Source organism: Eumetopias jubatus, unplaced genomic scaffold, assembly GCF_037043125.1.
Source record: "Eumetopias jubatus isolate StellerSeaLion01/CBP00866 unplaced genomic scaffold, mEumJub1_p1.0 scaffold_1, whole genome shotgun sequence".
Classification (NCBI taxonomy): domain Eukaryota; kingdom Metazoa; phylum Chordata; class Mammalia; order Carnivora; family Otariidae; genus Eumetopias; species Eumetopias jubatus.
The window spans coordinates 217,699,393-217,758,162 of record NW_028274807.1 but is presented as its reverse complement, the minus strand read 5'-3'; the positions used below and the strand labels follow the sequence as shown (position 1 = coordinate 217,758,162).

The following is a 58,770-nucleotide window of genomic DNA, read 5'->3' as shown; positions in this document are numbered from 1 at the left end:
TGAATCCTCCCGTGTTCTAGCGTGTGGGGGCCTGAGGGCTGCTGTCACAAACCGCCACCAACTTAGGGCTTAAACCGCCCACACTCATGTCCTGACAGTTCTGGGCTCAGAAGTCCTAAAACCCCGGGGCGCCTGGGTGGCTCAGTCGTTAAGCGTCTGCCTTCGGCTCAGGTCGTGATCCCAGGGTCCTGGGATCGAGCCCCGCGTCGGGCTCCCTGTCAGCGGGGAGGCCTGCTTCTCCCTCTCCCTCTCCCCCTGCTGTGTTCCTTCTCTCTCTCTCTCTCTCTCTCTCTCTGTCAAATAAATAAAATCTTCAAAAAAAAAAAAGTCCTAAAACCCCAGCACAGGTGGGGCTGGTCCCCCCGGGAGACCCGGCTCCGGCCTTTCCCTGGCCCGCAGCCCCCCCCTCCATCCTCACCGCCAGCAGCGCGGGGTCTGCCCATCTCTGGGACTCCCACCCTCTGCCTCCCCCTCGGGAGGACGCCAGGTCCCCCGGGAACCCAGGGCCACCCCCTCGGGGGCCCTGACAAGGTCGCGGGGACACATCCTGGTTCCCAGTCTTTGGAGGCCGTTATTACATCATTCTAAAGACCACCGTCAAGATTTTAAAAATGTAAAAAGAACAGGGATGGGCGCCAGGGGGCTTAGTTGGTGAAGCCTCTGCCTTCGGCTCAGGTCATGATCCCGGGGTCCTGGGATCGAGCCCCGCGTTGGACTCCCTGCTCCGCAGGAAGCCTGCTTCTCCCTCTCCCGCTTCCCCTGCTCGTGTTCCCTCTCTTGCTGTCTCTCTCTCTCAAATAAATACAAATTTTTAAAAAATGTAAAAAGAACAGATTCATCCAAAATGCACCGGATGCCTCCAATGTACCAGCCTGAAATAAAGCAATGGACAAAACAGCCAGAAACCCCCATCCGCACCCACGGCCCAGCTCACGTTGTGGGGCAGGGAAGGTGGGTTTAGCTCAAAGGCCGAGAGAAGGGGCGCCTCCCCTGCAGTGCTCAAAATGCCCCTGAGGCAGCACCCCGCCACGCACCACCCGGGTTTACAGAAGGCACTTCAGGCCGGCGCCCTCCATCCGTACTGCGTGTCATCACAGTGTGAAACCTTAGCTCCTTTCTTTTGTGAAATTAATTCTCTGCAAAATTAAGGTTCCCTGGCAAAAGGGCATTATGCAAACGAGGCAGGGATTTCCAGCCGGCCAGGGGCTCCTGGGACCACACCTTGCTCTGGTGAGCCTTGGCAAGCCCCCCCGCGTCCCGAAGGACACATCCTGAGGCCCCCAAACCTGTGCTTGTGCTCCACCAGGGGCCAGGAAGGACGTCCCCTTCTTGGGTACAGTTTAACGGGCTCTACCCACAGGATTGTGGAAATGGCTGAGGAGGCCGCGCTTCCTTCCAGACTTCCTGTTCCCTCCAGGCCAGCCCCAGCTCCCCACAAAGCCACGGGTCTAAACCAACCCCCCCCCACCGCCGGCAATCTGGAGGAAGGGTCTGGAGGCTCAGGGGCTGCTGGTCCCACCGGCCCAGCACTCAGCTGGGTGGGGCGGAGGCACCTGCGCATCCCTCCCCTCCCGCGGGGTCTTTGCATGCTTGCTCCCTCTGACGGGGGCTCACCTCCCAATGCCCCTTCCGTCCTGCCCTTCAGCGCCGTTACCCTTACGCTGGGGGCTCCCACTGCCGTTTCACCGGTTTTCTGTGTTTCTGTGTGTGTTCTTGTTTCTGTATGCTTCTGTTGATGTTTTTGCATTAAATGAGTATTTTCTAGTGTCCCGTTTTAATTATTTTATTTTTTTTCATACCATATATATGTTTGGTTTTTTATTGTGACAAAACATAAAGATTTACCATCGTAACCGTCTCTAAGCGCACAGCTCTGCGGCATGAAGCCCACTCCCACGGTCCTGCAGCCACCCCACCCTCCGTCTCCAGAACGTTCCGTCTCCCCCCACGGAGACTCTGTCCCCACCCCCTGCCCCAGCCCCGGCTCCCACCCTCTCCTCTCTGTCTGTGGGGACGGGACTCCTCTGGGGACCTCCTGGGAGTGGGGTCCTCCTGCGGGATGTGTCCTTCTGGGTCCGGCTCCTCTCACTGAGCCCGGGGTCCTCGGGGGTCCCTCCGAGTCGTGGCAGGTGTCAGGGTCCCTTCCTTTCCAAGGCTGGAGCGTGTTCCCGCGTGGGGACGGACCGCGCCGTGTGTACCCCTCATCTGTGGGTGGACACCGGGGGGCTTCCCCCTTCAGACCGCGTGACCCGTGCGGCTGTGCACAGGTGCATCTCTCTGTTCGAGGTCCTTGGGGCGTCCCCTGTGTGCTGTCACGGTTAGACCCGCACACGTGTTACAGAAACCTAGCCGTGCACGGCGGTACGTGACTTCGGGGGCCGAAGGCTGGCCGGTCCCCATCAGGGGCGCCTTCTCGGAGCATCCTGCAGAGCCCGCGTCCGGCCCGCCGGCCCCCCGCTTTTCCGCCTCGCTCCGGACTGACCGCAGCCCCCACTGGAGCGCCAGCTCCCCCGCGGCGCTGGGCCTGAACCCGCACACCTATGCTGGAATAGGGTTGCAGGAATATGAGGTTCCGAAAGGGGCAGCGACGTGTCCCACGTCCCCCAAACACGAGGCGGCCGGCCCCAGCCCCGGGGGTCGGAGCCCCGAAAAACCGCGGCGGTTGCTTCAGTGTGCGCAGCCTGCGCTCGGCCCTCCGGCCAGCAGAGGGCGCGCTCCTCCGCCCAGAAAGCGGAAGTGCGTGCGTGCGCGCGGAAGGCCGAGGGGCGGGGCGCGCGGGGACCTCGTGATAACTGCGCAGACGCAGGGGGGCGGTCCTTTCTGTAGAGCTGACAAGATGGTGAGTGCCGTGGGTTGGCGCGACTGTTCCCGGCGCATCCGACGCCATCCGCCGTCTGACCGCGCGTGAGGGCCTGGGTCGGGCCGCTCGGCTGCGGCAGCCGCCTCCAAGCCTCCGGGGCCGCCGCATATGGGGGCGCGGGGTGGGCCTGGTTGGTGTCGGGATGACGCGGGGCGGGGAAGGCCCGTGCTCGCCGGCACGTCCCCGCCGAGCCCCAGCAGCCCGGAGCCGCGTGTGTGTGCCCGTGGGCGCGGGGACCCGGGCCGGGTGAGCGCCGCGGCTGGGGGGCCGGTCTTCGGGCCCCGCACTGACCCGCGCCCCGGCCCGCGCAGGCGGAGGTGGAGCAGAAGAAGAAGCGCACGTTCCGCAAGTTCACGTACCGCGGCGTGGACCTGGACCAGCTGCTGGACATGTCCTAGTAAGGGGCGGCCGGGGGCGGGGGCGGGGCCGCGGGGGCGGGGCGGGGGGCGGCCGGGGACCCGGGGCCGCGGGGGCGGGGCGGGGGGCGGCCGGGGACCCGGGGGCGGGGCGGGGGGCGGCCGGGGGACCCCGGGGCCGGGGCGGGGCGGTCCCGGCTCAGGCCGCCCGCGCTGTGCCCCCGTCCGCAGCGAGCAGTTGATGCAGTTGTATAGCGCGCGGCAGAGGCGCCGGCTGAACCGCGGGCTGCGCAGGAAGCAGCACTCGCTGCTCAAGCGCCTGCGGAAGGCCAAGAAGGAGGCGCCGCCGATGGAGAAGCCCGAGGTGGTGAAGACGCACCTGCGGGACATGATCATCCTGCCGGAGATGGTGGGCAGCATGGTGGGGGTCTACAACGGCAAGACCTTCAACCAGGTGGAAATCAAGGTTCGTGCGGGGCTGGCCTGGGGCGGGGGGGGGACTCCCGTCCACTGACGGTCGCCTGACGCCCTGCCCTGCCCGCCCCCCGCAGCCCGAGATGATCGGCCACTACCTGGGCGAGTTCTCCATCACCTACAAGCCTGTGAAGCACGGCAGGCCGGGCATCGGGGCCACCCACTCGTCCCGCTTCATTCCTCTCAAGTAGCTCGTCTGCCCAATAAAGGCACAGACTTGTCTAGTCCGGAGTCAGCGTTCCTTTCTTCCTGGTGTCCGCCCCCCGGGGCCTCGGGTCCTACGAGACTTGTGCCGGTCGTGGCCCTGGTTCCCTGCTGTGGGCACGCATTGCTGGCATCCTGAGACAAGCCCTCCTGTGCTGTCTTGTGCTCCAGCCTCTCGACCCTTCAGCCTCAGACCCTCGGGTGGGGCTGCCATGCCCTTCTCGGGCTCCTCCTCCCACGTTCTCCGGCACGGGGGTGGTTTCCACAGCTGAAGCGAATGATTGGCAGGAGCCTTTGCACACCTTGAGCCTCTCCCTTCCAGCTGCACACACCTACCCCGTCCCTCACTGTGCTGCCTGTGTCAGTCTCAAATCCCCTGGGTCTCCCCTGGTGTCCGATGGGGACGCTCACCCAGCACCCCCTTAGGATCTGATGAAAGGTCTCAACCCTGCTCCCTAAAGTGTTTCTGCTCCAGTATGTTGTCTTCACGTCGGGGAAGACCTGCAGACCACGGGGGCAGATGCCTCTGTGGACCGGGTGTAACTGTCCAGGCAGCAGTTCCTGTGACTCACTGATGGACGTATGTGGGGGAGAGGCGAGGTGGTATCCTGGTTGTGGCCTGAGTCAGCTGACGTGGGGACAGCAGGGAGACGTGAAGAGAGGTGCCTACTGTGCATCCAGCAGTGGTAAGGTGGCTGCACCGCTGGAGGTGAGGCATGGCCAGGGGGCAGAGACAGTGGAATGAAAAGGAGCCTCCTGCCTCTCCCCCCTCCCCCCAGTGATGACTGCTGTCCCCTCTGCCTGCTTTTTTCCTGGACTCTTATCTCCGGGTTGCAGCATAATTGGCTCATACTGTTCCCTTTTTTTTTTTTTTTTTTTTAAGATTTTATTTATTTGACAGCACAAGCAGAGGGAGAGAGAGGGAGAAACAGGTTCCCTGCTGAGCAAGGAGCCCGATATGGGACTCGATCCCAGGACCCTGGGATCATGACCCGGGCCGAAGGCAGCCGCTCAACCGACTTAGCCACCCAGGTGCCCCCATACTGTTACCTTTTGAGTTGGAGTGAGTTAGAAAGCTGGGGCCGTTGTGCTTGTAATTTGTAGCAGAAGGCAGTAAAAGGACAGGTTGTGTGACAGCATGGCATAGGTTTCTCCAGCTAGGCAAAAGGAACTGCAGTGGAAACCAGACGGCCTGGAAGTTTATCTGTAGCCTGTCCGCCACTTTCCCTGGGACCCCACGTTCTTACAAAGCCCCAAGAGAGAACAGCCCTGCAAGAAACTGGGGCCGAGTATCTGAACTGGCAAAATCAAAATACTTGGTCTCAACTTCCGTTTCTAAAGCCCCCACAGGTGCCGTGCGGATGTTGTTGGTTCCAGGCCTGGCGGGAAGGGTGGGCAGGGAAGGCTGAGTGGGCTGGTAGGAGGGGTGTGGAGCTTCCAGGAGGGATCCCTCTGAATGGCAACGGCGAGGGGCTGGGGATCCTCTGACTGTCCCCGGACTCTGGTCTGACTGCGGAGAGGTGGACCGGGAACTCCCAGTCGTGCTGTGGATTTGGTGTGTGTGAGATGGGGCACAGGCAGGCCAGTGCTTCGTGGTCTCAAGGCCTTTGTCGGACCTGCTGCCTGCAAAGACTGGTGGACCCCATCCACGCAGCCATCATTCGGCTGCAGAGGCCTTTGACCTCAGACTCACCCGGCCCAGGGGAAGGTGAGGGCTCACTGTGGTCTCAGTTGTCTCGTCTTTGGAGTTTTTATTAGTTTCAGGGGTAGAATTTCGTGATTCATCCGTTGTATACAACACCCAGTGCTCATTCCATCATGTGCCCTCCTTAGTGCCCATCACCCAGCTACCCCCCCCACACCCTCCTACCCTCCCCCCCAGCAACCCTGTTCCTAGAATTAGGTGTCTTACGGTTTGCTTCCCTGTTTTCATCTTTATTTTTGGAATTTTTTAAATTAGGGTGTTTTTTTTTTGTCAGAGCACAGGCAGGGGAGTGGCAGGGAGAGGGAGCAGCAGGCTCTCCGCCCAGCAGGGCTCCATCCCAGGACCCTGGGATCATGACCTGAGCTGAAGGCAGACGCTTCACCGACTGAGCCACCCAAGTGCCCCTTTTTGGAATTTTTATAATTAAATAAAATTGAATAGAAGAAACATTTTTTACATAAGATTGGCAAGGGGGAGGAGAATGCCCAGGGCGAATGTGTGCCTTCACTGGAAAGTGGTTTTTATCCTGAGCATTGAAAAGCCATACAAATGGACAGTTACTAGGCCACCGGGTCCATGTGCAGGATAAAAGGCACGTGCAGACAGGTGTCTTGAGGGACATGGGAATAATGGCAGTGAATGCCAGCTGGGTGTTGGTGCCCGCTCAGCTCGGAGTGGGCAGCCCTGGGACTGAAGGGCCCGCCATCCCTGCTTTCACACCACTGGCCTGCACCAAACGGTTTCTTGTATAAAAACAAGCAGGACCCTCCCTGTGACAGCAGTGTTGGTGTCTCCCACCTTCAGGGCCTTTAACCCTCACTGGAAGCTTCCAGCATGGCCACCAGAGGCCACCTTAGTGGGCTCAGGGTGGGAGTGGTCAGTGGTTATACCATTAATTTTATGCACTTTGAATTTATATTAACCAATTAGTTATGATTGGGGGACAATGCCTGTTGGTGTTCCAAGCGGAAGGAACGGTGTCCTACTGAGACACACACCCCAGCCATCATGTGGCACTCTAGGCCAGGAAGCACTTCCCCGAGGTCCGGCTGTGGGGCAGGATCCTGCGTAATCAGGGCTTACTCGATTCGGCCCCTCTGTTGGCATGAGGCCCAGGCTCTGCCTTCAGGCCTCCCAGCTCCATTCCTGCCTCTGTGCCCTCTCATTCTGATCCTCTGGTCCAGCTGCACTGGGCTGCAGCCCCTGCACCCAGAGTTGACTCTCCCAACCTGCCCGCCATCCCCACTACCTCAGTCAGAGGCTGCTCCCAGCCCGGGGCTCTGCCTGGACACCCTGCCTAGCTGGCCAGCTGCCTTGGGAGCCTGTCCTGCATCTGGCCCTTTCTCTACTTTCTCACCTGTTCGTCAATTTGAAATAAGTAGGTATTCATCCCCTCACTGCCGTGGGCTCCAGAACAACGCCCGGAGTCGAGTGGCCCGCCAGACCCTGCTGGCCTGCATTCCGCCGCCCCCCTCCCCCCGGCTGGTCCTCACTTCCCAGCCTTTGCATAGGCTGTGCCCTCTGCCCGAGTACCCTACCACTGATCCACGGCACCTGCTTGCAGAGGCCAAGGGAGCGCCCTTCTCTTGCTGCTTGTTCTTTGCTTTTCCGGGACTTAACACAGTCCTAATAACGCTCCTCCGGGACTCCACTCCCCCTCCCACCCTCATCCCTCCTGGACCGACACAGTGCCCTCCGCCCTGTTCTCCCCGCTGCCGCCAGGGGGCGCTGGTGAGCACCGAGTCGGGCCGGTCCGTGCTCCGCGCGCAGCCCTGTAGGGCTCCCAGGTCCCTCGAGTCAGGGCGCAAGGCCTCCCACGTCCACGGGACCCTGCACGACCCGTCCCCCACACACCTCATCCCCGCCTGCCTCCTCTGTTCGCGCTGGCTGGTCCTTGTACCGGGACGCCCTTCGTCGGGTCTATCAAGTGCCCTTCCCCGCAGCCTTCCACGCCCCCACCGCCCTGCTGTTTTCCGCGCTCACCGCTAGCCAACTTACTGTCATTCCCTCTCCTCCCAGTGTCCGTTTCCCTCGACCAGGGTTTTGACCGTTGCACACAGCAGGTGCTCGATAGATACTGGTTAAATGACTTCAATGGATGTCTGTCTAGGTGTAGTGTGGGCCAACAAGCGCCCTCCGTACCCAGCGCCCAGCTCAGAGTCCGGCAAACAGGAGGCGTGCGGCAAATGTTCGCTGAATGACTAGTGGACTGAGGCGCGCAGCCCGAGCTTGGCTGCTGCGGGCCCACTGTCCCAGCGGTCAGCCGACTGCGGCCGCAGGGCGGCGCCTCCCTCCATCCTTCAGAAGCTCCATTCTCCTTGGGACCCCTCGCGCTAAGGGTTCCCAGTCCCCCGGTGAGCCCCTCCCCGCTCTTCCTCCGCCCCCACCCCCCTCCAGTCTCCCACCTTCCCCTTCCGAGTCCTCAGTCCCGCGAGACTCCCTCCCCCCCCCTCCGGCGAAGTCCCGCAGACCCGCTCGTTGGTCGCCCCCCCTGCCCAGGAGTCCCCGCCCCGGCCCCGCGGAGCGGGCCCTCCCCGCAGTCCCTCCGCGCAGGCGCAGGGAGTCTCGGCCGTGCCTCCCCCCCCCTCTTACCCGAGCGGCCGAGGGCGGGGCGCGGGCTGGTCCGGGGTGGCCGCGGCTCCATGGGGCTCTTGGGGCTGCTGAGCCTGCTGCACTCGGCCTTCTTCGGGGACCAGGTAGGGCGTGGGGGGGCGCTCCGATACTCGCACGATGCTTGACGGGTCTGGGGTCTCGCGCAGTTGCCGCGGAGACCGTTGCCAGGGAAACTGCCTCAGACTGCTCGCCTGGCTGGGAGCCCCTCCCCCGCGTCGCAGCGAATCCCCCACCCCGGGTCTGCGCAAGCGCGGCCTCGCCGGGCCCAGCTCCAGGTCTCCGAGGGAGACCCCCCCCCGACCCCTCCCCATTGCGCGTACACAGAGAGGGGCTGGGGCGGGGGGACCGCGACGGGGGACCGTCCTGCCGAGGGTCCGTCCCGTACAAGGCGGGTAGGGGCCGGGCCACGCCCTGCACCTTTTACTGCCTCAGTTTCCCCTCTGGGCTCCCAGGGCAGGGCCGACTCCGACATTCACCGACGCTGAGGTTCATAGTATGCCTCCCACCGGGCCCGAGCTCTTTGCCGGCCTCTGTAATCGTTCTGAACCCTGCGGCTCTAACATCCCCAATTTAAGAGGAAACTGAGGCTGGGGGCGCAGCGAGGAGGCCAAGGTCACGTCTTCAGCAGGGCTGGGGCCTGAGCGCCGGGCGGAGGCGTCAGCCGAGGACCGGGCCTGGAGGCCGATGGGGGAGCTGTCCGCGGTGCTGACAGGACGCTCGCTCGCCCTCTTCCCGCCCGGGGAAACTGAGGCCCAGAATCCTGTCAGGCGACCCACCCCGGATCGGGTTTCCGGGGCACGACCCCAGCAATCCCCCATCTCCAATGGCAGCCCTTCCTCACCCTTCAGGGCCCTAGTCCGCGCTTCATCTCTGGTCGTATGACCACCTGGTGCCTTCCTGCTTCCTTCTGCCCCACCCCAGCTCTGAGTGGGGGGGGACACCTCAGGTTCTACCCCCAGCCCCTGGCATAGCGGAAGGTCGGTGGGAAAGGGCGGGGGCATCAAGTGGGGATTGACGCTGAGGTCAGGCTCAGAAGACTCAAAGACACTCTTGTGAGTGACCGTGTTGTGAGCTGGCCAGATGCTGGGATGGGGGTGGGGGCGGGGGGAAGGGACGGTCTCAGGCTGAGGGTGGGGATGAGCGAGCCCCATGAGTCAACTTTCTCCTTGAGAGCCCAGCAGCGGTAGGGAGCACAGAGGGTCCCAGGGAGGGTACCTGGGAAGGGCCCCCCACTAGGCCTGGGTACTGTACATTGGGGGGTCTCTTTCATTCCCCCAAGACTTGGACTGGGGTCCTGGGGTGCTGTGGGGTTTCCCAAGGCTCTGTGGTTCTTGAATTTCCAGTGATGCCTGAATGTGTGGCTCAAGAACTTAGAGGGTCAGGGATTTTTGAGGAGGAGGAGGGACAGGGGTGTCAGAGATATGATGTTCCAGAGGCTTGGGGACAAGGGCATCTTGCCCTGGGGTCTCAGTCCCACGTGCCCTCAGCCTTCCGGGCCCCAGGGCTGGTGAGGCTCATGAGTGAACTCCAGCAGGGTGCTTCCTGGCTTCAGCCTTAGTGTCCTCATATGTATGAGGACAAGGCTGGCCATCAGACCACTCTAAGATTATGCCTGAGAGGGGCCCTGGGGAGCGGTGACCTCTGAGACTGGGGGGGGGGGGAGGTAAGACGTAGTTCTCTGCGGGCAAGGATTCTCCAACCCACCTCCCAGTTGACAAAACAAGAAAGTGAGGCCGGAGAGAGAGAGGCCCAAGCTCGTGCAGGGGAATCAAGGTAGAACTAAAGCTGGGGCCCTGGGCTCTGCCCTTTCCCCACCCCCATTCCAGCTTTGCCCATTCTGTCCTGCACTTTGTGGTCAGTTCAGCCCATGACTCCTCCAGGGGACTGCCCCTGCTCTAAACCCCTCACAACGACCTGATCCAGCCCCACCAGAAACCCACATCCCCTGAGAGGGCTTTGATCTCAGCTCCAGAAAGTGCACATGCTGTTCCTTCAGCCTGGAATGCTGTTCCCCTCCTTGCTTCCATGGCCAACTCTTATTCATCCTGAAGAGGCCAAGCACCTGTGTCCCTTTCTCTGTGCAGCCTTCCCAGCTTCCAGAAAGAGCCCCCTTGCCCATTGCACCCCGTCCTCAAGCCCCACAGGCTGGGGACTGCTGTGTCTGGCTCTGGAGGCTCCTCTCAGGGCCCCCAGCATTGCTAGCCCAGGACGGGCACACGGGACCTCCTGCAGTAAACCCAACAGAAAACAGTGTGGTCCGCGTGCCCTTGGCTGCCTGTCCCGTCGTTCCTTGCACCAGCCCTAAGTGAGGCTGCAGCCACCTCCCCATCTTACCGAGGGAAATCGTTCTCGAGGCAAACGATTCGCCCTGGCCTCCCAGCCAGGAAAGACAGAGGCAGGCCCCTTAAACCACGTCTCCTGGCCCAGAGCCTCCTTCGTCCTTCGGGCATGCATGTGTCTGGGCAGTAAGGCCTGGCGGCAGCTGCGACACTCCACCTCTGGGTTTTAAACCCTCAAGTGGCTCTGGGGACCCGTGGACTGATCCGAGACAGCTGGGACCTCAGGCCCCCGCCCTCCTCTCCCTCCCCTTCTGTGAGGGTGAAATAGGAGCGTGATGAGAGACAGAGACACAGGGAGACAGAGATTGAAAGAAACCAAGCGACGTGGGGGTGGACAGGAGTCATGGCAGATGCCCACGGAGAAGCTCTGCCAGGGAGACAGAGAAATGCCAGGGTCCCAAGTGCTTCGCAGCATGCCCGCCCATCCCCCATGCTCAGCCTTTCACGCCAGCCATGACCCTCCCTGGTGGCAGGAAGATGCGGGGGTGGGGGGTCCAGCCTGGATCCTCAGACCTGCCCCGCCCTCACCCATCTGCACAAGGCCTGGCTGGATCCGTGGGGAGGGGCTGGCCTGGCTCCTGCCCCCCACCCCCCAAATTCTGATGTAACATCCAAGACTGGATGTTTTACTCTCAAAATCTCTGGATCCAGCCGCGGGAGGTTCTTAAGACTCCGGAGCGGGTGTGGCGGGGGAGGCACGGGGTCCTAGACCTCGGGGCGCCCCCGTCTCTTGGAGGGGGTTCACCCCCCCTTATCTGCACACACAGTCCCTGAACCCGCCCGGAGGCGCGACGTCCCGCGGCCGCCGCTGGGCCCCGCCCTGGGTCCGCCATTGGCTGTTGCCATGGCACCAGTCCGTCTTCCCGCGCCGCCATTGGCCGCGGCGCCTGCATCCCGCATCCCGCATCCTCCCCCGCTCGCTCGCGGTGGTCTCGCCCAGCTCCAGGAGCGGCTGCGCCGCCTGGCCAGGCCGGGACCGGGCTTTGTCCGCCCCAGAGCCCTCTGCCTGCGCCGCCGAGACCCCGGAGCCCCGGAGCCCACGCCCCGCGGCGCCCCCGACAGTCCAGCCCGAGTAAGACAAAGTAAGCGGCGCGCTTCCCTGGGTGGAGGGCAGGGGGCACGTCCTCCGCCTCTGCTGGGGGCCTCCATCCCCTCCTCTGCTTCACCTGTCAGCACACACTCCGGAGCCTCCGTTCCTCCAGGGTGGAGCCGGAAGGGAAACTGAGAGCCGGGGAGGGGGGCGCCTGCATCGCTGCTGCTACCCGCACGCACACACCCACTCACGGCGTTCAACCGTCGGGTGTCCCACAGTCTGCGGGCAGGCCTGCTGTGTGCTTCGGGGGTAGTGCTACACCTCTCTGGGCAACCGTTGCCCTCTCTGGAAAGTGGGGTTCGCGTCGAAGGAAGGAGAAGGAAGGGCCTCTTTGGGCCACAACTATGCCATCCTCCCCTGAAATTCGGCCACTCACTGCTCGCTCAGACCGACCCCCCCAGCTATTGGTGCTTTCCCTTCTGCAATGGAGAGCTCCCAAGGAGGCTCCCGGGAGTCCCCAGGTGCAACCTGGGGCAGGCAGGAGGGCTTCCTGGAGGAAGCTGCACCTTGAGGGATGGCAGGAATTGGGAAGGGTGGTCCAGGTGGGAAACTGCACGTCCAGGGGCCTGGCTGAAGAGCACTGCTGTGTGGCTGCAGGTGGATGTGGAGGAACCAGGTCTTATCTTGAGGGCATTGGGGAGCCATGGGAAGTATTGGAGCAGGGGAGGGATGGAGTCCAACCAGTGACTTTCAGAGCTTCCTTCTGGCTGTGCATGAGGAGTGGACTGCGGGAGGCCAGCGAGGCTGTGCTGATGGGAGGGGTGTGGGGAGCTGGGGAAGAGAGGGTCCAGCTGGGCAAAGCTTGAGGGGCTGGTGGGAGTGTGGAGCTGGGGACTCGGGCTGGAATGAGGGGGGGTTCTGGTGGGTGGCCCTGCTGCCAAGCTCAGGCTGATGAAGATGCAGGGGGAGTGAAGGTATCCCAGGCTCAGCCTGGAACATCCACGAAGACACCCATGAGGGAAACGGGGGGTGGGAGGCGGCCCTGGGTGGGGCTCAGGGAGGGGGCCTAGGTTGGTTGAGGGGCTGGCAGGGGTGTGCAGGGGGTGTCATGCCTCACCTAGTGCTTTCCTCTGGCCGGGCACGGCCTGGGAGCCTCAGCCAGGACACAGCTCCAGTCCGGGGATCTTGCCACAAGCCCAGGCATGACTCCCAGCTCTGGGACCCCTGACAGAGCCTTGGCTGGGATCACTATTCGGGTGGGAGGCGAAGGCTCTGGTGCCCAGGCAGCTGGCCTTCCCCGAAACACTGTCTCCCATTCTGACTGTCCCACCCGCCCTGTGACTTCTGGTTTGCTCCACGACCACTCCCATGCCTGACCCTCTCATCAGCCTGCAGGATGGGGCCGGCACACCGAGTTCTTCTCGTGGCTCAGATGGGCAAACTGAGGCCAGAAAGCACCACCTGGCCTCCCGAGTACTTCCAGTGCCGGGGTCCAGTCATGCCTTCTGTGGCCCCCTGGCCTCACTTCCTTCCTCTGAGCACAGCCTAATGGTGGTCCCTGAGGCTCAGGACTGTGGCCAGGAAGTCAGATGACAGGGCCAGGCACACAGTAGGTCCTCCGATGGGTTAGGATGCCCTGACCCCGTCTCCCCACCCTTACACCGGGCCCAGTGTGCCCTTGGTGACCCCAGGGTGGGAGGGTTCTGTGGGTAGGAGCACAGGGACAACACTGAGTGAGCAAGTGAGCGAATGCATGTGGCCAGGTGAGGGGGGCAGTAAGCACCTCCCTGGGGACAAGGGAGGGCCGGCTGATTTGGGGAGGGGGCTCCTAGGAAGGAGGTGGAGGAGAGGATGGGCTGCCATTGGTGGGCCTCAGACAAAGGCGGAGGGAGGGGGCGAGTGCTGATGGGAAGGGAACAAAGAGGGAAGGGGGGCGGGGAGGTGGGACAGCTCTGGGGAGGGCCTAGCCAAGAGAGGCGGGGCCGCCAGCCAGCTGGACAGAGGGAGGAGGCTGGGCCAGAGTGAGAAAGGACCGCCACACACAAAGAAGGGGTGGCGGTGGCAGAGCCCAGGAGATGGGGCATGGGGCAGCCGGGGCCGCAGGGGCTGGGGGAAGGCTGACCGGAGGGGGGCCAGGCCAGGCAGGTAGCTGCTCCAGCTCCAGCTGTTGGTGGAGGGGGGGTGGGGGCAGGGCATCCAATCTTAGCCCCCCAGGGTGACTGTGATGGGCTTGGGTCTGTCTGTCCAGCTGTCCAGCTGTCCAGCTGTGGGGGTCCCACCATCAGTCTGGCCATTGCTCTCTGAGCTGCTTTTTGTTGGCAGGCACAGCATTTTTATTGTCCCCCCGTTGGGCCAGCAGGTGGTCTGTCCAGGTGGTCTGCCCAGGACCTCTGGGCAGCTGCGTTTCTGTGGGGCAGGGCCTTGGCTGTCAGCATGTGTGTCTGGGAGCCCAGCAGTGAGGACGGCCATGCATTTGTGTCTGCTGGTCAGCTGCACGTTTGGGCCATGTGTCTCGACGTCCATCCCATGGCTCTGCCCACATCTGTCACCATCTGTCTCTCCACTGGCCATGCCGCATGTGTCCGGGGCCAGCCCTGCAGCGGTCCACACCAGGCATTCCTGCTGGGACTCACCCCAGGACTGGATGGGAGGGCTGGGACTTCAATCAGGGGCCAGCCCTCCCTAGACCCTTGGGTGAACCTTCTGACCTGTGGCCCCAGGCGCTGCAGGAGCTGAAGATGGCGAGCTCTGTGGCACCCTACGAGCAGCTGGTGCGGCAGGTGGAGGCCTTGAAGGCCGAGAACAGTCACCTGAGGCAGGAGCTGCAGGACAATTCCAGCCACCTGTCCAAGCTAGAGACGGAGACATCCGGCATGAAGGTGCGCGTGGGGCTGGGGCTGCGGCTACAGGCACAAACACCAGGGGTCGGACCTAGAGGCCGGCCGGCCTGGCCGGGGCATCTCAGGGTGGGGGGTGGCCCCGGGCAGCCCAGGCAGTGGGCTTATGCTCCCGCCCCCGCCTTAGGAGGTCCTGAAGCACTTACAAGGCAAGCTGGAACAGGAGGCTGGAGTGCTGGTGTCTTTGGGGCAGACCGAGGTCCTGGAGCAGCTGAAAGGTGAGGGCCCTGCCTGGGGGCCCCCTCTGCACACTGGGGTGATCTCCAGCTTGCCCCCAGAGGGAGCTGGGAGGAGGAGGGGCAGGAAGGGGCACTGACCTCGCCCTCTCCCTCCATGCCCATACAGCCCTGCAGATGGACATCACCAGCCTGTACAACCTCAAGTTCCAGCCCCCAGCCCTAGGCCCCGAGCCCACTGCGCGGACCCCCGAAGAAAGTCCCGTCCACGGCTCTGGGCCCTCTAAGGACAGTTTTGGGGAGCTGAGCCGGGCTACCATCCGGCTGCTGGAGGAACTGGACCGGGAACGGTGAGAGACCCCGGGCGGCGGGAAGCCCCGCCCTCAGCCAGCCCCGCCCCCGCTACCCCGGGCCCCTGACTGGCCCACAGGCATGTGTCCCACCCACCTCCTGAGTCGACCCGGCCCACACCCGCTGCTTGTGGCGCGGCTTCCCCTTTTCCGGGTCCAGTGGACTCTGGAGGACAAAGAGGAAGGCTCCTGGGAGATATCCTCAGGGGTCCCCAGTATGCAGGCTTCACCAGGGACAGGGCTGTGTCCATTGCCAGGGTCAGGACTGGAGCCAGAAGGGTTCAAGGCAGGCTTTGTGGAGAGAGGGGCTGTGGCCCAGGAAACCGGGGCCCGTGGCCAGCAGAGGAAAGCAGGCCTCGGGCGCCCAGCTCCGCTCAGCGGGGTTGTGTGGGGTCGGATGGGGCAGTTCAGGAGCGGCTTGGAGTCCTGTCCGTGCTGTGCTGTGGGACCTCAAGCGAGTCTCCTAACCCCTACCAGCCTCAGACTTCTGCCCTGTAATTATATGGAACATAGGCAAAATTATTTAAAGTCAGTAAGTTTTTATTTAAAGGGAAAAAAAAAAAGACACAGAGCCTAACCATGGAGCTCTGTACAAGGGGAATAGCAGTGTCTCCCCCCTGGGTTGTTTAGAGGGAGACTTGGGCCTGGAGCAACCTGAGCCTGACTTGGTCTTTGCAGGTTAGAGGGAGATTAGCAAGTGTGGGAGAGGTGTTGGGGGCAGAACAGCCCCCTCAGAGCCTTTCTCTGGGGACCAGAACTTATAAAGGAATTGCCTCTCTCCTTTGAATTAATTTTCTGCCCCCGACCCCAGTCCCTGAAACAAGTCTGAAACAAGTGATTACACATCAAGGCAAACACCGCATGCACGACGGCTCCCCCTCTGCGAGCTGCGCCCACCGACTCGCCCCCCCCCCCAGGTGCTTTCTGTTGAACGAGATCGAGAAGGAGGAGAAGGAGAAGCTCTGGTATTACTCACAGCTGCAGGGCCTGTCCAAGCGCCTGGACGAGCTCCCGCACGTGGAGACGGTGAGCGGCCGGGGCGGGGGGCGGGCGGGGGCCGGGAGTTGGGGGCCTCGGGCCCGGACGCGCCCTCACCGCGGCCCGCCCGCCCCTCCCAGCAGTTCTCGATGCAGATGGACCTGATCCGGCAGCAGCTGGAGTTCGAGGCCCAGCACATCCGCTCGCTGATGGAGGAGCGCTTCGGCACCTCGGACGAGATGGTGCAGCGGGCGCAGGTGAGGCGGTGGGCGGGGCCGGGCGCGGAGCCCGTGCGGGGAAGTTTGCATTACCCGGCGGGCAGGGACTGCCGTGGGCGGGGTCTGGCTCAGGTGGCGGAGCCAGAGCTTGAGCCCTTTGTGGGGTGGGGGGCGGAGGGGGCTAAGGGCAGAGCCGGGCCCAGAGGGCAGAATCCGAGAAAGGTGGGGGCAGGGGGCGGACACTGGGCGGAACCGAGTCTGAGCGAGCCCCAGGGAAAAGATCAGGGAGTGGGCGGGGCCAAATAAGGGAGTGGGTGGGGTCAGTCTGGGTTGGGGTTGGACCATGGGTGGGGCCGGGACGTGGGCAGAGTCAGGTAACGGGGCGGGGTTTAGAGCGAATGGGGCCGTATAGAGGAATAGGTGGGATCAGAGCCAGGGGCGGGGCCAGAGCAGAGTCAGACGTCAAAGTGTGGTTTGGGCAGTGGGTGGGGTCATAGCAGAGAGTGGGCGGAGCCAGAGCCGGGGCGGGGTCAGCTGCAGCGTGCACCTTTCTCTGGGCTCAGATCCGCGCTTCGCGCCTGGAGCAAATCGATCAGGAACTGCTGTCCGCGCAGGACCGCGTGCAACAGACCGAGCCCCAGGTACTGGGAGGGGTGGAGCCAAGGCCCTGAGGTGGTGACGGGTCCAGGCAGGGCCCTGCCCGGGGTGCAGGAATGGGCCCGTAGCCCCCACCCACATCGTCTTGGTCTGGGCGCTTTGTGGGGTGCTCCCCAGTCGAACCCCCGGGCCTGGCGTTCTCCGTACAGGCCCTGCTGGCGGTGAAGTCAGTGTCGGTGGACGAGGACCCAGAGCCTGAGGTCCCCACGCACCCTGAGGACGGTGTCCCTCAGCCGGGCAACAGCAAGGTGAGAGGGTATCCAGGTTTGTTGGGGGCCAGGCGGGTGGGTTGAGGCGCGAGGGGTGTGGGTGGCCAGCTGGGTTGAGGTGCATGGTGAGATGGGTCCCTCCCGCGTCTGTCAGATGTGGGGGACCCTCCCTCCTCCATCTCATAAAGTGTCCTCAGGTGTGGAAGGGCGACCCTGGGTGGGGGTGTGTGCTGAGATTGGCAGGGCCAGCATGTGGTCTCAGGCCGGCAAGGTGGGTGGGGGATAGCTGTCCTGTGGGTGTGGGGGGGCACTCTACCCTAGACATAGGAGGTCACCCACAGGAGTACCCAGTGAGGGACGACAGGGTGGGCCCTCCAGAACTGCGGGCACTCAGTGCTGGCTGACGCCTCCCATCCACCTCCCCAGGTGTGTGCGCTGGCCCCCAGGAGGATGCAGGGCGAGGGGGCTCCGGCTGAGCAAGCGATTCTCTTGGGCGGGGTCACGGGACTCTCACTGTGTTTGGGCCGCTCACTGAGGGCGCGGGGCTGCCCCTGGCTGGGGTCGGGTGAGCTGGGCGGGGCTCCCCACCTTGACTCCATCCCCTGCCCTCCTAGGTGGAGGTGGTCTTCTGGCTGCTGTCCATGCTGGCGACGCGCGACCAGGAGGACACGGCCCGCACCCTGCTGGCGATGTCCAGCTCGCCAGAGAGCTGCGTGGCTATGCGCCGCTCGGGGTGCCTGCCGCTGCTGCTGCAGATCCTGCACGGCGCCGAGGCTGGCGCTGGGGGTCGGAACGGGAGCCCCGGGGCGCCGGGAGCCAAGGATGCGCGCATGCGCGCCAACGCGGCGCTGCATAACATTGTCTTCTCGCAGCCGGACCAGGGCCTGGCGCGTAAGGAGATGCGCGTCCTGCACGTGCTGGAGCAGATCCGGGCCTACTGTGAGACGTGCTGGGACTGGCTGCAGGCCAGGGACAGCGCCGACGGAGGCGGCAACGGCGGCGGTGAGCACGTGGGGGCTTCCGTGTGGCTGGGCCGGCGGTGAGCAGTGAGGGGGCCGCCTGTGTGCCGGGCACTGGCCGAGGCCTTCTGGGGACTTTGGCTAGGTCCCGGGGAACCCTTGCAAGCAGGATGCAGAGTTTGAGCCTCCTAGTTTTTACAGCTCATTACAAAGTTAATATATGACAAAAACGCTGCCAAAAGGTACTTAGCACCAGGCACTGCGTCATCTCCCTCTGCAATCCCGGGGGTGGGCAGCACCCTCTGTCCTGGCTTTGGACAGGTGTGGTAAGGCCGCCCTGCTCTGGGAGGCCCCCCATGTGCTCCGCGGGCAGCGGTTTGAAAAGCTCGGGGGTTCCTGCAGGCCTGTGGGGTGAAGGCAGGGAGGGGCAGGGACCCACCAGGAGCGGGAGGGCCCTGACCCGCCCCGTGGCCCACAGCCCCCGTCCCCATTGAGCCTCAGATCTGCCAGGCCACCTGTGCCGTGATGAAGCTGTCCTTTGATGAGGAATACCGCCGTGCCATGAACGAGCTGGGTGAGTGCCCCTCCCTCCTCCATGACCACACACTGCCTCTTGACGGGCGGGGTGGGGGTGGGGGGCTGCTGGCCCCCATTCCACCCAGGGCCGGCTTTTAGCCACCAAGGTGCTGGGGCTCAGAGAACAGCGAGGTGACTTTGCTGAGGAAGCCAAGAGTAAAGGTGAAAGACTCAATTTAATTCATGGAATCAGAGCCACAGGGTAGTGGGGGAAGGGGTTGGCCTTGTGAAATCTTAGGTTTGTGGGCATTACAAGTCTTATATCTCTTTCCATATACAAGTAATCAAAACATGGAAAAAAGAGCTAGCAAGGCTCAGACATCACATCCATATGCTCAATTTCACTGTCGTGATTTCAAAATGAGGTACACTTCTCACCCAGCAGGTGGCCAAAATGCCCAAAGGGTAGACCCCATTCCTGGGGTTGGCTGTGTGGAAGTGGGTGCTCGCGGCCCCCGGGGGGGGCACCCGAGTGCAGGCGCTCTGGAGGGGCATTTGGCTACAGCAGATACTTTACGAATGTGCACACTTTTGAGGACCCCCCCCCCGCCAGCTAGGAATTTACTGTCTGGAGGAAGCAAGCCACCCAGATAAAACCCCAAATCTGGAGACTGCGTGTGCCCAGTAGCTAGGAGTCGGTCGCAGGCAGCGGCGTCTTATCCTCCCTTTGAAGTTCTCCTGTCGTGGGGGGAAGAGGAGGAGGTGGTTTGGTCCGCTCTGTGCACAATATGCCTGCACACACGCGCCCCAGAACGCTGTCTAAACCCAGGAGGATTGAGTGCCCCTGGGCTGTGCTTCCCGCCAGCCGGTGTGAGGCCGCCATGGGGAATTTCCGTTGGCACTGTATTCCCCTCTGACCTTGAACACTTGGACTATGGACACACAGAATTTCATACGAAACTGGTTCTCAAAGTGTGGCCCAGGGACCCCTGAGGGTTCCTGAGGCCCTTCTAAGAGGTCCCCAAGGTCGCAGTTCTTTTGATAAGGACATAAGATGTGATTTGCATCTCCCACCCCGGTCTTCTCTTGGGCGTTTTCCAGACGCTCCTACTCTGAGGACCACTGGGGTGTATGTTCTGGGGTTTAAAAAGGCTTAATTTTAATTTCCAGCAGGGTGCATATGCACAGCTCTCACCCACAGGAACAGAGTCTCTTTGGGGGTCCTCAAAAATGTTTGGAGGATACAGGGGTCCTGAGGGCAGAACACTTGCATGCCGTGTCCGCCAGGACCCCTGGCTTGGTGGTCCCGCCCACAGCTGAGTTCACAGCACTGTCTGCCTGTTCTTTTTTTTTTTTTTTTAAGATTTTATTTATTTATTTGAGAGAGCGAGAATGAGAGAGAGAGAGAGAGCACATGAGGGGGGGAGGGTCGGAGGGAGAAGCAGACTCCCCGCTGAGCAGGGAGCCCGATGCGGGACTCGATCCCGGGACTCCAGGACCATGACCTGAGCCGAAGGCAGTCGCCCAACCAACTGAGCCACCCAGGTGCCCTGTCTGCCTGTTCTTGTTCATGTCCTTCCTGTGGGTTTCCAGCAGCGGGGTTTCCACGTTCAGGAGTGTGAAAGGCCTTGGAAGCATTCCCTGAAATAACCTATAATTATGTAGTAAAATTTTTAGGGGTGCCCAGCTGGCTCAGTCAGTAGAGTGTGTGACTCTTAACCTGAGGGTCGTGAGTTCAAGCCCCATGTTGGGTGTAGAGCTTACTTATAAAGAAATTAAATTGTGGTAGAATATACATAAGATTCACCATCATAACCTGTGTCTCTAAGCTGTGTCCCTAAGCACACAGCTCAGCGGCATGAAGCACGCTCACTCGGTCCTGCAGCCACCCCCACCCTCCGTCTCCAGAACGTTCCGTCTCCCCACACGGAGACTCTGCCCCCACCCCCTGCCCCAGCCCCGGCTCCAACTCTCTCCTCTCTGTGGGGATGGGACTCCTCTGGGGACCTCCTGAGAGTGGGGTCCTGTGGGATGTGTCCTTCTGGGTCTGGCTTATTTCACATAAATACCCTCGAGCAGAAAGTCTTCGGGGTCCACCATGCGGTAGCAGGTGTCAGAGCGTCTGCCTTTTCACAGCTGAGGAATGTTGCACTGTGGACGGACGCACTGTCCACCTTTCAGCCGCTACGAGCCATGCTGTTTGAGCATGTGGCAGGTGTACTTTGGAAGTTTTTAGATGTGTGCTGCTAACTTCCTGCCCCAGGGATGCTGGCATCGCCCCCATCATTGTTGCGATGGGGAGATGGTGGAGATGGGGCTTCTCATGCTTGTGTTGCTGCTGCGTTCCCTTCCCTCCATACTGACCATTTCCCCCGATTCGTTTTCCCCCACAGTAGCTCCTGAGCACGGGCCATCCACAGCCTGCCCTCTGTGGCTCATGATCTGGAGGGAATTCTCATGTGGGATGTTGGGGGACTTCCCTGAGAAAGTGACTTGAGCTGGGAGTAGAGATAGGAACCTGGGCAAATAGAAGGGAAGAGCACTCCGGGCAGAGGGAACAGCCGTGCAAAGGCCTGGGGAGCTGACAAGGAGCCCTGGGGGCTGGGGAGGGGGACCTGAGCAGGGCAGGTGTGGGTGGGAGGGAGCAGAGGGCATCTGAGGCCGGGAAGAAGGCAGGTGGGTGGTTTGGGGTGCCGGGCAGTGGGCAGGGCCCCCCACCTGTCCGCAGCCGCGCCACGCCCCTCCCCGCACCCCCACAGGTGGGCTGCAGGCCGTAGCGGACTTGCTGCAGGTTGACTACGAGATGCACAAGATGACGCGGGACCCGCTTAACCTCGCCCTACGCCGATACGCTGGCATGACCCTCACCAACCTCACCTTTGGGGATGTCGCCAACAAGGTGCCTGGGGCTGGCCGGAGGGTGGGCAGGGTCAGCGCTCTCCCGGTCCGAGCCTCCCTCTCCCTCACCCCCGCCTCAAAACAGCCCTGAGAGGTGGAGACAGTTGTCCCCAACTTACAGGCAGGTAGGCTGAGGCTCAGAGAGGGCTGGTGAGGCCCAGAAGGCTCGTGTCTGGATGCAATCTGCCAGGCCACCATCCTGTCGGCTGCTCTGGGGCTGACGCTGCCGAGAATGGGGCCTCTGGACCAGGGGGCTGGGTGTCTGTGCTGATCTGGGCCTGTTTCCTCGATGGAGCAACAGGGTGACGGCTGTCCCTCCCCTGCAACACACAGCAGTGAGGGTGGGGGCTGGGCTCTAGCACATAGTAGGTGCTCAGTGAGCAGAGGAAGGAGCCTGACGGTAGGAGTGGTCTGCTGCATGCCCCCTGCCCTGCCTGGCATGACGCGACTTCCCTCTCTCACACCAACAGGCCACGCTGTGTGCCCGCCGGGGCTGCATGGAGGCCATTGTGGCCCAGCTGGCTTCCGAGAGCGAGGAGCTCCACCAGGTACCTGGCTGGCGTGGGCCGTGGCGCCAGGAACGCCCTGCAGGGTGTCCCACTGCCTGAGGCCTTTCTGCCAGCAAGGCGCCCTCTCCCCTGGGTATGGTGGGTCTCCAGTGAGGGGCGTCCCCTCCAGTCTGTCCCCAGCCCCTCCTGGCACAGGGGTGGAGGATGGGAGCCTGGGCCCTAGGTCCACTTTGCCCCTTCTCTGCCCCGGCCCAGGTGGTGTCCAGCATCCTGCGCAACCTGTCCTGGCGGGCCGACATCAACAGCAAGAAGGTGCTGAGGGAGGTCGGCAGCATGACTGCTCTGATGCAGTGTGTTCTGCGAGCCTCCAAGGTGCTCACCAGCTGGAGCTGGGGCTGGGGGCGGGGGGGGTGCTCACCCCAGGTCACGGGAGGAGGGAGCGGCCAGGGCTGTTCAGTGCCAGCCACAGGGCAGGGAGAACTGCGTGGGGGGTGTGAGTTCCCCATCTCTGGGGGAAATCAAGCCAAACAGTGCACTGTGTAGCAGGTGGTCCACACCTGGGGCTTCCAATCCTGCATCTTGAGGTCCTTTGGGTGCCTTTCCTTCCAGCCTTTTGGGCACACGTTGACGGGGAGGGTGGAGTGGGCGGGGCTGACCCCCTCCTTCCCCCCTGCTCTGTGTCCAGGAGTCCACCCTGAAGAGCGTGCTCAGTGCCCTGTGGAACCTGTCAGCACACAGCACTGAGAACAAGGCGGCCATCTGCCAGGTGGACGGTGCGCTGGGCTTCCTGGTGAGCACACTGACCTACAAGTGCCAGAGCAACTCTCTGGCTATCATCGAGAGCGGCGGCGGCATCCTGCGCAACGTGTCCAGCCTCATCGCCACCCGGGAGGACTACAGGTCGGCCCCCCCAGCCCACGGCCGCGAGGAGGGGGTGGGGCGGGGGCGCAGTTCGCGGTTGGGAGGGCAGAGCCCCTCTGCTGCGAACCGAGGACAAGCCTTGCTCTGTGCTGAGAACGCACCGTCCCTCCTGGTCCCTAGGGACTAAATTTTTTAGTGTAAGTGTACTGCAAATCTTGTGTGGGGTATACTTATACTAAATTTTTTTTTTAAAGATTTTATTTATTTGAGAGAGAGAGATAATGAGAGAGAAAACACAAGAGGGGGGAGGGTCAGAGGGAGAAGCAGGTTCCCCGCCGAGCAGGGAGCCCGATGTGGGACTCGATCCGGGGACTCCGGGATCGTGACCCGAGCCGAAGGCAGTCGCTTCACCAACTGTGCCACCCAGGCGCCCTGCTTATACTAAATTTTAACCTAACTTATTAAGATACAAATATGTATTACTTTCTGAATGCTAATTATAAATACTTGTTCATTAAAATTTTTATAAATAGTATTAATACTCATCCTTTATCAAAATAAAGTATTATTTATTAGATGATAATTAGTAATGTTTTTGATGTAGGAAAATACATAACATGCATTTTAGTGTAAGTATATCCCAAATATGGCATGGGCTATACTTGTGCTAAAGATTTTATTTATTAAAGTCAATAAAACATTTATTTACCAAGTAATACACTAATTAGCATTTTTAAAATTCTTAGCATTTTTAAAAACAGATAAGAGTTGCCTTCAGTGTAAGTATATCCGGAATATTACCAGATGTGGTTACGCTAAAATGAGATAAACTCAATTTTACATTAAAAGATAGTATTTATTATTTTAATATATATATTTTAGTAAATATGTATTCCGTTTTCTGAAATGCCAAGTTACTTTGGCGCCTTGTCTTGGTGTTTACTAAGTCTGGCCCCCTGTCCCCGCGGGCGGGCGGGCGGCGCGGGGTGGGGCAGGGCCGGCGCTGGCCTGACGCTCCCCCGCCCCCGCCCCCCCTGCAGACAGGTGCTGCGGGACCATAACTGCCTGCAGACGCTGCTCCAGCACCTGACGTCCCACAGCCTGACCATCGTGAGCAACGCCTGCGGCACGCTCTGGAACCTATCCGCCCGCAGCCCGCGCGACCAGGAGCTGCTGTGGGACCTGGGGGCCGTAGGCATGCTGCGCAACCTGGTGCACTCCAAGCACAAGATGATCGCCATGGGCAGCGCCGCCGCCCTGCGCAACCTGCTGGCGCACCGGCCGGCCAAGTACCAGACCACAGCCACGGCGGTCTCCCCCGGCGCGTGCGCGCCCAGCCTGTACGTGCGGAAGCAGCGGGCGCTGGAGGCCGAGCTGGACACGCGGCACCTGGCGCAGGCGCTCGACCACCTGGAGAAGCAGGGCCTGCCCGAGGCCGAGGCCGACGCCGCCTCCAAGAAGCCGCTGCCGTCCCTGCGGCACCTGGACGGGCTGGCCCGGGACTATGCCTCGGACTCGGGCTGCTTTGACGACGACGAGGCGCCCTCCCTGGCTGCGGCAGCCGCCACCGCGGAGCCTGCCAGCCCAGCCGTGCTGTCGCTCTTCCTGGGGAGCCCCTTCCTGCAAGGGCAGGCGCTGGCCCGCACCCCGCCTGCCCGCCGCAGCGGCCCGGAGGCGGAGAAGGAGGCCAGCGGGGAGGTGGCCGTGGCGGCCAGGGCCAAGGCCAAGTTGGCACTGGCAGTGGCGCGGATAGACCGGCTGGTGGAGGACATCTCTGCCCTGCACACCTCATCTGACGACAGCTTCAGCCTGAGCTCTGGGGACCCCGGGCAGGAAGCGCCGCGCGAAGGCCGGGCCCAGTCCTGCTCCCCTTGCCGGCGGCCCGAGGGCAGGCGGCCGGAGCCTGGCAGCCGTGCCCACCCACTACTGCGGCTGAAGGCTGCCCACACCAGCCTCTCCAATGACAGTCTCAACAGCGGCAGCACCGGTGACGGGCGCTGTCCCCGCGAGCACACACGGCCCTGTCCACTGGCAGTGCTGGCCGAGCACCGTGAGGGGCCCCCGTGCAGCCAGGTGAGGCCCAGCCGGCTTGACCTCCATCTGCCAGGCAGCCAGGAGCCGGCATCCCGGGACAGCTCTGCCGCCGACGCCCGTGTGCGCACCATCAAGCTGTCGCCCACCTACCAGCATGTGCCGCTCTTCGAGGGCCACCCCAGGGCGGGCATGGGGCCCCTGGCCCCCGGAGCCCGGAAGCAGGCCTGGCTGCCCACGGACGGCCTGAGCAAGGTGCCAGAGAAGCTGGGAGCAGACACAGTGCCGCTCTGCCTGTCCCGCTGCAGCTCCCTGTCCTCACTGTCCTCGGCTGGCCGCCCAGGCCCCAGCGAGGCTGGGGACCTGGACAGTGACTCGTCGCTGGAGGGGCTGGAGGAGGCAGGACCCAGCAAGGCAGACCTGGATGGGGCGTGGCTCGGGCCCGGGGCCGCCTCCCTGCCCGTGGCCATCCCGGCACCCCAGCGGGGTCGGGGCCTGGGGGTCGAGGACACCACACCATCTAGCTCCTCGGAGAACTGCGTGCAGGAGACGCCGCTGGTGCTGAGCCGCTGCAGCTCAGTGAGCTCCTTGAGCAGTTTCGAGAGCCCATCCATCGCCAGCTCTGTCCCCAGTGACCCGTGCAGTGGGCTGGGCAGCGGCACGGTCAGCCCCAGCGAACTGCCCGACAGCCCCGGGCAGACCATGCCACCCAGCCGCAGCAAGACGCCCCCGCTGGTCCCCGTGCCCCCTGGCGAGCGCGAGAGCACCCAGTTCAGCTTGCAGTGGGAGAGCTATGTGAAGCGCTTCCTGGACATCGCGGACCGCCGCGAGCGCTGCCGGCTTCCGTCCGAGCTGGATGCGGGCAGCGTGCGCTTCACTGTGGAGAAGCCCGACGAGAACTTTTCGTGTGCTTCCAGCCTCAGTGCGCTGGCCCTGCACGAGCACTATGTGCAAAAGGACGTGGAGCTGCGGCTGCTGCCCCCGGCCTGCCCCGAGCGTGGCGGTGGCGGTGGCGGCCCTGGACTGCACTTTGCTGGGCACCGCCGGCGGGACGAGGCCGGTGGCTGCCTTGAGGGGCCAGCCGCTGCCGACCAGGAGCTGGAGCTGCTGCGTGAGTGCCTGGGGGCGGCGGTGCCCGCCCGGCTCCGCAAGGTGGCTTCGGCCCTGGTGCCCGGCCGCCGTGCGCTGCCCGTGCCCGTCTACATGCTGGTGCCTGCCCCTGCCCGGGTGGAAGACTCCTGCACCGACTCCGCTGAGGGCACACCTGTCACCTTCTCCAGTGCCACCTCACTCAGTGATGAGACACTGCAGGGACCTCCCAGGGACCCGCCTGGCGGGCATTCGGACAGGCAGAAGCCTGCAGGTCGTGAGGTCCCGGCCAGCCAGGCCACCGGCTATAGGCACAGGGCACGGGGTTCGGGCCGGAGCACGGAGCAGGCCCGGGGGGCAGGCACGAGCCGGGTGGGGCTGGAACTGCCCCTCCGCGGGCCCTCAAGCGCCTGCACGGACCGGGCCAGCCCCCGCCCCAGCCCTGCGCGCGGGGACGGGGCGCTGCAGTCACTGTGCCTCACGACACCCACCGAGGAGGCCGTGTACTGCTTCTACGACTCAGATGAGGAGCCCTCCGAGGCGGTGGTGCCCCCGCGGCGGGCGTCAGCCATCCCCCGTGCAGTAAAGAGAGAGCACCAGGCTGGCAGGAAGGAGGTGCAGGCCGTGCCCAAGGCCACACCCAAGGCCACGCAAGCCGCCCGCACCCAGCCCAGCCTCATCGCCGACGAGACGCCGCCGTGCTACTCCCTGAGCTCCTCCGCCAGCTCCCTCAGCGAGCCTGACCCCCCTGAGCCTCCGGCGCCCCTCGCCAGCCAGCCCCATGCTCCCCAGCCAGCGGCCAATAAGGTGCCAGGCACTGGGGGTGTGCGTAACGGCCCCCTGAGCCCGCGGGCGGAGACAGGCCTGCTCCGGCGCTGCGTTGGCTCCGCGGTGCCCAGGCGCCGGCTCCAGGCCTCAGGCCCACGGCGCCGCAAGCCCCAGGCTGCCCAGCCAGACAGGCGGCCGGCAGAGGCGCCCCGGGAGCGTGGGGACGAGGCGGCGAGCTCAGACCATGCCTCAGACCTGGACAGTGTCGAGTGGCGTGCCATCCAGGAGGGCGCCAACTCCATTGTCACGTGGCTGCACCAGGCGGCGGCGGCAGCCACCCACGAGGCCTCGTCTGGGTCTGACTCGATCCTGTCAGGATCCGGGCTGTCCGGGAGCTCCACCCTGCAGCCGCCCCTGCACAGGAAGGGACAGCGGCTGCAGGCGGGGAGCCAGGCAGTCAGCACCGCGAGACCAGAGAAACGGAACTCGACCCTGGCCCAGCACAGCACCAGTGGCCCCGAGAAGCTGCGCGGTGCTCAGAAGACCGCATGCAGGGTGCCAGCCGTGCTCCGGGGACGGACCGTGATCTATGTGCCCAGCCCGGCCCCCCGGGCCCAGCCCAGAGGCAACGCTGGCACCCGCGTGGCACCAAGGAAGATGGGACCCCCGAGTCCTGCGCAGCCAGCAGCCCCTGCCAAAACCCCCAGCCCCGGGCAGCAGCGGTCTCGAAGCCTGCACCGGCCAGGCAAGATCTCAGAGCTGGCGGCGCTGAGGCCTCCCCAGAGGAGCGCCACACCACCCGCCCGCCTGGCCAAGGCCCCCTCATCCGGCTCCTCCCCGGCGTCTCCGGCCTCCCAGCCCCCTACGAGGAGGCCGCCCCCAGGCGCCCAGGCCGCAGGGCCTCTCCCCGGCCCTGGGGCATCTCTGGTGCCCCAAACACCCACACGGGCCCTGCTGTCCAAACAGCACAAGACACAGAAGTCACCTGTGCGGATCCCCTTCATGCAGAGGCCAGCCAGGCGGGGGCCACCACCCCTGCCCAGGGCAGCCCCAGAGCCAGGCTCCCGGGGTCGGGCGGCAGCTGAAGGAAGCCCTGGCGCCCGAGGGGGCCGCCTGGGCCTGGTGCGCATGGCCTCTGCCCGCTCCAGCGGCAGCGAGTCCTCTGACCGCTCGGGTTTCCGGCGGCAGCTGACCTTTATCAAGGAGTCCCCGGGCCTGCTGCGCCGCCGCCGTTCGGAACTGTCCGCTCCCGAGGCTGCGCCCCCCGCCTCCCAGGGCGGCTCACCCCACCGCACTCGACCTGCGCTGCCCGCCGTCTTCCTCTGCTCCTCGCGCTGCGACGAGCTGCGGGCAGCCCCCCGGCAGGTTCCGGTCCCCCAGCGAGCCCCCGTGGCCAGGCCCAGTCCTAGTGAGCGGCTGGCCCGGCGCCCCAGCTCTGAGAGCCCGTCCCGCCTGCCTGTCCGCACCCCGGCCACCCGGCCCGAGACAGTCAAGCGCTACGCCTCCCTGCCGCACATCAGCGTGGCCCGCAGGCCCGACACAGCCGCCCCTGGGTCCACCACGGATGCTGCCCGCCGCAGCAGCGATGGCGAGGCCCGGCCACTGCCAAGGGTGGCGGCGCCGGGCACCACGTGGCGTCGCATCCGGGACGAGGATGTTCCACACATCCTGCGGAGCACGCTGCCCGCCACTGCCCTGCCACTGATGGGTGCCCCATCCGAGGAGGGCCCCAGCGGCCCCCCACAGCGCAAGACCAGCGATGCCGTGGTCCAGACGGAGGACTTTGCTGCCACTAAGACCAACTCCAGCACGTCTCCGAGCCTGGAAAGCAGGGGGCCGCCCCAGGCCCCAGTCAGCGGCCCCACTGCCCTCTCTGGCAGCGATGTGGACGGGCCCGGTCCCACCAAGGCGCCCACCTCTGCTCCCTTTGTTCATGAGGGCCTGGGGGTGGCTGCAGGGGGCTTTCCTGCCAGCCGGCACGGCTCCCCAAGCCGCTCAGCCCGTGTCTCCCCCTTCAACTATGTGCCCAGCCCCATGGTGGCAGCCACCACTGACTTGGCTACAGAGAAAGCCCCCACTGCTGCCCCCACCAGCCTCCTGGAATAGTGGCCAGGGCCGGCCTTCTAAAACATCCTTTCCTGGCCAAGGGCTGGTCTGGCGGCCTGGAGGGTGGTCCCACGGTCCATCTACCCACCAGAGCCCGTGCCCTTGGAGCCCCACTGCAGCCTGAATTGGCCTCACATCTCACGCATAGACGCTTGCTTCCGTGCTCTGGGGGCTCTGGAGGGAACGGGGCTGCCGGCTGGACCTCCAGTCCCAGCCTGGAGTGCGCACAGCGAGGCCTTCTGGCCTCAGCCTGGCCCCCATGCAGAGACCACCCTCCCAGCCTGAGCCGCCCTCTGCAGCATGCTCCAGGGCCCCGAGCTCCGCTGGGCCCAAGCCTCAGCAAGCCCTTCCCATGTCAGGAGCCGCAGGGAGGTGACAGAGCCCACCCAAGGTGGGGGATAGGGCTGGGGAGGGTGGCCCCATTAAGCAAGCACCTGCCAGCTGGGGGCCAGCCTACGCTGGGACGAAGCCTGTAATTTTGGAGGCCCGGTAATTGGTTAATGATGACTTTGCGGGTTTGTTTGCCTTCTCATCCCCAGCTGGGGAGTGTGGGGGCAGGGAGTGGCCGAGCCCGACTCAAAGCCCCCGCCCCAGACAGCGCCGCCTAGGGAGTTGGAGCAGCCTGGACGAACAGGGACCGGCCGGTGCACCAGCGGCAGGCGCAGACGGAGCCCTGGATGGGGGAAGGAGGGCCCTGGAACTGGGCGCGGTGCAGTGGGAAGGGGCATCACAGGGCGACCCTCGGGGGGGGGGTGTGTGCGGGTGCTGGGATGCCGCCAGGGTCTGCGGTGCACCCTGTGGGAGGAAGCATGTGGAGGGACATTCCTGAAGGCGGCTGCCCGGCTTTTCAATTCCCTTCTCCTTCGCCACACACACCGTGCTGGGCTCCCCGGGCTCCGCCGGGCGCACCATCTCCTCCTCGGGACAGCACTGTAGCGGCGGGCGCGGGGGATGCTGGCCACCGGGTGCTAGAGTGTTGTTGCCCTGGAGCTGGAGGCGGACAGACGAGGGACAGCAAGCCCGGAGGCCTCACTTCTTCCCCTCCCCCCACCAGGCTGCTCAGGGTCCGTGCGCGCATGTGTTCGGGGTCGGCTCCAAGGGCACCTCCTTGCAGAAAGAGCCAACGACCTCTTTCCTGCGCACGGAGGCTCTGGGGAGAAGCTGCTCTCGGCAAGCGGATCTGCTGTGACAGCCGCCGTGCCACTCCCCGCCCGGAGCCGATGCTGTTAGAATAGACGGGACACGGCCACCCAAGTCCCTTCTCTGGAGGAGGTGCGCCGTGGCGAGGCCCACCTGCAGACACCACTGTCCCGCCCCATTACCCGAAGTGCTTCCTGTGGCTGACGGTCCTCACAGGAAACCCTTGTGAGCTGTGCTGATCCCAGACCCCACAGACACCCTGCTGCTGTCATGTTGCATCACCAACGCCCCGTCCCGTGCGACGGGAGCCGGGGCCCGGCCCAAGGGCAGGAGGCAGCGGAGGCAGTGACGGTGGCCGAGCCAGCTGCGAATGGCCACAGCCCGCCCCTGGGGACACACCAGAGTGTCTCAGACTCTTCTCAGAAACCACCAGCCCTGGTCCCCCTGTAGCCTGGAGGGACGGGACTGGGGCTCCTCCAAGCTCCTTTCTGGATTTGGGACTGCCAGACATCGTGCTTGCATCTCCACAGGGCAGGTGCTCCCCGCGACGGCCTGGTGGGGGGGAAGCAGCTGCGGATCTGTCACCAGCTCGTCCAGCCACAGGGGCCCACGGCTTCGTGCACTGTGAGACCCTGGTCAGTGCTTCCGCCGCTCTGTGCCTCAGTTTCCCCACGTGGGCCGTGGGGGGAACTCCCAGAGCTACCTCTTGGGCGAGTGGAGAGACCACCAGGCCCGGGGGAGAGACCTGTGCTTCGGGACCCTCCCTCGTTGCTGCCCCCGCCCATCTGGCCACGGGCATATCCTCTCCACAGGCAGGGCAGGAGGGCAGCTCCACCTTGGTGGCACCCAGGGGGCCCATGTCCCGTCCACGCCCGGCAGCCACTTTTGCCTTTCCCAGCCCCCTGTGTGGGGGCACAGCCACACCTCATCATCCAGCCTGCGCGGGCAGCGGGCGGCGGCAGGTGGCGGTCACCGACAATCAACCTGAGTCGGGAGCTGGACGCCTAAGGTCTCAGGACCCGAAGGACCAACCGAGCCACCCACCAAGGGAACCGTGAAGGGCTCATCTGCCTCTGGAGCACTCCTGGGGCAAGCCCGACAGGAACGCCTGGGAGCCCAGGCCTGTGACTTTGGACCCCGAGCCGGATGGACACCACCACTAGCTGGGTGCTGAATTTGGGGCTACCTGCTGGAGTGGCATTACCTCACCCCTGCTGCCCCCCACCCCTGTCACCTGGCTGGCGGCCACATGCCCCCCCAGCCCGAGCCTGGCCGTCTGCGTCCATCCCCCTGCGTCTCTGCTCGTCTCTGCAGCACTACAGGACATGTGTAAATACAGCCCCACCTGCCCCCACTAACCACAGAGCCATCGTCTGGCCAAAGGAACCCACGGAGCCAGGCGTCTTACGCGCACCTTTAATAAACCCAGCTGTCGAACCGCGCCCTGCTGTCTGTGGCTCTATTTCCAAGGGGCGCGGGTGGGGTGGGGCTGGGAGGGGCCTGGCCTCCGCCAGGAGGCAACACGCTAGGACACCTTTCAGAAATCCTCCTCGGGCAGATCCCTGGAGGCACAGCTGGAATGTGGCCTGGCCCCGGGACGGCAGCACAGCGAGGTCAGTGCGGGCGCCCCTGCCTGACCCCTGGTGGCGGGGGTGGGGGGGGCTCCGGAGAGCAGACAGCACTTCAGAGCCAGGCAGTGCCCGGAGACCAGGGCCAAGCAGGGAGGGGCGAGGCGCCTCGCACCGGGCGGGCTGTTAGCAGCTGTGGAAGGGTGCTGATGCGCAAGGGGGCCCAGCCTGGGCAGGACGGTCTTGGCGTCCACTGCCATCATGGGAGCCAAGCGTGAGCTTTCTGTACACTTGTGCCCCCAGGCCTCCTTTCTGGTTCCCGGTTTTGGGGGTCTCTCAGGATTAAGCAGACTCCCCTTCTTCAGGGAAAGAAAAACACCTCTGGGATGCCCCACCGTGCTGCCCCGGAGCTTCCAGGGACCCCAGGAGAGGGCAGTTCACAGAGGCACTGTGCAGGGGCCAGGTACAGAGCAGATTGCACCTGACGGGCTCAGTGGGGGCGCCCCCAAGCAGCCTGGCTTCTGTGATGCCTCTTGCAGCCACTGTTGCCCTGGTCTTCCGAAAGTCTGTCTTTTAGGGTGAAAAGCCCTTTTCAAGATCTGCTTCTATTCCGTGGTCCCCAGACCCACCCACAGGCGAAGCTTGCCAGGATGGAGGCAGCCAGCAAGGGCTCGCGTGGGAGACAGGCCAGCTTGTCCTCGTGGAGCCCGGCCAGGAGCCCCGTGTGATGCAGTCCCACAGCTCCCAGGCCGGCCCCGCACCCCGACCGTGAACCTGCCCTGCGGGAGCGCCCACACCTTAGGTCAGGGTGCTCAGGGTCCTCAGGGGCGGCACCCACCAGAGGCCCCATCTCACATCTGGGCCCTACCGGGCAACGGCTCCTCGCATAGCCACAGCCACTGTGGTGGAGGGAACAGAACCCCCAGCCTCCTCGGGAATCGCGGGGCCCTGCAGTTCAGGCAGAGATGGACAGAGGCAGCAGAGTGGGTCCCACCAGCTCCGTCTATTGGGGACGACGCGGGGAAGCAGAGTCCGCAGAGGGAAGGAGAGGAGGGTGGACGGTCTGGCCCTCGGGTGCTGGGGACCCCACGTGAAGTCCTGTCTGGGCTCCACGGCCCCGGGGTGAGCAGCATCCACACCAGGTCCCAGGCCTGACCCCCAGAGAGGAGCTTGTGCCCGGCTGTGTCCCCAGGGCTCTCTGGGTACCAGGGCACACACACAGACCATGGGACCCGGGGGGCTTAAGCTGTGCCAGGTCAGGTGTCACGGGGAGCCGGGGGTGCCCTGCCCAGGGCAGGCAAGCAGGCAGACTGCTCAGCCCAAGGAGGCGGCCATGGCTCCTGGCAGCGCCACTTGCTTCACCTGGCTGACGTCTCGTTCCAGCTCCTCACCCGCTCGCCACAGCTCCTCACACTTCTGCTTCAGCCTATCGCCCGCCTGCTGCAGCCGCTGGTTCATGGCAACGTAGGCTCGGCTCCGCTGGTAGAGCTGTTCCCGCTGGGCCTCCGTGTCCTCTGCCCCCCCAGAGAGGCCTAGGGAGTCTGGGGGTGGGACACGGCGCACGGGTCAGGGAGGGGCGGGGAGACGACACAGCTTATCCCCTCAGCGAAGCACACCACTGGAGGGGACGGATCACTGAAAAAGCCTGGACCTGTGTCCTGAGGCCCTGCCTGGGTATGCGGCCTCCACTCCTGCAGAGGGCGGCGACCCCATGATGGAATCACAGAGCAGGCTGGCTCCCACCCGGCTCTGAGAGCCAGATGCTGCGTCGTGCCTCCCCAAACCTCCTCCCTGGCCGCGCAAGCTTGCGAAATCTAACAGGGAGGTGGCCCCGTTCCCCGTGCCCCTGCTTCCTAGAACAGCACAGGCCCAAGGAGGGCAGCGCAGGACAGCAAGGGCTGCAGGCCGCCCAGAGGCATGTCGAGATGCTCTCCACCCTGCCTGGTTCCCCGGTCTTTGATTTCAAGTCACTTTATCACCTGTGTCGGTACTAAGGAGGGACACAGGCCACACAACACACACGGTCGCAGGCAAGCTCCCCCTCTGCGGGCCCTCGCACAGCCCGGGCCTCAGTGTCCCCTCCCTGGGAACGCTGGTGGACACACTCCATGGGGCTGCCCCGTGCAACAGAACATTCCAGTCGGATACAGAGCCAGCCACCGGCCGTGAGGGGCTCTTGCGCACACGAAATACAGCCACATGGAGCAAAGCACCAAATTTTTCCTATTACTTTGTTTTTTTAAAATTCCCAAAGCATTTCTTAGCATCTCCGGTTTCCCAGACTAATGGTGAATGTCTCTTCCACCAGCGTAACCCGAGGGCGTGCGCTGTACTGTTGGCCCCAGTGCTCAGAACAGTAGCCCTGGCCAAGAGAACAGTCTCTGTGAATGTTCGATGAATGAACACACGAACCCCATCAAGCAGAACACAAAATTCACCCGACCACTGTACGCCCAATGCTTCTGTCTTCAGAACCAGGGGTGGACGAAGGTTTCCCACAAAAGGCCGGGCATAAATATTTCGGCTTTGCACGGCTGGCCGTCCCAATGTGCCCTCTGCCACACGCCTCCAGGGCGGCTGCTGGGCATGCACGCCATAGGCATGGCTCTGTGCCCACTCGACCTCGTGGCCCTGAGACCCCAACTTCCTGCCATCTCCCTTGTCACCGCGCGTTCTCACCCCCGCAGGTGAAAATGAAAAATCCATTCTTTTTTCTTTAATCTCCACACCCAGCGCGGGGCTCGACCCCAAATCGAGTCGCAGGCTCCCGCGATTGAGCCGGCGGGGCCGGGAAATTGCTCTCTTAGCTGCCAGGCTGTACGAGAAGAGGCGGCGAGCGGGATCTGGCCGGGGTCGGGGGCCGATCCGTGCGCCCCCCTTCACAGGCGTGCAGAGCGAGCTCAGAAGCGGTAGGGACGGCGCTCGGAACCCCACGGCTTCACGGGACCTGCTGCCCGGGCTGGAGCTGGGGTGTGCTCCCCCCACCCCTCGTTGCTGGGGTCTCAGGGTCGTCCCTCCCCTGCTCTTACCTTCCAGGGCCAGCGCGGCGAAAACGGGGTCGTCGGAGGGCGCACCCCGCACGTCCTCCAGGATCTGCTCCACCGTGGGGGGCGCCGGGCGCGTGGGCAGCACCACTCGCTTCTTGGCCTTGGAACCCATCCCTGGAGGCGAGAGAAATGGGCGTTGACCGGGGCGTCCACCCCTCGGCCTTTTCCTGGGCCCTTCCTCCCGCCCAGCAAACTCCTACACACCCGCCGGAGCCCCGTTCCCGGGGAAGCCCGCCCCGCTCTGTCCCACCCCTTCGGGTTCGCTTCGCCTCTGGCCCTCCCAACGACCGAAACATGGGGCCAGGGGTTTCAGCGCCCGGCTCCATCTTTGCCTCAGTTTCCCTGTGAAAGCCTCGAGCGCACCCACCGCCTTACCCTGGCGCGCGTATAGACTCGCCAGCGCCGCTGAAAACCAGCTTCCGCTTCCGGTCGCAGCGCGGCCCCGCCCCCAGGCGCTCGGGGCACACTTCCTGCCTCCTCCCGCTCCAGTGCGCCCCTCGTCGCGAGGCCACGCCCCCTTTTAAAGGGGCCGCGCCCGCGAGGGTTCCAGTGCCGTCAGACCGGACCGAGAAGTACGCGATCTCAGCCTCCCCGGTTCGCGGGTCCTGGAGGAGCATGGGGTGGGCGTGGGGTCCTGTCTCGGCCCCCCTCACTGCGTCACAAAACACAGAGTACTGGTTTTCTGCCTAAAGGGGACAGGGCGCACAACCCACGTGGCTGTCGTGGGAACACAGTTACTGCCCGTGCAAGGGTGGTGGCTGTGCCAGTTACCGGGCAGCTGGCCAGGGACGCTGGACGCAGGTCGGCGTCGCCCCTCCGGTCCCTAACACCTCCCGCCTGGGCTCCTTCCCTGACGGCTAAGGTGGGAAGACAGGCTGAGCAGAGGGCGGGTCTGTGCCTTTCAACAGCTTAATTGAATGTAAGCTACACACCGTACAGTCCACCTGTGTAAAGTGTGCTGTTCGGTGGTTTTGGGAAAGATGTACAACCGTCGCCGTAGTCTGGTTCCAGAACATTCCATCCCCCCAAAAGGAAGCCATGTGTCCATCTGCCGTCACTCTCCGTCCCTCTCCCCCGGGGCCCCCACGAGCCCCCTTCCTGTCCGCGGATGAGCCTGTTCTGGACGTGTCACCCACATGGACTCACACCTCGCGTGGCCTTCCGTGTCTGGTTCCCTCCCTGAGTGTCCTGGGCCTGGGGTCTGTCCCCGGGGCCGCGCGTGTGGATGGAAAAGCGTTTGAGAATCATGCTTCTGTGAGTTCTCAGTGTTAAAGAGAAACTTGCCCAGCAGGATGGAGGGGAACTTAGGGAGTTACGAATGCAACCCTCCACCTGGCTCAGGCCCCCTTGACAACTGGGGTCTCTGGAACCTGGGCTGACCCCCTTTCCTCTGTGGGCCGCTGGGTCCTGCGGTCCTGATGTCTGGGAGAAGACAGTTTCCACGCCTGCACAAGGGAAACCCCAAGCATGACATGGGGATGGGGGCCTGCCCCTTCCCCAAAGGAGACCGCAGACTTGGCACCTCCTATTCAACCTTTATTTGCAAACTCTGAGGTCGGACGTGGTGCCTGAGACTCTGGATGGTGTCTTTGCTCCCCTTGCCCCTCCCCCCCACTTCTGGGGCTGGGAAGGGATGGTTGTCACAGCCTGACCTCTGCCCCACCCCACCCCACCCCCACCCCAAACTGTGTAACTAGACTTTTCTCTCTCTCTCTTTCCCCTGGACCTGCCAATTTCAGGTCCACGGTTCCATGTAGGCCGCCCCTGGCCTGAGGGCCTCAGTGATCAGCCAGAGCCTTCTCAGGGCAGGTTCTCGCAGCCCCAGCCCGGGTACCAGTCTGAAGCAAAGGAGCAGCACAGCGGTGCCTGGCCCCTCGTCAGATGTCTCTAAGTTCCTGCCAGCAGCCGGACCTGGGGTGGTGATGGGGGAGGCCCCCGCATGGTGGCAGGCAGCCTACAGAGAGGACGCTGCAGAGGAAGGGGCTCCCAAAGGCCATGGCCAGCAAGGCCAGGACTGCAGCCTGGGCTCGGCCATGGTGGCAGCTGGGGTGGGCCACTGCGGTGGGCCAGGGGGTGCTGTTGGGAGGGGCAGGGCCCGAGCAGGAGCCCCGATGCTCGTCCAGCATGTAGGCAGGGGGGCAGGTCGTGCAGTTGAGTGGGGAACCGCCGCGGCAGGTGTAGCAGGAGGGGTGGCAGCTCGAGCAGACGCGCAGGGCGGGTGTGGCCGAGTGCCCCGGCCCAGCGGTCACTGCCTGCCGGGTGTGGCTGAAGTACCTCGGGGGACAGTAGGAGAGGCAGAGGTGGCCCAGGATGTAGGCGGGGCTGTGGCATTCTGCGCAGGGGACACACACATGGGGGGGTGAGGCCGAGGCCCATCACCCTGCCTGCCCTCCCGCCCCGGGCTGCACACGCACACTGCCCGCGGCCGCCACCTCCCAGCAGGCAGGTTGGGCCACGCCAGGCACTCACCCTGGCACAGCCCCTCTGTGTCCCGCTGCACACACGCGCTGCTGGTCACCTGGGGGCCAGGGGGCCGCGCCGTCATGTCCTCGGCCGTCCCATACAGCAGCAGCGTGTAGCGGTACAGAGTCCCTGGGCAGGGGTTGCGGTGGGCACGGGGAGGAGGGGCAGAGGCTGTTGGCAGCCTGGTCCCGCCCTTCTGGGCCCCTCTCCCCAGCCACCCGACCCCAAGCTGGAGTCCCAGACCCAGACAGCACCCAGGCTGAGCACCCACTGTGCACCGGGCACCGAACGCCGATGGGAACATATGATGTGCCAGACACACCGGCTTCGCCTCTCGGGGAGACCACTGGGAGCCCCTGGCAGTGGGGTACCTGGGTGGCTCCAGAGCCCGAGGCCCCAGCCTGCATGCAACTCTCACCCGTGTTGAAATAGTAGCCCTTGTTTTCCAGGCCCAGAGTCCACGAGCCCTGCGGGTCCTCGTCCCAGAAGTGGGTGGACATGAAGATCCAGTTGTTGTAGCCTTGGCTGCTGACATCCAAGGGTCTGGGACAGAAGGCGGGGGCGGGGGGTGGAGCGGGCCACATGTTGGCTGCCGGGAGGGCTCTCACGGGGTGGGGGGAAGGGCTCGGGCCGGGGGGGGGGTGGAGGGCAGGTGTCTGGCCGGAGCAGACCCACCCAGACCCTCCCTGACCCCACAGTGTGCATTTGCCCCAGGCCAGGTCCTCCGCCCCGGTACCTGATGGCCACGAGCGTGGAGCGGGTGCCCATGGGGCTGGTGAGCGAGATCTCCAGGTCCCCCCGGCGGCTGTAGGACAGTGACAGTTGCACCTGCACGTGCTCCAGTGAGCGGATGTAGTTGGCATGGCCAGCGCAGGCCGACACATTCTTCCTCACTTGCATCAGCGGCAGGATGGGGCTAGGGGTGGCGTGGGGGGTGAGGGCCCCTCCTGCGGGCCTGCTGGGGGGATGGGCAGCCAGCAGGTGGGGTGTGGGCTCAGATCGTGGGGCTTAGCCTCTCCTTTGATAGATGAGTAAGCAGAGGCCTCGGGACCAGCCTCCCACGTGTTTGCCAACCTCCCCCCCCCACGGTAATGACAGGTGTAGGGAGATGACAGGCAAGCACAGTGGGGGGAGGGCGGCTGAGGAGGGCGCTCACGTGGGGGTGTGTATGATCCGGATGGCGCATTTCTGCTGGGGCTGTGTGGGCAGCCACGTTCGAGCCATGTCCACCAGCAGCCTGGCATCCAGCAGCCCGTAGCCATAGTGGTGGCTCACTGTGTGGAGGGGTGGTCATCACTCGCCCCACGGGCGTGGCATCCCCACCTCCAGCTGGCCCTGCCTCACCTTGGCGCCCCACACCGTTGGTCCTCCAGTCCTCAGCCTGGAGCTGTGCTGGCCTGGACGCCCGGACCACCAGGTGCTGCATGTCCCTCCACGTCAAGAACGGGCTGGGGGCAGGTGAGGGCAGGTGAGCTGGGGCCACGCTGGGGGGTGAGCGCGGTAAGCGGGCTCCCCTCCGTCACCTACTTGGCCTCCAGAGCCAGGGCGATCATGCCCGCAGCCAGCGGGGCCGAGGCCGAGGTGCCCGTGTGTTTGTCCGTGCACTGGTGGTGCAGGTCTGTGGTGACCTAGGGGCAGACAGGGGCGCTTGGGGGGCCCGTACCCATGAAAACCCAGACTTGGTTCAAGAAAGTGCCGCAGAGATCCCACCAGAAAAGGGCCCTGGGGAACCCGCCCTGCTTGGAAGACAGGAGGATGTGTGAAGGGGTGTCACGGGGCAGCCCTGGGAGGAGGGGAAGTGGGGAGCAGGAGGGAAGGTGGGGGGAGGGGACAGTAGAAGGGGGGAGGAGGGAGTGACTTAGGAGGAGGGAATGGGAGAGAAGGGGGCAGAAGGGAAAGTGAGGGATAAACAGGTGGGAAGGAACAGAGTACAGCTGGGGAGGGGGCAGGTGAGAGGGGCAGGGGACAGGAGTGGAGGGGTGGGGGCGGGTGGGAAGGGGGCAGGGGACAGGCAGGAAGGGAGCAGAGGTCAGGAGGGAAGGGGCAGGGGACGGTGGGGGGGGCGGGGACGGTCAGGAGGGGGCGGGGACGGTCAGGAGGGGGGCGGGGACGGTCAGGAGAGGGCGGGGACGGTCAGGAGAGGGCGGGGACGGTCAGGAGGGGGCGGGGACGGTCAGGAGAGGGGCGGGGACGGTCAGGAGAGGGCGGGGACGGTCAGGAGGGGGCGGGGACGGTCAGGAGGGGGGCGGGGACGGTCAGGAGGGGGCGGGGACGGTCAGGAGGGGGGCGGGGACGGTCAGGAGAGGGCGGGGACGGTCAGGAGAGGGCGGGGACGGTCAGGAGGGGGCGGGGACGGTCAGGAGAGGGGCGGGGACGGTCAGGAGGGGGCGGGGACGGTCAGGAGGGGGCGGGGACGGTCAGGAGGGGGGCGGGGACGGTCAGGAGAGGGCGGGGACGGTCAGGAGGGGGCGGGGACGGTCAGGAGGGGGCGGGGACGGTCAGGAGAGGGCGGGGACGGTCAGGAGGGGGCGGGGACGGTCAGGAGAGGGGCGGGGACGGTCAGGAGAGGGCGGGGACGGTCAGGAGGGGGCGGGGACGGTCAGGAGAGGGGCGGGGACGGTCAGGAGGGGCGGGGACGGCCAGGAGGGGCGGGGACGGTCAGGAGGAGGGCGGGGACGGTGGGGGCCGGGGACGGTCAGGAGGGGGGCGGGGACGGTCAGGGGGGCGGGGACGGTCAGGAGGGGGCGGGGACGGTCAGGGGGGCGGGGACGGTCAGGAGGGGCGGGGACGGCCAGGAGGGGCGGGGACGGCCAGGAGGGGCGGGGACGGCCAGGAGCGGCGCGGGGACGGTCGGGGGGGGGCGGGGACGGTCAAGAGGGGCGGGGACGGCCGGGGAGCGGGGCGGGGACGGTCGGGGGGGGCGGGGACGGTCAGGAGGGGCGGGGACGGTCAGGAGGGGCGGGGACGGTCAGGAGGGGGCGGGGACGGTCGGGGGGCGGGGACAGGCCGCAAGGAGGAGCCTGTCTGGCGGACTTGGGGTGCGGACACTCACGATCTGCGGGTCCGCGGCCACGCCGCTGCTGTAGGTGGTGGTGAGCGTGGAGGCGCAGGCCTCGCTGTACCAGGGCACGCGGCCCTGCCAGGTGGTGCTGCCCACCGAGAGCGTGTGGATGCTGTTGGTGTAGCCGTCACAGTTGCAGTTGTCATAGTGCAGGCCGCCGTTGCCCGACGCCCAGACGAAGAGCGTGCCCAGCCCACCGCGGCCCTGCACACAGGGACGGGGGACCGGGATGGGGGCGTCGGCCTTGGGAGCAGGCCCAGGCCCGCCGAGGCCCCGGGGTGCGCTCACCTTGGTCACGCCGCGCCTGAAGGCCTCCCGGGTGAGGATGCCGGGGCCGTCCACCGTGCGGCCGTCGTCCTCGGGGCCCCAGCTGGCGCTGTAGATGTGGATGTGCTGCGGCTGCAGGCTCAGCGACTGGGCCTCGATGACGTCCGTGATGGTGCCATCCAGCATGCGCACGCCTGCACGGGCCGCGGCGGGAGGGGCGGGAGGGGACGTCGGGCCTCTGTGCATGGCCCCGCCGCACCCCACCCCTGCGGGTTTGTCCAGCTCCCCGGGAGGGATGGAGCATCCGTGCGGGGCCCCGCACGTCCCCCCCCAAGGTGCCGTCCTGGGGCTGCCCGCGAGCTCTCGATCCGGCACCCCGGGCCGCCCAGCGTCCCGGGGCCCGAGGAGCCGGAGCCCGCGTACCTCCAATGCGCGCATTGTAGGCCACGCCTGTGCCGCAGAACCCGTTGTTTGCCATTGCTGCCACTTCCCCAGCACAGCGGGTCCCGTGCCTGGTGCCAAGGGGGGAGGGGAGCCCGTTACAGCCCCCCACCCACCGGGTCCCCGCAAGGCACGGGGCGGGGGCGGCCCTCACACCCTGGAGGACGCCAGGCTCACCGGTTGTCATCACTGGGTGTGTATCGCGGCTGGGGGTCTGGGTCATAGTCATTGAAGTCGTAGCTGGCCAGGGGGTCCTGGGGGCGGAGCGGGGACATGAGGGCTGGGGGGCCGGCTGTGGGACCTGGGGCAGCCCCCACCCAGCACTCCGGTCCCCGTGGTCTCACATAGTTGGCCCAGAGGTCCGGGTGGTCCTTCTCGATGCCATCGTCCAGGACAGAGACCACAATGCCCTGGCCCGACAGCCCCTGGCTCCAGACCTGCAGGATGTTCAGGTCCGGCTGCACCTTGTTGTTCTGTGCAAGGCAGGCGCTGGGGTCAGTGGGGCTCTGGCCCCACCGGCCCCCACCACCCAGCCCGGCTTGCTCACCATGTACCACTGTTTGGAGAACCAGGGGTCTGTGGGTACCACCGCCGAGCGCTTCACCCGCCGCTGGAGCGTCTGCTGCTCAAACCACTGCACCTAGAGGCGGATGCACACTGCAGGAGGGGGCTGGACCCCAAGAACCAGCCTACCCTCCACCCAACGGTCCTGCCCCCACACCCATGCCCCTTAGAGGGCCCTGCCCCTCCCAGTCTCTCCCACCGATTCCTAGTCAAAGGGCCCCAGGGCTGCTTCCACGGTCGGCAGGCCTCTTCCTCAGGTCCACCAAGGGGAGATTGTGGGGCCACGGCTGGGTGGGATGTGTCTGCGTAGTCCACTGCCTGTCCTGGGTCCCTCATGGTGTGGAACAGGGCCCGGGACCTTGTGTTTGCTGAGGCTGCTCTTTGGGGTCCCCATGTGCCTGAGGCTCTGCCTTCAGAGGGGACCAAGGCCCTCAGATCACCAGTCACCTGGGCCCACTGACATGTGGCAACTGCTCTTGAAGTCCAACCCTGCCCCTTCCCTAGTCCCTGTTCTAGATCCTTCTGCCCAAGACCTGCCCATCTCCCCCCTGTAGTGGCCATTTCTCTCTACCACTCCTCCCCACCCCTCAAAAGACATCCCAGGATGGCCATACCTGCCTCCTCCCGGGTTCCCCCTCAGCCCCCGTGCCTCTCTACAACACTGCAGCATCACTCCCTGCTGAGACCCTCCTGTGCTGCCCCCCTTTCCAGGGCCCACAAAGCTTTGCTTAATCTGGCCCTCACCAGCTTCCCTCTGCTACAATAGCCACAGTGGCTCCCTCACCCCAGGGCCTTTGCACATGCTGTTCTGCCTGCCCCAGGCTGTTCTTCCTCAGACCTCTGCCCTTCCTTTTTTCCTTGTTGATCTCCCACCCCCCAAACCAGTTCATATGCCCTCCCCCCCATCTGTGATGGGGCAATTGTCTCCCCATTTGCACAGCTTCAGACGTGGGAGCTGGCCCTGATTTCTCTCTGTCCCACAAATCCAATCCATTGGCAAACCCTGGCCTCTCTCCTGTAGACCCCATCTGGAACCAGCAACTCCTGCATCCAGTGCTCCTAGTGGGTTTCAGGTTACCAAGCCTCTTACCTCCATGCCAATCAGCCCCGCGGCCCAGCCCATACCCCATCATGACTCCTGAGGGCTTGCAGATTCAGCCTCACTCCCCAGCTTGGCATCTAAAGCCTTTTCCCCCAGTCTGGCACCTCTCTGAGCATCTCACAGTCTCGCTGGGTGACTTTAGGCAAGGTTCCTACTCTGGACCTGTTGCTTCTGTCCTTAAAAGGGCCAATTCCCTTCCCTCCATTCCAGGAACTAGAACGGTACCTGCCGTCTTTATGGAGTACAGAGGAACCTTGATCTTTCAGGGTGAGCTAGAGGAGGGGAGTGGGGGGAAGCGGGGAGACAAGAAATGCTGACAGTGGGCCAGGCCCTGAGGCGAGCACGGCACCCATTCGTGACCCATTGCTCTCCACAGATGGTCCCCACTGTACAGAAGCGGGGCGGGGGGGGGGGAACCAAGTGGAAACCCAGACTAAGAGAGAGCAGGTGCCTTGAATAACAGGAGGTGGCCCAGACCACCAGGCCAGGCTCACCTTGGGGTCTTTCTTTAGGCGCAGGCGATGGCCCCAGTGTGGGGTCAGGGACTGCTGGACCACGCCCCGGTGCCGCAGGTGGTAGTACTGCCCGTCAGGAAAGATCTGGGAAAGTGGGGAAGCATCTGCAACCATGGCACCTGGCTCCGAGATGGAATCCCCCAGGACAGTGGCCCACACCTCTTGCATCCTCCACTCAACCAGGTGCCCTCTAGAGGTCCCAGAATCTGAAGCTGGTCGAGGCAAGGGTGGGCTGGGGGTTCTTGGTATCTTGGGTACCCCTCCCGTCTCCGGGGTCTGGGGTCGTCCAGCCCCCGCCCCTCCTGTCCACTTGGGTCCTACCCACCTGCCCCAGGTTGACGAAGCCGAATTTGCGCGCCAGGCGCTCGGCCTCCCGGTAACCCTGGGACACCCGCACGGCCCAGCTGCTGACATAGATGGGGGCCGGGGCCGAGGACCACCCCACAGGCAGGGGGCCAACGAGGGCCAGGCCCAGGGCTACGACTAGGCGCAGCCAGAGCGCAGTCTGGGCGGGCCGCATGGCGGCGGGGGCGGGGCCGGGCCGGGGCCTCCGAAAGCCCCTCCCCCTGGCCAAACCGCCGAGTCCCAGGCGCCCGCCCCGCCCCCGAGGCCATAGCAACCCCTGGAAGCCTTCAACTCCCAGAGGGCCTTGCGGCTCCCCCTTGAGGAGCGCGAAGATCCGGCCGAGGTCGGGGCGGGGGGGACAAAGGCCCGCCCCGGTCTTCCGCAGATCCAAACCCTCTGGAGCCTCAGTCTCCCCCATTTGTACAGTGACCAAATCTTCCGACCAAGAGGAGCGGATTCTCGGCTGCTAGCCTTGGCCCCGCCCCTTTGTTTGGCCCCGCCCGCTTTCCTGCACACCCCTCCTCCTTGAATCAGCCCTGCCTCCTGCCTGGTCCAACCGGACTTGTTCTTCCGAGTAAGTCCCGCCTCCTGGATTCAGCTCCGTCCCATCCCCCTGCCCTGAGATTCTGTCCCTCCTCCTTTATGATCAGCCCCGCCCCTCCCCTGTTCTCGCCAATCATCTCTGGACTTTCTTCGGGTCCTCCCACAAGCTCCGCCCCCACAACAGCTCAGCCAATAATCCCCGGCCATGACCCCGCCCCTCCAATCCGCTACGTTCCCCCCCACCCCCGCTCCGCCAATCGGCACCCTTGGCCTCCGCGCCGCGCCCCCTCCCCCCGGAGTCGCGGCTGAGGCGGCCGCGGCCCGCCAGAGGGCAATGAGGCAGGGGAGACGGGGCAGGCCCCACCTCCTTTGTCCGCCCTGCCCTCCCATTGGCCGGAGTGGGGGGCAGGGGGCGGAGACCAGCCCGGGGGCGGAGACCAGCCCGGGGGCGGAGACCAGCCCGGGGGCGGAGACCAGCCCGGGGGCGGAGCCGAGCTGCTCGCGCCCGGGGAAGGCGGCACGCGCGCTGCGGGGCGGGTGCGTAGAGCAGCGGTCGAGCTCCGGCTGCCAACCCCGGGCCCGCCGGTGCCATGGACGGCCTGCGCCAGCGCTTCGAGCGCCTTCTGGAACAGAGGAACTTGGCCACGGAAGCGCTAGGGGCTCTCGAAGCCAAGACAGGCATCGACAAGCGGTACTTGGCCGCGGGTGAGCCGTCCGGGGCGCTTGGGACTGCTGCCCCGTTTCGCCGACGGGCACATTGAGGCTCTGGGGCACCCGGGTCCCGGACCTGATCCTTTCCGGCCGGCGCCTCCTGCGGGGTCTGGGCTCGGACGGCGGGGTGCACCCCACTCTCCAGCAGGGAGACGGAGATCCTGGGGAGGGGTCGTGGACCAGGACTTCGCGTCTGCCTGCAGCCTCTCGCCTGCCCCCGCCGTGCGATCTGGGGCGAGTGTCACCCACCTCTCTCGGCCCCTGCATTACCTCCATTCCCGTCCTCGGGTCTGGAGGCTGTCGCTGCCCCTTCCCTGGTGGCCCTGGGTGACCGCCAGGCCGAAGTCCGGTTCTTCCAGTTGTTCTGTACGCCCTGGGGGGGGAGGAGAGGGCCGCGGGTAGGCAGCCAGTGCCCTGAGAGTCTTGCCACACCCCCGACCCACATGGAGCCCAGCCTGGAAGCAAGCGTAGAGATCTTACCGTTTTGTCGAGGGGGATGCTCCAGGCCAGGAGGGGAAGGGTCACTCCCATCCCTCTTCCCTCCATTGTTTTCCTGCGAGTACCCTTCCCTTAGCCTGCCCCCTCCCTCTCCTCCCCGATGGCTTTGGCCCGCTTAGTGAGTAGTTGAATTGGGTTGTTTGACTGCTGCTGTGGAGTTGGAGAAATACTGGGTGGGGGACCACAGAGAGGGGGTCCAGTTACTCCTGACTGTGAGGGCTCACCCTGGGACGGAGCAGCCTGATCGATCGCCCGCTACTCCACCCCAGCAGTGCCTCCTCTAACTTTCTTCCTCAATGACCTTGGCTGGGCCCCACTACCCTCCCAAACTGTCTAGTAAGCACTCCTTAAATACCTTCCTCCCCTCTTTTTCCGTGTTCCAGGCCCATCAGGGCTGCCACCTCTCCCAGGAAGCCCACTGGAATGGATCTTGGGGACCTTTGTCCAGACCTGGCGGGGGGCTTTGGGCCAAGGACAGGGGCATGTGTTTTGAGCACCTTCTGCCGGCAGATCCTGGGAGTCCTCTTTCCCCCCTTTCCCCCCCAGCAGGGGTACCCCCGTGCCCGGCAGCCCAAGGAAGGCTCATTTGTTCCCCCAGGCCTCCTGTGCCCAACCACGTCAGCTCAGCCAGGAACCTGCCCCCGGGGAGCAGGCCCTGACTTCTCTGCTGACTTTCCACATCCCTGGTACCTGTGGGCAGGAAATTTAGGTCATAGAGCCCTGGGGAGGGGCCTGTGTGGAGGCTGGGAGTCACAGGGAGGAAACTGAGGCCTAGAGAGTCAGAGGCTTTGAGGGAGGCTGCCTCTGCCACCTGCCCTGTCTGGAGCATCCACCGCTCCCTACCCACCTCCCCCCCAAGCCCCATCTGTTGCTGATCTCTGGGGCTGTGCCCTCCCCCCATGTCCAAGGTCATCCGCCCATTGCTGAGGCTGCAGGAATAGGGATTGAGGGGAGAGGTGCCCTAGGAAAGCCACTCCTCCCCAACTAGCAATTTCCCCCGTGCCCAGATGTGGGAACTCTTGGGCCCCAGCTGCTCCAAATGACCAAATCCCCAGCCCAGATAACAAAGGAGGAAACCCGGAGGAGGCAGTGACCTCCCAGGGCCAACTGGGGAGGCTCCCCTCCCTCTCTTGACCCCTGGCCCTAGGGACAAAGACTAATGCAGGTGGAGGGAAGGGTGGGGGTGACTCTGCCCTTGGGTACACAGGTGATCTCTGTCTCTGCGGATAACAGGCTGGAGGCTGTAAAATGCTCTGTGAGTGACCTTGGGCCTCACTCCCCGGGTTCCCGTGTTGTTCTGGCCATAGAACGAGCTACAGCAGGGAAGTGCAGGGACCTGCACACAAGAAGCACTTAATAAATGCTGTGTTCACCATTCATGCTTTCAGAGTGGCTCGCGCTCCTGGCTCCCCGCCTCCCCCAACAATGTTTTCTTGGAGCCTTCATCCCTGGGAATGTGTTTGCATGCCTAGAAGGTGCTCAGTAAACGTGTAGACAGGAGGAGCCCCTCCGTGGAGTGGTATTTAGCCATCCCCACGGCAACCTTAGGAGGCAGGGCCATTACCACCCCACTGACAGATGGGGAAACTGAGGCTCCAAGCAGAGAGAGACTTGCTTGGTGTCACGTGGTAGGTGGAATAGCAGAGGGCTCTCCTGGGTCTGGGGGACTCTACTGCTCTTAGCTGTCTCGCACTAAGACAAGGGTCCTCACACAGGGCCATGCGGTCCCCCTCAGGACACTGGGCAGTGTCTGGGGACATGACATGGGTGGTTGTCACAACCGGGGGTGCTCCTGGCATCGACAGGGTGGGGCCGAGGATGCTGCTCAGCCCCCCCCCGCCCAGCGCCCAGGACGCCCCCACAGAAGATGATCCCACAGGGCTTGTCTGCAGGGCTGAGGATGAAAAACTCCATTGAGATCAAAGTTACAAATGTTGCCTTTCTCTGCTCACTGCGAGTCAAGCCTTAATGTCAGAATGGCCTTTCTTTTAGGTTTTTCTCCCATCACTTACATTTAAACGCTGGTCCCTTGTGCCCTCCCTCTCCCATAGGACCTGGAGTAAGCAGTTACAATTGCAGATGGTCACGTATTCATTCAACAAACGTTTATTGGGCAGCTACTCTACCTATGAGGGCCAAGGTCCCTGCCTGCCCTTGAGGAGCTCACAGTCCAGAGGCTGGGGGGACACCGACTGGTTAACTGGTTACAGACACAAAACATGGGGCTGAGGGCCACGGTGGGGTTTGCCCAGGTGCTGCGGGAGCAGCAAATGCATCCTGGTGGGGTCCCTGAGGCTTCTAGGGGGAGTGGTTGTTGCAGACTGTGTCTGGCAGGCCAGGAGGCGGCCTGGGGGCGCCATGGTCCGGCTGGGAGGGTGCCATCCTGCCCACACCCTCTCTTCTGCAGGGGCCACCACTCTGCTAAGCCTGTATCTTCTCTTCGGCTTCGGGGCGTCTCTACTGTGCAATGTAATCGGCTTTGTGTACCCAGCGTATGCTTCGTGAGTTCTGCTGGCTGTCCAGGTGGGGGGTGTCTGGGGGCTCTGGGCAGCCCCTGACTCTGCCCACCTCCCCCCAGAATCAAAGCAATCGAGAGCCCAAGCAAAGAAGACGACACTGTGTGGCTCACGTACTGGGTGGTGTACGGCCTGTTCGGGCTGGCCGAGTTCTTCAGCGATCTACTCCTGTCCTGGTTCCCTTTCTACTACGCGGGCAAGGTGGGTGCCCCCGGGACACACACGGGACTGTGCTGCCTCCCGGGGTGCAAAGGGGAGACTCACCTTCTCCGAGGAAGTAGGCCCGTCCCAAGGGGTGTCTGATGGGGGAGGCCCAGGCTCATGCCCGAGGGACAGAGTGTAACTCCTGCCCCGTGCCCACAGTGCGCCTTCCTGTTGTTCTGCATGATTCCCGGGCCTTGGAACGGGGCTCACATGCTGTATCACCGCGCCATTCGTCCACTGTTTCTAAAGCATCACGAGGCCGTGGACAGCGTCGTGAGGGACTTCAGCGGGCGAGCTCTGGACGTGGCAGCCGGAATAACCCGGGACGGTGTGTGCTCACTGGGCGCGGGGCTGTCTGTCTGTCCCAGCCTCTGTCTGCCTGTGTGTCCCAGCCCACCAGCCCCTGCTCGCTTTCACTGCTGCCCCCTCCCTCCTCACCCCACCTGGCATCCGTCTGGTCTCCACCCCCTCACTGTCAGCCTCTCTCTCCTACATTTGCTTTCGGGAACCAGTCCTGCAGACCCTGGCCCGCGGCCGGGCTCTTGTCACCCCCACAGCTGCCCTTGGAGCTGACCGTACGTAGCCCCCAGCCCTGGGAGGTAGGGCCTGTGCGTGTGCAAGATGGCCTATAGGATAGCTGTCCCCTTGGAGGAGGGACGGCCTTGGTCTCCCCGCCACGCCGCTCCGCCCCGGGGCCCGCCTCACCCCCACGGCGGTCTCTTCGCAGCCAAAGCAAGCATGACCCAGCTCCAGAAGGACAAGTGAAAGCCGCGCCCCAGCTCTACAAACAGCCGTCGGCTGGCGAGCTGGGGGGCACATCACAGCCCAAGTCCTCCACGGATTCCTCAGCTTACTCCCGGGTGGAGGCCGCCACCAGCCCCTCGTCCCCCAGCAAGCCAGCCCCCGGGAGCTCCTCACACAGCCGGTCCCCGCTGCGCTCCCCGGCCAGCGCCTCCCAGTTGCCTGGCAAGTCCCGGGGCCCGCCTCGGCCCCGAGACAGCTCCTCCAGCCAGCCCCCCCTGGCTGCCAGCCAGCAGCAAGCCCGGTCGTCCGTCACCTCCTCAGGCCGACCCCAGCCAGCCCGCGAGTCCTCAGGCTCCGCCGTGCTGCGCCCCAGCACCTCCTCCAGCCAGGCACCCCACGTCATGCCGTCCCCCAGCGGTGCCACCATCCCCACGCAGCCCCCCAACAAAACCTCGGATGGGCCCGAGGACCTGGCCCCCAAGGCCTCCAAGTCCAGAAGACAGCAGGAGAAGGGGTCCCCAGCGCAGCCCCACGGTGGCAGCTCGGGCACCGAGCTGCCTGTCCCCTGCCAGTCCGAGTCCTCTCTGGAGTACACCTCCGAGTCTACCACGGAGGTCACCTGCAGCTGGCCCCACCCCAGGCACAAGCTCTGGTACCTGCAGCACTGCTGGAGGCTGAAACACCTGGCCTGCTAGCAAGCACTCAATAAAGTTCACCTGGATGAGCTTCGTCTGGCCGTGTGTCCGCGGGGGAGCCCCGGGCCGGGCCTTCGTGGGCCCTGTCTCCTCTGATCAGGAGCGGATGCGCTGTGGCCCCACGCTACACTCAAGGAAGCTGAGGCCAGAGAGCCACCCCCACTCGCCTGAGGTCTTGCCTTGTGGCCGAGAAGGCTCCCAAAGGAGACCTGGAGAGAGAATCGGAGTACAAGTCCTTTCTTGGGAGGGCATCCCCGGCAGGTCCGGTCAGGGGTGGGGCTGTGAGATGCAGGAGAGGAAGGAAGCTAAGCCTGGGTGTTGCCAAGCCCCTAGCTGCTGCGGGCACCTGGAGCCCCATCCCATGGAGGCTCTGGGAAACAGTGTCGCCTTCGCACCGGAGACCTCTCCCGCTCGCCATCCGGCTGGTCCCTGGGCGGGGGGAGGGCAGTGGCCATTCGTTCTAGCCTGTGTCCCCTGCAAGCAGCGTGGGGGCCGAGGAAGGCTTCAGCAAAGGTGGGGGGCCCGGCGGTTGCCATCGGAGTGGGTTCGTGGGGGGAGGAGGGGGAAGGGTGTCACTAGCAGCCCACAGTTGGTCTCTCTTTGGACACCGGCATGGCCCCGATCATAAAACCAGGCAGAGACCCAAGCCCGTTGCACGGAGACAGATGTAAAAAGAGCAAACTCAGTCCAGCAGTATGCTGACAAAATAGAACACCCCCCCCCCATTGGAGGTCAGGTTCCTGGAAGCAGAGTCTGCGTTGGAAGCTGGCAGGGGAGTGCGGGGGGAGCTGGGCCAGGAGGTGGTCTCAGCTTGTGGGGGCAGGACCCTGGAGTGCAGGACCCGCACCCTGGCGTTCTGCCTTAAGGCCAGGTGGGTTGTCACCTGTGTCTGTCAGTCCTGAGTCTCAGCCCACAACCAAGAGGGGCTGTAACCCTGAGGCACCTCCCATCACCCAAAGACAAGTCCCTAGCTGGGCAGCTGCAGCCACAGTGAGGAAGGACCTGGGGACCCGCAGTGTCCGCCTCGGTCTGCCCCTCCCACCCAAGGGCTGCTTCTCCAAGATTCTGGGTGATCATGACTTCTTTTTTTTTTTTTAAAGATTTATTTGTTTGAGAGAGTGAGGGAGATCGCGCATGAGCAGGGGGAGGGGCAGAGGGAGAGGGAGAGAATCTCAAGCCAACTCCCCCCTGAGCACGACTCTGAGATCACCACCTGAGCCGGAGTCAAGAGTGGGACACTTAATCGACCGAGCCCCCCAGGCGCCCCCGGGTAATCGTGCCCTAGGGACACTGGACAATGTTTGGAAATACTGCAGGCGTCTGTGCAGCGTCCCACAGTCCGCTGACACGTCACTGCCGCTGGTGGTGGCCGCATTCATCCAAGACAAGGTTCCCCCAAAGGAGGCAGCCCTCTGCAGCCACCTGCCCCGCAGCCTGTGTCCTCATCCTTGAGAATGCCAGTGAAGGAGGAGGGAGCACTTAGAGCTGCTGGTGAGCAACTGGTCCAATTTGTTTATTTGCTCATTCAACAAATATTGAGCACCTACTGTATGCCAGGCCCTGTTGCAACAGTCAAGGGTACATAATGGCCCAGAGAGAGAAAAATCTCTGCTCCTAAGGATTTGGGGAGGTGACAACAGCATGATAAATGTATATGTCAGAGGGAGGTGAATGTTGCTGGGGGCGGGGATGCAGTGGGGAGTTGGGTGGGGTGGCAATTTCAGGAACAGTCAGAGAAAGACCTGTCTATGAAAGTGACATTTGAGGAGAGGCCTGAAGGAGATAGGAAAGTCAGGTCAGAGGGCATGGGTCTTGTGAAAGCCAGGGTAAATATGGTCCTGGCAGAGAGAAAAGCACATGCAAAGGCCCTGGGGCAGGACTGTGCCTGGCAGGTTAGAGGAAGAGTGCGGTAGCCAGTGTGGCTGGAGCTGAATGAGTGAAGGGGAGAGGAGGGAAGTGGGGTGAGGCTGACCTCGCAGATATCTGGAAGGTGTGGTGAGGACTTTGCCTTTGCTTGGGGATGCAGGCTTTGCAGGGAGCAAGGGAGGGACCGAGCATAATCATTAATGAGCCTCCCTCCTGCCCCGCCCCCCGCCCTGCTGAGAAGTCCAGATGGGTGTGGGGGACAGGGATCTGGGAATCTGCTTATCGCTGGCCCAGCTGTTTGAAGAATGTGGTGTGGCCATAGTCCAGGGATGGACAAGGAGGTACCAGGCTTGCTCTGCACCTGGCATTGACCCCTGCCATCCAAGGGGGCAGCAAAATGGGCTCTAGCTGTGTCCCTTCAGAGATTTTCCCGAGACCGCCAGGGGTCAGCCCACCAGGGAGCACAGGTCGGAGGACACACCTGTCTTACCAGGTTGAAACAGGACCTTTAGCCCCTCAGGCCTGTTTGTTGTTTGTGTGTTTGTTTTTAAGATTTTATTTATTTATTTGAGAGAAAGAGCAGAGAGAGAGAATGAGCGAGCGCACGAGTGTAGGGGATGCGGGGCTCGATCCCAGGACCCTGAGATCATGACCTGAACTGAAGGCAGATGCTCAACTGACTGAGCCACCCAGGTGCCCCTATTTTGTTTTTAATTTAAACACACAGAAAAGTGTAACCAGCCACTCAGAGCTGGTGACGCAACACGGCCAGCCCCTCCCCCCGTCGGTGGCCCCCCGTCTTGACTCTGTTTACGTTGTCTGTGCGCATCACTTACGTCTCAACTACGCTGTGTCCTGCCCTTGCCTGTGTGCCTCAGAGCCGCGGCTGTCAGATTCACCACCCTGCTGCAGGAGTGATCCAGACTTTGGTTTTGGGTGGTGATGGACAGTATTTCACTCAGTTTATGTACACCATTCCACTGTTGGTTGGAGTGGTTTCCCGTTTGTGGTTATTGTGACGAAAGCTGCTAGGAACGTTCTAGAACTGGCCTTTGGTGAGCAGAGCTCTTGTTTCCTTGGGCACACACCTGTCAGAGATTGCAGGGTGAGCATTAGAGTGTCCTGGGGAAGCTGATGCAAATGACCACACACTGGGAGGCTTAAAACCGGAGATTTGTTCTCCCACATTCTGGAGGCCAGAAGCCTGGCAGGACCGAGCTCCCTCCGCAGCCTCCAGGGGGAAGGTCCTTCACCTGTTCCAGCTCCTGGCAGCTCCAGGCCTCCTCGGGCTTGCAGCTGCGTCCCTCCAGCGTCGCCTCTGTAGCCACACGGCTGTCTCCTCTGTCTGTCTTACGAGGACAACTGTCACTGGGTTTAGGGCCCACCTGGATAATCCAGGATGATCTCATCATGAGGCTCTTAATTGCATCTGCAAAGACCTTTTTTCCAAATAAGGTCCCATTCACAGGTTCTGGAGATTAGGACCTGGATATGTGTTCGGCCTTCCATAGTGAGGACCACTTCACCTGGAGCAGCACGGCCAAGCTGTACCCCGCATGGCCCGGACGTCACCCCAGGGGGCTGTGGGACAGCAGCTGTTGGGACCGAGTCCTAGTTCAGGGTCAGAAGGAAGGGAGCGCGGGCCCCGGCAGGCAGTAGGGGGGTGCTGGCTGCAGAGAATTAAAAATACTAAGAAAAGCATGGGAAGCCCAGAGCCAGCCTCCTGCAATGTTGTGGGGAAAACCTTTCGGGGGAACCAGTGAAATAGTCATTGCGGTTACCATCCTCTTACTAACAGGACGCGTTTCAAACTTGCCTGATTTTGTCCTTTCTTCTTGACTAAACACCTCCTCCTGAGGGAAGTGGGTCCAGAGAATTCGCAGCTGTGACCCGCCCCCCAGGCCTCAGCCAAGGGAGCTGGCCGCAGGCAGAGGGTCCTGGCTGCCGCCACCCCCACCGTGCCCCTTCGGGCGACGTTTCAGCCTCTCACCCAAACGGGCATTGCCCATTCCCGAGGGGACACGGTAACTAATAAGAACGGAGAGCCAGTGACTGTGGAGAGGGAGACAGCTCGGGCAGCCCGCTCCTGTCACTCTATGCGACCACCTGCAGTTTTCATCCCTGGGCCGGACTTGAACGTCTTTAGAATTGCAACGTCTTCTTTTAATTGTTCAAGTGTTCGTTTGAAAGCTAAAGAGCAGGGGCACCCGGGTGGCTCAGTCGTTAAACATCTGCCTTCGGCTCAGGTCATGGTCCCAGGGTCCTGGGATTGAGCCACGCATCGGGCTCCCTGCTTGGCGGGAGGCCTGCTTCTCCCTCACCCACTCCCCCTGCTTGTGTTCCCTCTCTTGCTGTGTCTCTCTCTGTCAAATAAATAAATAAATACTTTAAAAATAAATAAATAAATAAAAACTTTAAGAAAGAGAGAAAGAGGGAAGGAACGAAAGAAAGAAACCATCCAGAATTGCTGAGGCTCTCCAGATTATCTCTGGACTTACTGGTAGCCAGGCAAAGAGGGGAAGTGTGTACATTACAGTATCTGGTTAGGCGTGTCTTCTGGGAGCGTGCCTGTTTGTTAGAGCGTCTTTGAATACATGCAGCCTATGTGTGTCCGTGAGAAGAGAGAGCACATGGTATCAGGTCATTAAACAGCAATGAGCTTCCTGGTAGCAAGGGCAAGAGGGGAAACGGATACATTACAATGTCTTCCTTTGGGCCTTGCTTGTTTGTGACAGTGTCTCTAAGAAAGTGAGCGTGAGGCAAAGGGAATAAAAGCAGACACAAAGTTTCAAAGTGTAAAATATCTACGAGTTTCCTGGCAGCCAGAGTGAGAGAGGAAATGAGTTCGGGTCTATTCAGTGCGTCCTCACCACTGGCTCCTGGTCACGGCAGTGGATCTGACCATGTGCAGGGCCGTCTAAGCACGTGTGATGGGAAGTCACATAGCTGTGGACGGGAGATATTTCTAAGCTTGCTGGAAGCCAGGGCAAGAGGGGAAATATGCTGAATTTGAGCCTCGTCCGGCATATCTTTCTTGCTGCACGTGGCAAGGGCCTTGTCGAAGGGCTCAGACAGGGCAGTGGCGGGCGGCCAGGCGCACACGGCTCTCCTCAGCGGGGCTCCAGGCCCGGGCATAGCCCATGTGGGGCAGCAGTAGTCGGTCTTGAGTGCCATCCGGGCTGATGAGGCGCTGGGCAGCCAGCAGGTACTCGCGGTGGAGGTCCAGTCGGGGGCAGGGGCAGCGACCCGGTGCCCACACGTACTCGAGGGCCCGCAGCGGCGAGCGGTTCTTGTAGATGAGCTGCACTTGAACCTCATAGCGCGTCTCCTCAGCCTGGTGCAGGCGGCTCAGCACTCGGGCCCTGAACACTGCGGGCAGGACCGCGTGGAGGCTGGCTGGACACTCCACCCCGGGCACCCACCCGCACTCACCCCATTGCCGGAGAAAGGGACTGGGGTCAGATGGGGCACTGGAGGTCTCTGGGGACTGGGGGTGGGGGGAGGGGCTGGGGTCAGGTGAGGTCAGGGATCAATGAGAGGTCGAAGGTCAGATGAGGACAAAGGGTCAGAAGGAGTCCAGTTGGAGTCAGGTCAAGGAGTCTGAGGTAAAGGCCGCAGCGGAGGGTCAGGCTCGGGTCAGTTAGGAGCCAGGTAAGGGCTGGGTTCAGAGTCTCTCACCGAAGTCGCTCCGGCAGTAGTACAGCAGCCGGGGAGCGCGGCCTCGGGTGTCGGGGCAGCGTCCGCAGGGCTCTGCGGGGGCGGCACAGTTAGGGGCACAGGCCTCCCCTCCCTGCTTGCTCCACCCCGGCCATGCCCGCCTCACCTGGGGCCGGGGTCGGGGCGCGAGGGGCGCTGGGAGCTGGGGCTGCGCGGAGGTCGGGGGCCTCCGGTTCTACCTCCCGAGGCTGCTGCTGCCGCAGGGACCAGCCCAGGGCCTGCGCCTGCGCCTGGAAGGGCCCGTAGCGCTCCCGCGGGAGCCAGAACTCGAACTCGATGCCGGGGTTGGGCTCCTGCAGGAGGACCTGGAGGGGTGTCACACCTAGGGAGCCGCAGGACCTGATGGCCCAGCTTTCCCTCTCCGACCCCTGCCTCCCGCCCCCCTCCTGTAGCCCAACCATCCCCTACATCTGCCAGCCCCGCCTCACTGCCCAGCCGCCCCCCGCAGAAGTTGGCCCGCACCTGCAGGAGCAGGTCTTGGGACGTGGGCCCAGCCGCGCTCAGCATCTCCTCTGGCCCTGCAGCGCGGGTGTAGACCACACGGGTGCCCGCCGCCTCGTAGGTCCCGGGTGGGCTGACCGCCCAGTTCCCGTTGAGCACGTAGCGCCCGTCGCCCCCTATCAGCGCTGCAAGGGAAAGGTCAGCCCGGGCTCCGGGACCGGACGGGAGACCGTCCGGCCTCCCAACCCTGGCGTCCTCCTCCCCCGGCCTCAGGCTCCCTGGCTGCTCCCAGGCGGCCAGCAGGGTACCTCCCCCCTCCGACCCCGCGATACCCAGGTGGTTGCGGCTCCGGTGGGCTACACGGATGTGTCTGGCACCCTCGGGGATCAGGGTCACGTTCCAGTACCCAGCGAAGGCACCTGGACAGGAGGAGAGTGTTGAGGCGCAGGTGGGAGGGTATTTTAGGGACGATTTGAGGATTAAATGAGATACTGCGGTAAGAGGTACCAGGGGTCCTGGTAACCCCCAAACGATCGGTTAACTTTTGGAGTTAGGAGGATTATTTTCGAGTAAGTGCAGCAGGGAAAGAGTTAGAAACCCAACTGTTCCTAGAAGGGCTGGGCCACCTGGCAATAACCAATCAGAATGAAGAGCGAGGGGGGCTGGGCCACAGACTGCCCAATCAGCTCGCGACTTCGCTTCCGGGCCCGAAGCTCGTTAAAGGGCCCGCTCTGGGTTAGCCGGGAGGACGGAGAGGGCGGTCACCGGAGTCTCGGAACACGCGCTGCACCAAAAAGCATGACTCGTTGGTGCCGCCGCAGCGGCCGCAGTGGTCTTCGCGGGCGTCCGAGCCCAGCAAACCGTCACAGCCGGCGCTCTACAGGGGCGGGGAGGACGGGCGCGGCTTCACCGACAGCCCCCTGCCCCGGACCGTCCTGGGGGGAGCGGGACCGTCCTGGGGGGGCGGGGCCCACGAGTAAAGGGGCGGGCTCTGGAGGGAAGAGGCTGCGGTGGAACCTAGTGGTGGGCGGGACCTGGGGAGGGGGCGGTACAGGCGGGGGCGGGGCTTAGGGAAGAGGGTGGGACCTGGGACTGAAAGGGATGGGCCCCGGGTGTGAGACGGACGGGCTTTGCGGGGTCCCGCGAGGCCTTACGAGGCAGCGGCCAGCCACGCAGAGCCCCTGGGTCCCCGGGCTGCAGGGGGTGCCGTCCAGGACGCGGCCGAAGCTGTGGTAGAAGGAGTGGCCCTCGGCCAGACAGTTGAGGTCGCACTGGTTGGGCGCTGGGGGCGGGAGGAATTGTGGGGCCAGTGGAGTACCTCTGTCCGAGTTCCAGCCTCCTCCCCCTCAGGCACATGAGGCCCGGAGACTCAGCCAAAGCCACAGATGGAGGTTGAGGCAGAGCCAGGGCTGGAACCTAAGCATTCTGCCCCCAGCTCCCGGGGACTGTCCTGGGCCTGCGTACACGCACGAGCGCATGCTTTCATTCATTCAGGTTAAGCGCTCACATTAGGGAGTCCCTACACGTTATCCATTGCTAACATCCTTACCCATTCTTCATTCGTTCTTTAGTTCCGCAAACACTCACAGAGCACCTACTATTTTCCCAACACTGTTCCAGGCTCTGGGGTACAGCCGTGGGCAGAGGTCACACAGCACTTGGGCCCAGCATGTGCCCAATAAAAAGCGTTCAGTGCTGACCGAATTCTGCGTAGCCTGGGTGTGTCACTGGCCCTCCCCAGGACTCAGTTTCCCCCTCTGCCTGGCAGTGGGGCAGAATGGGAAGTCTGATCGCAGGCACAAGCCCACGTAGCCCTGCTCCCTGCTCCTCCTGGCTCCCACCCCCCTGAGCCAGCCCTTGGTGGGCCTCTGCGGGGGTGGGATCGCGGCAAATTTCCTCTAATTCTTAGGGGAAAAAACCCCAACCCTCCCCCTCAAAAAAACCCAATGAGGTCGACAGATGGAATGTTCTCCATATCTGTGTCTGCTTCCACTATAGTGTCTAAAGCTGCCTGTTTCCTTTAAATCCGGAGGCGCGCTGCCTTGGGCACACAGTTGTATAACTTGCCTTCAGCTAAATGCGGCAACATTTCCTGCTACGGGGATAAGTTTGAGGACTCTAGGCCTCTGCATACAGCTCCAAGTAAATCCTCAGCCTGGTGTTCAACCCCGAGCAGGACAGACCCTGCCCCTCCCTCTGCTCCTGTTTCACAGATCACAGCGTTGCTCTCCCTCCCCCACGCTGTCACTTCAACTCCTAGGCATCCTTCAAAGGCCCAGGGCTAATGTTCTCTTCTCCTTGCAGTCCGTCCTCCAGGCTTCTTGCTTTCTTAGCAACCCCTTCTCCCTGCCTCTTCTGGACCAACAGGAGGGAAGGCTACTCACCACCATAGAAAGGCACCCACTGGTAAGTCTTCTGGGTGCCCAGGACGGGGTGGCCATTGTAGAGGGCACACTGGAGATCTCGGAAGGGAATGGCCCCTACGGGACAGTCCTGAGGACAAAGATAGGTCCGAGGCTGGGAGAGCCCCGGGGGAGCCCAGAGAACCTGGGAGGGTGGCAATGGTATCTGGGGGCCTGAGCCAGGAAACAGAAGGTCTTCAAGGCCCAGCCAAGGGTCTGGGAGGTAGACAGAACTTACCGGCAAATGGCAGAGGTGGTACTCGTGGGAGTCTCCCCAGCACGGCTCTCCCCCAGGAAACCTACAAGGAGCAAGATGGCCAGAGCGTGGTTAGGACCCCCAGTAACCTTCTTTCCGGAGCTGGCCTGCCCCCCCTCCACCTTTGGCCTGGTCAGCCCCACCCACATTCCAGTTGGATCAGTGGGATTAAAAGGCACAGCATGTGTGGGCAGGCTGAAGGTGCGGCCAGGAGTGGGGCGGGCTGGCAGGAGAGGGGGGGGCAGACACCCCCCCTCTCACCCCACCCCACCCCACCCAGCCAAACCCCAGCTTTCTGCTCACCAGAAGCAGCGCCTGCTGCGCACCGAGAGACCCCGCCCACAAGAGCTGGAACAGCGACTCCAGGAACCCCACGGGGTCCACTCACCTGGACCCTACTTGGGGAGAGAGAGGCACCATCAGCCTGGAGAGGAGCCTGGTGGCCCCCAGACTACTGGCCAGGTCCCTAAGTCCACTGGCTCCCTGGACTCATGTCCCCCCTTACCTGAGCACTGCCCCCTAAACCACAGTTCAGGAGGGTCCACAGCAGAAGGAGGTTCTGGAGGGGGCGAAGTGTGGGGGAGCAGGGAGGGCGCTGCAGTGGGGGTGCCAGGAGGCCGGGGTCTGAACCCCAGCTCTGTCCCAATTGGCTGTGTGATTTGGGGCAGTAATTTAACCTCTCTGGGCCTCTGTTCTTGTCTCTGAAAAGTGGGGTAATAACAGAGCCCCCGTTACAGGAAAGTTTCAGGGGCCCATCGGATCAGGGAAGAAAGACAAGTGGCACAGAGCCTGGCAGTGGAGAGGGAGAGCTCAAAGAATTATCTGCTTTTATTATTATTGACTGTGTGTTGTCTTATA

General features: G+C 63.6%; 5 protein-coding genes across 7 annotated transcripts in view; 2 read left to right on the top strand and 3 right to left on the bottom strand.

The window, feature by feature from the left end:
* Positions 1–11,395: 11,395 nt before the first annotated feature.
* APC2 (APC regulator of Wnt signaling pathway 2) lies at positions 11,396–28,806 on the top strand. Its single transcript, XM_088023557.1, has 15 exons — positions 11,396–11,623; positions 14,305–14,463; positions 14,609–14,699; positions 14,827–15,007; positions 15,925–16,033; positions 16,129–16,242; positions 16,767–16,844; positions 17,010–17,108; positions 17,684–18,071; positions 18,507–18,602; positions 21,304–21,443; positions 21,913–21,990; positions 22,207–22,323; positions 22,637–22,851; positions 23,853–28,806. Exons 1-15 carry the CDS (start codon positions 11,396–11,398, stop codon positions 28,804–28,806), a joined length of 7,047 nt encoding a protein of 2,348 aa, XP_087879683.1.
* CUNH19orf25 (chromosome unknown C19orf25 homolog) lies at positions 23,648–34,990 on the bottom strand. The gene is made up of 3 exons (XM_028126174.2): positions 34,937–34,990; positions 34,544–34,675; positions 23,648–33,055 (listed from the first exon to the last, which is right to left on the bottom strand). The coding sequence occupies exons 2-3, from the start codon at positions 34,671–34,673 to the stop codon at positions 32,829–32,831; spliced, it is 357 nt and encodes a 118-aa protein (XP_027981975.1). The 5' UTR covers positions 34,674–34,675; positions 34,937–34,990; the 3' UTR covers positions 23,648–32,828.
* PCSK4 (proprotein convertase subtilisin/kexin type 4) lies at positions 34,933–43,494 on the bottom strand. The gene is made up of 16 exons (XM_088023556.1): positions 43,300–43,494; positions 42,954–43,058; positions 41,341–41,433; positions 41,138–41,266; positions 40,971–41,047; positions 40,776–40,864; positions 40,374–40,546; positions 40,077–40,289; positions 38,552–38,652; positions 38,369–38,472; positions 38,181–38,298; positions 37,761–37,982; positions 37,443–37,567; positions 37,031–37,153; positions 36,520–36,893; positions 34,933–35,247 (listed from the first exon to the last, which is right to left on the bottom strand). Exons 1-16 carry the CDS (start codon positions 43,492–43,494, stop codon positions 34,933–34,935), a joined length of 2,556 nt encoding a protein of 851 aa, XP_087879682.1.
* A 926-nt stretch (positions 43,495–44,420) lies between these two features.
* On the top strand, positions 44,421–48,556 carry REEP6 (receptor accessory protein 6). 2 transcript variants are annotated; one of them, XM_088018723.1, is made up of 6 exons: positions 44,421–44,567; positions 47,479–47,572; positions 47,650–47,788; positions 47,951–48,119; positions 48,304–48,366; positions 48,519–48,556. In XM_088018723.1, exons 1-6 carry the CDS (start codon positions 44,453–44,455, stop codon positions 48,554–48,556), a joined length of 618 nt encoding a protein of 205 aa, XP_087874849.1. In that variant the 5' UTR covers positions 44,421–44,452. The 2 variants fall into 2 exon arrangements, with proteins under 2 accessions (XP_087874849.1, XP_027981970.1); XM_028126169.2 differs by lacking the exon at positions 48,304–48,366.
* A 5,003-nt stretch (positions 48,557–53,559) lies between these two features.
* Positions 53,560–58,770, bottom strand: part of ADAMTSL5 (ADAMTS like 5) — a 5,384-nt gene continuing 173 nt past the window's right edge. The window contains exons 2-12 of one of the 2 annotated variants that reach the window (XM_088018542.1): positions 58,418–58,501; positions 58,216–58,307; positions 57,895–57,955; positions 57,639–57,747; positions 56,409–56,536; positions 56,020–56,131; positions 55,587–55,673; positions 55,276–55,439; positions 54,920–55,118; positions 54,775–54,846; positions 53,560–54,465 (exon numbers count right to left, since the gene is read on the bottom strand). In XM_088018542.1, coding sequence (XP_087874668.1) covers positions 54,164–54,465; positions 54,775–54,846; positions 54,920–55,118; positions 55,276–55,439; positions 55,587–55,673; positions 56,020–56,131; positions 56,409–56,536; positions 57,639–57,747; positions 57,895–57,955; positions 58,216–58,307; positions 58,418–58,501 — 1,410 coding nt within the window. In that variant the 3' untranslated portion in view covers positions 53,560–54,163. Of the gene's footprint in view, positions 54,466–54,774; positions 54,847–54,919; positions 55,119–55,275; positions 55,674–56,019; positions 56,132–56,408; positions 56,537–57,638; positions 57,748–57,894; positions 57,956–58,215; positions 58,308–58,417; positions 58,614–58,770 lie in introns of both variants that reach the window. The other variant, XM_088018541.1, reaches the window with a different exon arrangement.

Excerpts from the sequence above, each read along its gene's own strand:
- CUNH19orf25 (XM_028126174.2), bottom strand. The coding sequence starts at position 34,673 with ATGGGTTCCAAGGCCAAGAAGCGAGTGGTGCTGCCCACGCGCCCGGCG. Across the intron at positions 33,056-34,543 it reads CGCCGCGCTGGCCCTGGAAG|ACTCCCTAGGCCTCTCTGGG; the intron begins GTAAGAGCAGGG and ends TCCCACCCCCAG.
- APC2 (XM_088023557.1), top strand. The coding sequence starts at position 11,396 with ATGGCACCAGTCCGTCTTCCCGCGCCGCCATTGGCCGCGGCGCCTGCA. Across the intron at positions 16,845-17,009 it reads TGCAACAGACCGAGCCCCAG|GCCCTGCTGGCGGTGAAGTC; the intron begins GTACTGGGAGGG and ends TTCTCCGTACAG. Across the intron at positions 21,991-22,206 it reads AGAGCGAGGAGCTCCACCAG|GTGGTGTCCAGCATCCTGCG; the intron begins GTACCTGGCTGG and ends GCCCCGGCCCAG.
- PCSK4 (XM_088023556.1), bottom strand. The coding sequence starts at position 43,494 with ATGCGGCCCGCCCAGACTGCGCTCTGGCTGCGCCTAGTCGTAGCCCTG. Across the intron at positions 41,434-42,953 it reads GCCTAAAGAAAGACCCCAAG|GTGCAGTGGTTTGAGCAGCA; the intron begins GTGAGCCTGGCC and ends ATCCGCCTCTAG. Across the intron at positions 40,290-40,373 it reads TCAGGCGCGGCGTGACCAAG|GGCCGCGGTGGGCTGGGCAC; the intron begins GTGAGCGCACCC and ends CCCTGTGTGCAG.
- REEP6 (XM_088018723.1), top strand. The coding sequence starts at position 44,453 with ATGGACGGCCTGCGCCAGCGCTTCGAGCGCCTTCTGGAACAGAGGAAC. Across the intron at positions 47,573-47,649 it reads GTGTACCCAGCGTATGCTTC|AATCAAAGCAATCGAGAGCC; the intron begins GTGAGTTCTGCT and ends ACCTCCCCCCAG. Across the intron at positions 48,367-48,518 it reads AGCTGCCCTTGGAGCTGACC|CCAAAGCAAGCATGACCCAG; the intron begins GTACGTAGCCCC and ends GTCTCTTCGCAG.